This window comes from Malus sylvestris, chromosome 4, assembly GCF_916048215.2.
Source record: "Malus sylvestris chromosome 4, drMalSylv7.2, whole genome shotgun sequence".
NCBI classification, from domain to species: domain Eukaryota; kingdom Viridiplantae; phylum Streptophyta; class Magnoliopsida; order Rosales; family Rosaceae; genus Malus; species Malus sylvestris.
In genome coordinates this window covers 10239939-10312027 of record NC_062263.1, presented here as the reverse complement: position 1 = coordinate 10312027, position 72089 = coordinate 10239939, and the positions used below count along the sequence as shown (strand labels likewise).

The window sequence follows — 72089 nt, the reverse complement described above, 5'->3', positions numbered from 1 at the left end:
CGTGGCCTAGCTTACTCCCGACGAGCAGCCCACTCTGTGATTCAGCCTGCTCCCGTCGAGCAGCCTGCTTTCATGGCTCAGCCTGCTCCCGTGGCTTTCCAAGCAGCCCAAGTCGGCCTAAGACTATCTCAACCATCCGGACCTACCATTGAGCCTGGGGCATTTTCACCACATTTTTTCACGGATTTGACATTTTCCAACTCAAATCTCGCGAACGGAGTCTACCACCCTTCCACTGCCCAAGGAGGCGCATTCCTTCCAAGCTCTTCCAATCCAAATGGCGAACAACACTTGTCTCGACAAGTCATAGAGTTGACGAGCGCCCTTGCATAACAGACAACCTTGGTGAATCAACTTTTGCAATGCATCGGGATCCAACGTGCCTCGGATGAGGTATCCCGAAGTAGGACAAGGGTAGATGAACATTTCCAGCAGCGTCCCGGTAAACAGCCACTCGACTAGCCACGAGCCGAGCGTTTGGGCAGTGTACATTCCTGATTGGGCCCCCGAGATAGCGTATACTCCCGTCTTAGTGCACAGAGTGTTGGAAGTATGCCCACAAAGCCACTCATTTGATGTAATAGCTTTTGGAATACTTATTGTATTAAACTTTTATATGTTTAATGAAGGGCAAAGCTTATTGTTAATCACTATTTATTGTATCATGTGTTTAAGCAATAAGGGAATCCAAGGAATGTATTTGTTCTAAGAGATAAGTGATCTAATGAGTTAGATTATCGAGACCTTTCTCTTATGTTCATTCCTAAAACGTTCCTAGCCATAGGATTGCCAATTGGGCATTGACAATCCGCTAAGGTTAGTATGTGTTATGTTGACTCAAACGTGAGTATGAACTAGTCTCAAGTCATTTGGTGTTGGACACTGAGACAAACACATAGGTGCTCGAAAAGGTAATCGAGTACACTGAACGTCGATCAAAAGAGAGTTCGAACATACATGTCATGTATGAACTCTAAAGTTGCAATATGCAAAGTAGTCCTTTGACCTGAGGCATCATAGATGTCTAATGGTTAGGTCCTTGATCTTTGATCATGTCAACGGCATTCCTTCGGATTGTCCACGGCATTGTTGGGGTCAAGCTATCTAGTCATGTAGGCATATGAATGCATAACAAGGGATCTCTAACCTTCCATGGTGGAAGGAGAATACTCTAAGATATGATTCTAAAGTCTTTGGCCAAAGCATATGAATATGACTTAGGAAGTTTGTTCCAAATCATATTCAAAGGAATCATATAGGAAAGTATCACATTGGATAGTAGACATGAAACAAACTATCACTTAAACAATGTGATTAAGAGTATTGTATTAGAGAAGGACCGTATTGCATTGTAGTTGTAACTGGATAGGTTCTCCAACCAATTCTACTTAGCTTGGGTAACCATGATATGCTGCTAGGTGTCACTCATGGTTTGTGGAAGCCCTGAAGATTAGCAAACACTAATCTTAAGGGAGAATTGAAATGTGGTTTCAATTCACAATCGATCGTTAAGAGTAACATCGCCCACTGCCTCGCTAATTGGAACCTAATGGATCGCACACCACATAAGGATGTTAGTGAAGAAATTATATGAAATGGATAAGCAATTAAATGGTTTAATTGAAGAATGGTCAAGATTAATTAATTAGTTAATTAATTATACGAAAGGTTCGTATTGGGCTTATATGTTGGTTTTGGGTTTCGGGGCCCAAAAGTGTTTTGGTCCACAAGGCCCATTATGTTTAAGTTGTATGACAACTAAAACAAAATGGGCAAATTAGCCCAATAACAAGGAGAGGCCGGCCATTAGGGTGAATGGGCAAGCTTGCTTAATTACAAGTTTGCCACTCACCAAAGAAAATGTTATAAAAGCAACTTTATAGCAATTTTCTCATTAGGGTTTTCTAATAGAAATTGGGTGAAACATTTTTCTCTCATTTTCTACATAAAGGCCGGCCACTTAGAGGATTTTTACTAGCATCTAAAATCTCTCTAAGTCATCCATATCATCTTCACAATATACAACCTTGGTGAAGAGACTTAGAGACATCAAGCTTTTGATGTTTTTGGAGAACAAATCCTTTTTCCTCAAATCATCAAAGGAGCACTAAAGGGAGGAAAACACAAGGAGGATTCAAGGAGCTTGGAGGTGACTTGAAGGCCCTCCACTTGGGTGAATCCCTTGTGTAATCAAGGATGAGCTTCAAGGGTAAAGAATCACTAAATCTTTACTTCTCTTTAATGTTGTTAAAGAGTTTATTTTGGTTCACCATATACTAGGCTTTGAAAGTCATGGGTTTTATGAATTGTTTTTGGATGCATGCCTACTTTAAAGTGTTAATAGCTTGCATGTGTATTCAAATGTTCATACTTGTTCTTAGCTAGGACAAAATTTTTTCCTTCACAGAGGAGCGTGCACTCTAGACTAGGCCCACAGATAAGCATACATTCATGTTTGGGGTCACACTCCGATAGTCAACATGAGCAACCTTCCGCGCAAAGTGTTTATTCATGGCTAAGCCTGCAAGGAGCATCCTCCAGCTCACATCAGAGTAGGCAGCACGACGGACGGAGAGAAGCAGTCACTTAATCCAGTTCAAGTTCAACCAGCAGCTTGCGAAGAACTCGCTCGCCTGCTAGGAACGCACCACATGCACTGCATCCGCGGCATAGACGAGCCAAACACATGGAAGAGCAACCTAGACCAGTAAATCATGGTTGGGGGCAGCCGAGAGCTCCGCTACCCCAATAAAGGCAAATTCAGGAAGAAGTAGAGAGACTTTTGACTAAGCGATTACATTTCCAACGCAACGAGGTCACCGACGAGGCTCTACGACGGAACATGACTAACATAAGCAGGTCACCCTTCACGGACGAGATCGAGCAGGCAGAGCCTCCACGTGAGTTCAACATGCCACATTTCGCATCTTTCAAAGGGGATGAAGATCCGGAGAGACACTTAAAGCGCTACCGAAGCGCAAAGTACCTTTATCGAAACAACGATGATCTCATGTGCATGATATTCGCCACCATTCTACAAGGCGAGGCACAAGATTGGTTATATACCCTGCCACCACAATCCATCCAAAATTTCTACGAACTTTCTTTGGTTTTCACCAAAGAATATTCATCATATCGCTCGATCAAAAAGAAGTCTGACCATTTGTTCGACGTCAAGAAGAACCCAAATGAGTTGCTTCGCGACTATGTGAAGAGGTTCAAAGTAGAGAAGGCAAAAATAGTCGGATGCAACGACTTGATAGCTAGAGCAGCCTTCTAAAAAGGACTTCCAGCAGATCACCCACTGTTCGAAAAACTGATAATGAAAGAAGATCTAACTCTGGTAGACTCTTTCGCTCTGGCAGAGAAGCATGCACTTTGGGACGAAGTTCGCCAATGCCCATTTAAGGCAAATCCAAGCGATCTTGAATATGAAGTTCCCCACTACTCTGAAGGAGATTCAAAGTCTGACTGGACGAGTAGTCGCATCTGAAGCAGAAATAAGCTCTACCATCATACGAGAAGAGCTGGGGGCCCGACTACCTGTATTCCACAGTTTAAAAGCTCTCATCGATGTTATCAATTGTATTCCATAATTTAAAAGCTTTCATTGATGTTATCAGAAATTCAAAAGCTAACTTCGGTGATAGTTGTTGTAACCTAAAAGCTCAAGTTTTACCTTCAAACGCACGCAGTCATCATCATGATGCACTATTCCATCGAATCCTGACGAACGCAATAACTAGGCCCAAAAGACACGCCAAGGGTAGACGAACACTGGAAGGAACACTCAAAAACAAGTTTTGTCCTCGTTACCCCAGAAGATTTTACATAAAAGCAACATGTACCGGCAGTTAAACACTACCTTCTGCTGCACGTCACACGGCCCTAGCCAACCTTTGCTCCATTATTCAGCTCTAGAGTGGCCCAATACTGGAAATTGAGCATTTCCTGCTACATGTAACATGGCCCCAACCCCACGGCTCCCTACCGTGCCTTCACACCTAGCCTTGACAATGCAACACAGCGGCCCAACGGCGCCTCGAGGTAGCCGAGCACACTTTAGCTGCACCTGCTCCCTCAATGGATATTTATGGCATTTGCATATCGATGACGTAATACCAAGAGAAAGTACGCATGCAGCTTGAGGCATTTCAAACTTAAACTCTCACTCAAGTTCCTCGGGCAGACAACTCCTATGCAGACGTACTAGTCGGCCTAGGCTCCGCACTCGATCACCAACTCAAAACGCTCTATTCCGGTGGAATATCTTGACAAGCCAAGCATAGAGATGGAGCCAGCAGCCTAAGTGTCATAGCATTCTCATCGAAAGATTCCACACTGGACCACATATCTGCTGCCTAGCGCCTCCTGACAATTTGAAAGTTCTAAGATCAATTCATGAAAGTGTATGTGGAAACCACTCCGGAGGCCAATCCTTAGCATAGAAGGCTCTTAACGCAGGCTACTATTGGCCTACCATGCACCAAGATACTAAGGAGTTAGTATAAAAGTGCCTTAAGAATATGGCATCTAGCAGCACATGTCCACGCCGAGATATCCTCAAAGCAATGGGCAGGCCGAAGTATCCAACAAGACTATGGGCATATCGCACCACCAAAAGACGAATAACCGAACAGTAAGGAGATGGCCACAAGTTTAGATCTGGCAGAGGAGAAGCGTGAGCAGACCATCACTTGAATCGTAGCCTACTAGCAGCAATTCCTCTCCAGCTACAACAAAAGGGCCAAGATCCGACAGTTCCAACCCAGAGATCTAGTATTAAGGCCTTCATCACTGCCCGCAGAGAAGGCTCAAAAAAGATGAATCTCATATGGGAAGGTCTGTACAAGATCAGTAGAGAAGGAGGCAAGAGTAATTACACCCTCGCCACCATGAAACGGCAAAAAGATCGAAAAGCAGTGGATGGCTTACAATCTAAAGAAGTACCATGTGTGACCTCTCGCTATATCAAAACCCGAAGACTCAAGAAGCTCGACAAGCACTACCTCACAAGCTGAGGATTATCCAGTTGTTATGCAGTTCCTACCTTACAGCTAAGTTCTCGTTCGTTTCACTTGTTTTTTCAATGAGGAATTCAGAAGTAATCACAAATTGGCTCAGCTGCATACTTACAACAACTAATCACTGCTGCACTTGAAAAGAAGACTGCGCCCTACTTAGGGACTCATCGCAGGAATTGCGCCCCCCGAGGGACCAACCATGCTCTTTAGTGCGAGAGGGTAAACTAATTGCTCTTCAGTGCTAGAGGGTAAACCAATTCTCCGACACCCATATGGGTTAGCTTTCCAAGACGGAAGGATAAACTTTACACTCCGAATATCCAGACATGGATGAGCCTGGTTGCCCTAGTATAACTAGATGCACGATGGCTTGTGCTGGGATTCCTAGAAGTAGCCACAATGGTCTTTGTCAAGACTTAGCTAACTGAAGGATTTTTGGTCTCTTGGCCTAATCCGTAGGGAACCGGGCCCTAGAGACGGAGGGGGCACATTACGCAGTACGCCCTACAGACGGCTGCCCTGGAACCCTAAAGCTACTACCGAGTGCACTAAGGTAGCCTACAAATTCTGGAAGACTACCTACGGCTTGCCTTTCGAGCAGTAAAACCACACTAGACTTTTACAACCGCTCATTCTTGTGAAAGGTTAAACAAGCTAGCGCGCATATACGAAGTTTTATCCACTGCCGACATGTTACGTAGTCGATAAGCTTCACCTCTGTCAAGCGCGGAACAACCTACACCAAGTCCTAAAATGTTGTGATACTTGCTACGCAACCTACGGAATTGGAGAAAGCCAAGGTTAACAGCCTAGTGGTTATGCGGACTTGTCTGCTTCTGTAAGTAAGGCATCCGGCTGCTAACCCTATGGCTAATAACTTTGCAAAGTTCTACACCAACACCTACGACTGCATAGGCTACGCGGGCTTGTCTGCTTATAAAAAAAGTAGCATGCCTGCCACTGGTCTATCAAGTCTAAAGGTTAGGGCATGAACAAAAAAAGCGAAGATGAATAAAAGTGAAGGAAAACATGTTTATAAACAACTAGCAAAGGTTGAAAGAGTTCAAGCAAAACAAGAGCTACAAGGATAAACAAATAAAATCCTAAAGGCTACCTAGAAGACTATAGCAACTTGGACATCCCACGACTACTTGGTCGCCACACCTTCAGCAGCCGCGACGTTCTTAACAACGGTATTCATCCGGCGCTTCACCCTCGGCTGCCCCAGCCTTGGCACTAACTTCTCCAACTACTTCACCCATGGAAGCCTCAAAAGTAAAATCAAGCAAGTCTTCCGGAGAAATAGAAAAGGTCTCGAAACCCCCATCCCAACTTTTTCACCTTTCAGCTACTCATCTTCCTCAAGCAGACCAACATGGATGCTCTGCAGCTCATCCACTTCCTTCTTTAGACTTTCGTTGATCTTTAGTACACCTTGAAGTTCCAACACTTAGGGTTCAAGCCTATCGACGATTCTCTTGAAGTGGATCACTTGATTATAAGCAGCAATCAACTTTTCATCATTTGCATAAGCAGCGAAACAGAGCTCAGAAACTGCAAACTCAAGATTTTGAATCTGAGGTATGTAACATCCAATCTCATTCTCTATACTTTCATGCTTAACTTGGATCGCGTCAAGCCTAGTCTTCAAGTTAACGATCTTTTGGCGAGTGGTCTCAAGCTGCAAAGAAGTGGGGCAGACATATGAGACCCCTTCAAAGCAACGAGCTCAGAATTTGCCATAGTATTTGCCGTCTCCTTAGTAGCCTGCTATATCTATATCATAGCAAGCAGAGCAGTCATTCTATAATTGGGTCGTATGCTTCGCAAACGAGCTTGGGCAAACACCTTTCTGACGCAATTAACAAACTTAGCACAAGCGTCCATGTTTTCAAGAGATCTGGTTTCAAAAGCATATAAATTTCAGCAGCCTCCCAGAAGCAGGCTTAGTGGATTTCTCACAGCTGCCTACACGAACAGTCTTCTCATTCCCAGCAGGCGAATCAGTCTCAGCAGCATAAGGAATGGGCCTTGGTGCCAATTTAGCAGCAAAGTCCACCTTATCGCTTTTCATAATAGCAAGCCTCTCCAAAGGTGAACCGGACTTAGCTCCCAACAGACGTCTTGGTACAAAATTCGGCACTAGGGGCATGACATGACCTTTATGCCGAACAACCCTATCAGCAATCATACTAGCCATTCTTGACATGGCAGGCGCCACATGCTCAGATCTAGCAGCCTCATTTTTCATCCCCTTGGAAAAAGTCAAGTTAATCATAAGCCTTGAGGCAGTCGGCGAACCCGCGCGAGCGAAAGAAGTCTTTGGTTTTTTCTCAGCCGGCATCTCTTGAGCAGGCAGGGAAGATCCATTTTCCCACCTTCACTTGTAGCAAGATCCACAACAGTGATTGGACGAGCCAATGCATCCACCTTGATTCTATTCACCTCATCTTTTGGGAGCAGCCTACGTTTCTCATGACGAATAAAGTTAAAGTAGCTAACGCCATTCGTGGTACCTAGCAGGGGAGTTCAACCCAACATTCTAGTAGCCCATGAGGCCCATAATCTCTTCATTTCTCTCAATCACAGGCCTAGCTCGCGTCATGTCTAAAAGCCTAAAATGACATGAGCCATGTGACTCGCCTAGTACTGCGCCCCAGCGCCACAATCTGCGGCCCTAGCCACACAAGCTGCCATTGGTTCTAGCCAAGTCGAGCAGCTTAAAGCAGTGGTCCCTGCCACAATACCTCCTCGGCCTATGCCGAGCCGACTCCTGGCCCATAAGAGCCGACGTGCCGCACCACCCCGACGGCTGCCCAGCGGTAGCACCATCTAAGAAGAAGACAAGGAAAATTAATTTTTTCTTACCTCAGTGCGGCACGAAGAAGATGAAGAAAGCAACGAAAGACGGTCATTTGCACAGGCAAGATGTAGAAGATTGCTAGAGGAGGGGGAACAAATATCCTCTAAGCTATCTCTTTCTTGTAGGGTAGAATAAATCGCTCTCCAAAGTTGATTTAATAACCCACTTAAGGTGGACTTAAATAGGCTTTGAGAGAAGTTTATTTCCCTTTCCTATAAGGACCTAATTTCTTATTAAAGAGAGAATCTACATCAAAATAGGAAGCAATCCTAAATTTCCTAAAGCAAGAAGATCTCTACACCTGCTGCCCTTTTCTGCGAGCAGCCCAACAGGTGTCGGGGCATTTGTGGAGCCAAAAATATTCACTAGGCGCCACGTGGTTTTTTGGACAAAAGAGGATAAAATACCCTTGCGGCATACCGGGATTCATACGCGCGAGTAGTGGGCAATTATCTTTCAACCAAGTCAAAAGTGCCCAAAATAGGTAACAATTTAAAGCCTATTCCATCAAATCCTTTCTATAAGGTAATTCCCAAAACCTAATTTATTTAATATGTTTTATATTCCATTATTTAGCTAATCAATTAGCTAAATAATATATTCCTTTCAAATTTCCTAAAAATTGACTAATTAAGGGATTAATTACCTAATCAATCCCTTAATTATCAAATTGAAACACCCATTCAAACCTAAAAGTCACTAGAGGGCCGACTATCCCCTTTTCAAAACCTAATCCATCACTTTTTTTCTACCTTTTTCACCATTTCTTCCTTTTTATTAGCCAATAAATTCCATAACCACCAAAACATTTCCTTTTATGTTTAATTAGCCAATTAATTGCCTAATTAAACCAAAACAAAACCTAAAAACCCTACTAAGTGGCCGGCCACATTCCTCTCTAAAGTGAACCAACCTAGCCCTATAAATAGGCTCCTATTTTCACCAAATATTCATTCCAACATTTTGGCAAAAATCCCAAAATTCTCTAAACACTATTTCTCTCTAAATTCTAACTTTGGCATCAGAGGTTCTTCGGCCAAAGCCCCCCCATTCATCATGGGCGCGTGAGGCTCTTGGCCTTAACCTAAGGTGTTAATTGTTTTGTAGGTGCAAAATTGTCCAAGATCAAGGAGAAAGAAATTTGCATCCATATATGAGACACAAACAATAGGTAAGAGAATATACTATATGATGTGTATTTATACGAAGACGGAGCCTTTTAGAATATAGAATCAGTATTAAACCGAGAAATCCCAGAGAATATGTTGGAGTAGATATTGCATTCTCTTAGGAGTATGCTTGCTTGCGGCGCACACCAAATCCCTAGATTGTAGGAATCCCAAGAATATAGGAAACCTTGCTTATTCCATACTAGATCAAGTTTTTGTATCTTGTAGAACAAGAATGCTCAACCTTAGCGAAGTTGATGGACTTCGCCCACTTATTCGGAACAGGATGATTGTGGCGTTGCTCATTCATCTGTGCAGCTCAATCAGTTTAAAGCTGCTTAGTTTATGACCAGACTTCTGAGGCATTCGTATATGCATTTCACTCCATTCTTGGAAAATCATGGTCCCATAATTACCCCTAACTATGTATCTGGAAGGGCAAACGAATGGATAGTTATCCAAAGACCATGCCCTTCAAAGTAAATCGAAAATACATACCGTTTGAGATTCTTTTGACACATGACAATCCGATTTTGTTACCGTTGCAAAGTAATTGAGACGTTCCAGATTCAACATATGGTTGGAAGTTGTGAAATCAAGACAGTAATGAGTGCTATGTTGTGTGCACACAATAAGAGATGGCTCTTTGTATTACCAAGTGGCTTCGACCTTCTTACACATAAATCTTGACGCAAGGGTTCTGAATTTAACGGTATGATTATTCTTGAGTTCTTCTATAAATAGCATATATTTTTCCCCTTTCCTCTAACTCTTCTTTTCCATATTTCTTATCAACATAGCTTGCCTCAGTTCTTGAGCTTCACCTCTTCAACCCATTCTTCACTTTAAGCCTCTGATGATCAGAGTATATAGCCAAGAAACTTGCAATACCCTTATTCGTTGTTATCAAGAATCACTAAATGGAATAAGGGTGAACTACCTTTCAAAAGTGAGTTCCTTTCCTTTATTTGGTTTCTTAGCTTTCATACTATGCTCCATAACTAAAAACAACATCCTCCTCCCAGGCTTCACATGCACGTTCATCTACAACAAAGTGTTGAGATTCTTGAGCAAGTTCTTCTTCATTGAAGCCCTCTCGACATCCTCATAAAGTGAGATGGGCAAGCTAGAATGACTAACATCTCCATTGGGAAAGAAATAGTCCGCTCTTCTTAGAGAAATTTTGTGCTAGAGATGAGAGCGTGTTTCTCTCAAAATTGTACTCATTTGCCCTATTCACGGGACTTTGGTTATTCTATGTTATAAACATATGTTCACATATTCAATTCAGTGTTATTTACACAAATTGTTAATCTTGTTGGAGTAAAGTATTTAGGACTTTTCATCCTTGGCTTCCTTAACGTAAAATATAATTTAATTTGCTAATCTTGTTGGAGTAAAGTATTTAGGACTTTTCATCCTTGGCTTCCTTAACGTAAAATATAATTTAATTTGCTAATCTTTCTGGAGTAAACTAACTTCGGGGTAATAAATCACGAAGCCAAATATGAAGAAGCTTGTAGGTCTGAGAAGAGCTCTAAGCCGCCCTCGATAACATTGAATGGGAAAAATGTTATCTTCCAAACTTAGTGTTTATAAAGGTTTTCAGTGCGATAATCGGAATGCTACCTTACTCTAGCAGCAGTCTATAACCCATGGAAAATCTTTTGCTCCGAAACTTGCTTTGATGCATGATCAAATTAAGTATGAAAAAGTTATGAGTCTTGTTCGGAATGATCCCCGAAACTTAATGTCAATTTTGACATGTTTGAGTTGCTTCATTCTTTGAGTAAGTATAGTTGATAGCACTTGCAGAAGATTAATCTAAGTGTGGCACAAAATTCTTCCTTTAAGCATGACTTTATGCCCGTTTGTTTGTTCACTTGCCTCATTTTGTGAGGATTTTAATACTCGCAACGTGTTACCGAGAATGGGTTTTCTTCTTAGTAAAAATTTCGTGTTCATCCTTAGTAATCTTAAACGAATGTTTGCTAGGGACTTGGTTGCTTGCTTGTGGGTCAGAAACACTTTGGAATCATTTTTTTCAGACTGTATATGCGTTGAACTTGAGTGTTTTCAACTAGACTAAAGTTAACTGACTTGGCTAAGGTATTTCCGTGTATCGGAGTTCCACTGGAATAAAATTCCTCTTGAGCATTTCTTGGTCTAGATGCCTCATTTAGACCTTATTAGGCATAAGATCACCACAGAACGTACTTAGTTTAGTACTCTAGTCTGGGATAGAAGTAATCATACTTGGGGTCGGAGTTCAAAGCCACTACTTAGATGATTTCCAGATCACCCTTTTGATTATTCCCTTGAATGGCGTACAGGCCAGGTTTGAATGTTATAACCCACAACCATTAGGTTGCATAATATTTTGGGAAACCAGATGATGTATTGGAACTTTTGAATCAGGGGGCCATGTTCCCGTGTCTGTAGTCTGCCTATTGTAACCGCGTTGAATATGTATCGAGCTTCTTAAACTGCTAACCAGAAACACTACAAAATGGGTTATAAGAGACTCCTTTATCACTATCTGTGAAATCCCGTCCTCGAATTTCACTATTTAGTTTTACGTATTTCGTATTGTCACGGATTATTTTATTTTCGTCAATTTTAGAGTTTTATTTACTCATTTACAAAGTTTGAATTTTTGTAATTAATCATTTAAAATACGTAGACCTTTTAGTGTCATTCTTAGTAATTTTGGATATAACTCGATTTCACGACGTGTACACGCAAACTATGCTTAATTTAGAGTTGAAATGAAGAAGTTAGAAGTGATTTAAGTTATAAGGCATTTTGGTCTTTTCACCAAGAGTTACTATAAATAGCAAGGTGGCCCTTAAATTTATGGAGGAGTAGGTTCCAAAAACGAAAGCTGAAATTAAGTACTAGGCGGAATATCCTGCAAATAAAAATTTAACTTTGCACAGTAGACTAATCAAATGAGCTAGTCAACTAGTTACAAGTTAGTCAGTGATATAAAGTGCAGTTGCAAGAACAAATCTTAACTGACCAATATGTTTAACTAATCAGAGTCTGCCTAGATTAGTTTCACAATAATAATTTTAAAACTGAACACATTTACATATCAGTTCATTATGTAAACAACAATGACAAAGCAATTTTGAATTAGAGTATGTTGGATTGACTAGTCAAGCTCACCTATCAACTAATTACAGATTTGTCATTTAATCAAATGCAAATCTACGAATCAAACTTAGTTCCCTACAAGTTATCATAGTCAACAACAGTTCAATTCATTACTCATATATATGCAATGTAAACTTAGTCTCTAACACATATTAGACAACAATTCATAGGATGCATGAAACACATGCAAGTAATAAGATACGCGGTTAAGTTTTAGAGACAAAGAACACTAAGAATTTTTTGGCCAAAAAAACCCACCCCTGGGTTAAAAAACCGGAGATTCTCCACTGAGTCCAATCTACTAGTGTAAACAAGATTCTTACAAAGTACCACGCAAAGCTCAATTCTTAGACCTAGTCTACGGAGTAGTTTTACCTTTGTGCAACCTTGCCTTACATGAGAAGAATTCCTTCAGTCTTCACGAAGTCGCAGCTTCTCATGAGCTCTTCACCTTGTTACACTAAAATGGAGTCGTCTCCTGTCTTCACAAGGTGGTTGCTCCTCTTGAACTCTTCACCTTGTGGCATCGGAACCAACACCAACAAATGCACATGATATGAAAATGATGATAGTGTGCAATTTGGATTCAATGACTAGTTGTTTCTTTAGTCAAACAGTTAAAGGAAGAAACTGACGTGAATCCGAAAATGAGATCAGTTTAAAGATTAGAAACTTCAAGAACTTGACTACCAAATTAAAACGACATCATGAATACAATGTTGCCCTAATGTGCAATGATTGGGTTTTTGGTGCATGAACATGGTTTTGTGGCTAGGGTTTCAATGAAGAACACAAGATGTAGCTCAAAGCTAAAAAAACTATTTATTTATTTATTTTTTTTAAAAAAAGCAAACTTCCTAGCCAAAACAAAAGAGCATATATGAAGATTTAAGCAAGCAATTTCAAAGATAGATTTATAAATATTCAAGGAAGAACATTACCCATAAAATATGTTTGATGCTTCTAAGAGATTTGAGATGGAGATGAAAAATAAAGCTCTAAAAAAATTTCCAATCTCAGCCACAAAAACAAATGAACTCGAGATTTAGCTTTTAAAGAGGGCTTGAGGATTTAGACAAGAACGGGACCAAAATGTACACGTGTCAAGTCCACAAACAATAAGGAAATATATAGGGTTAAAAATCACTTTCGGAAAAAAAAAAAAAAAAAAGGTGTCAGTTGACCTATGTGGGCTGTCTTAAAGTGTGTGCCCAACAAACTTGAAAGCAGCAGGAAATTTTGACGAGACAGAACCACTAGACATAATGAACTGGAAATATTAGCATGAAATGCACATGTATGAACAAACATTTGATGTAAGAAGTTAAGCTCTTGTGTGAGTATTTCCAGCAGCAAGACCCCAAAAATGATATTGAACCCAAAATCTATCTAGAGCATGTAACGTACAATTGACAAGATTTGACAAGGAAAGCCAAACAATAATTCTAGACTTCACAGAAACCATTCATTTTTGCAAACTCGGATAGGGAAACGGGTCGACCTGCGGATCATCGACCTGACCCGATCGTAATTTTCAATTCCGACCCCCAATGACAGTAAGGCTGACGGCGGCGAATTTTTCTCGTTGAGCCCAATTAGTCCCCTGTATACATTTTAACCAATTACCACTGTAGAGGACGAAGAATAGCTTGAAAGTTTAGGACAACCTAAAACCATAAGTTGTGTACTCGTTTTCGGCAACAAGCATACTGGCGCATAAACTTGGGTTTTGTTGCCCTTCCTCCTAGGAGTAAAACCCGACCAATTTCACAATCATCGAACCTACGACGAAGGCCTGGCGAGCTTCAAAAATTTTGGGCACCCGCGACCTTAATTGGCAGATTTGACCATCTTTCGTCCACTTTGGACTTCGTGCCAGAGATTGTACCATTTGTTGAGAATATACATTCTTGTAAAATTTGGTGAAATTTAGAAATAGTAAAAAATTCTGGTTTCCGTTCTCCAGAAAACTCTATGGCCAGAGATACGACTTTGCCTTTCTTGACTAATTTCGATGCCCTGAATTCAATTTTGACATATGTTTGATGTGATTTCATTGTTTGACCTTAGTTTTGTAAATGGCCGCCACATAGTCGTTGTAGTAAACGAAGATCCAACCGCCATCGTCACGAAATTATAGTATGTTGATGTGTGTATTATTTAAGGATCATAGGAATTTACGGATCAGATATTCAACGTACGGATCTTTTGGATTGGATTACTATGAGTTATTGATAGTACGATCCAACCGTTGAATCACCACAAAATTATAGTATGTTGATGTGTGTCTTATTTGAATATCATAAGAATTTGCTGATAAAAAAATCTGACATACTAATCTTTCAGATTGGATTACTAAGGTTATTGATCATACCGTGGACAACGTTTATGTTGACCGAGGGTTAATTTTTGGTCAAACTGTTATGAATTGTTCTTAAATACTAAAATTAATATTACTAGATATTTGGGGTGGGCCTATCTTGGTCAGTGAGCCATCTTGAGGGATGTGTGATTCAGTTTGCGTGAAAGTAGCACCTTACTGAAATTTACGTGATTATTGAACTTCTATATGGTATAAATGATATGTGCGATTAATAATATGAAAATATGAGCATTGAATTAGAAGTATTTAGTAGAACTTATATGTCTGTATGACATGACCTTTGGTTAGTCATGTCGAATCGATGGTATGTGTGCTTACAATTGTGGTTCGTGTTAGATTAATGTATGATGCATGACATCAGATGTATAATGTGTATGATATAACAAAATCATGTAGCAATGTGGTATATGGGTGGTTCTGCTTGGTTAATCTGCATTGGGGACCACAACATTTGACGCATGCCTATGGTTTTGCTTGGTTAATCTACATTGGAGGACCATATGCATTATAGGGGTGACTCTTCTTGGTTAATCCGCATTGAGAGGTCGCTGCTTATTTAGTTACCTTGTTTCCCATAGGTGGTCCTACTTGGTTAATCCACATTGTGGGACCACACTATTAGGTGCATACCTATAGTCCTACTTGGTTAATCCACATTAGGGACCATATGCATTCTAAAGGTGATTCTACTTCGTTAATCCGCATTGGAGGGTCACTACCTACTTGGTTACATATGCTCATAGGGTGTTCCTGCTTAGTTAATCTGCATTGAGAGACCCCACCATTTGATGCCTACTTGGTTTATCTGTGATGAGGGACCACACTATTGGATGCATGCCTATGATCTTGCTTGGTTAATCCTTATTGGGGGACCATAAGCATTCTAGAGTTGGATTCCATTGAATAGTCCAAAATCTCTCTTTCTATTCAGTTCCATTGAGTTGGTTGGGAACTAAATCCCTAGAAATCTTAACAGTTCTTTTAGGTCGATCTAGAATGCTGAAACTTAAGAGTGTAGGCTTCGGCCGAACTATGTCGCTCTAGGACTAGTTTTTAGCATATTCGTGAATGAAAGATTTAAGAATCTTTGAGAACCAATTTAGACGAGACGGTAGATGTCGATGTGATTACTTTAGGATTTCCAACTAGTTTCTTTATAAATTTTGTAAAGTATAGTTTATGAATGGATTTGATTTCTATCAGATTGATTGATTAATGTGGTTAAAGTTTATTGGTTCATTGAAATGTTGTGTGTAATTGATTATGGAAGTGTGTTAGAAAACATTGTGACATATGTGATTGACGCACTACAAAAAATTTGGGCAATGTACACAAAAAATTCATTGTGCCCTTTGATACTTAAGGACACTAACATATGTGCCCATAAACCAATAGCAACAATGCAGCAACTAAAATTTTATATGTGCTCTCTATGAGCGTGCCCTTTGATCATAGGACACCATATGACATTTTGTGCTCAAAGAGTTGTTCACAAATAAGGGTTTTTTGTGCCTTTGTTCTAACAACCTTGTCAGATGACTTTCCCAATCTATGTTTACACAATTCTAGTAATTGTACCCTCTAAGCTAAATATTAAAAAAAATTATCAAAACTCAAAAACTCAAAATAGCCTATGTTGATGCACAAAACCGGAGGTCTTGGGACAACGTAAATCCGACCGTGAATATGCAAGAAATGTAAATAACACAAGATGTATCGTGGTTCACCCCAAGGTTTGGGCTACGTCCACACTGATTATGTATTTATCTATTTGTGAGGGAGAGAGATGGAGAGAGATGGAGAGAGCTTCTGAGGGTGAGAGAGCCCTTCCATGGCCTAAGAAATTGGCCTCTCCTAATTGTGAGGGTGATGGGTCATTTTATAGAATAAGGACTCCTCACTTATTACATATTTGCCCCTTCCTTTATCACATAATTACATTTAAGTCCCCCGAGTATTTGTACGAGATCTAAATACGAGGCCCTAAATATGGTATAAACAGTAGTCCCCCAAGTCTTCAGTCAAGAAAGTCTTTTGGCTGGAGACTTGAAATTTAGTCCATGTGTGGGCCGAAGTAACTAGATGTCGTCTTGAACTAATACTTGATATTAGGCTGTACTCAAAGTGAAATGATGCTCAACTATAAGTAGCATATGTTGCGAGGCTGCTCGGCTTGTGGCTTATATTGCCTTGGTTGGCCCAGCATGTGGTGCTTGAAGGTGAGGGGGTCCCTTTTATAGAATAAAGGCTTACTCCTCAATACATAAATGATGGGTTAAAGTTGATGCTCGCGGTGAGGCAGTTGCTCAGTAGGTGGCGATGCTCTCTAATGATGGTGAGGGAGTCCCTTTTATAGAATAAGGGCTCGCTCCTCAATACATAAATGATGGGTTAGGAGTGATGCTCGCGGCGATGCGATTTCTCAGCTGGCGGCGTTGCTCTCTAATGAAGGTGAGGGAGTCCCTTTTATAGAATAAAGGCTCGTTCCTCAATACATAAGTGATGGGCTAGGAGTGATGCTCGCGGCGAGACGATTGCTCAGCTGGCGACGTTGCTCTCTAATGAAGGTGAGGGAGTCCCTTTTATAAAATAAAGGCTCACTCCTCAGTACATGAATAATGGGTGCTCTCTAATGAAAGTGAGTGAGTCCCTTTTATAGAATAAGGGCTCGCTCCTTAATACATAAATAATGGGCTAAGTCCCCCAAGTATTTTTCATGAGGCCCAGTTGAGGCCCAATATATGGTACATAATGTAGTCCCCCAAGTCTTCGGTCAATAGAGTCTGTTGGCTGGAGACTTCAAATTGAATCCATGTATGGGTCGAAGTGGCGGTTGTTCGGAGGTGGTATTTATATACCATACACTGAATCTTTGTAGGTGAAGCTTTGCAAGTGAAGCTTTGAAGCTAGAGTTCTGTCAATGAAGCTTTCGAAGCTGGAGCTTTTGTAAATGAAGCTTTTGAAGCTAGAGCTCTGTAAATGAAGCTTTTGAAGCTGATTGACATGAGTGATGTTCATGAATGTTTATGTTGATTGACATGAGTGATGCTAATGGATGTTGTCATGAGTGATGCTCATGAATGTTAACATGAATGATGCTTATGAATGTTAACATGAATGATGGTCATGAATGGTTGTTATGAGTGATGCTTAAGCATGTTTATGTATGAATGACATGAGTAATGCTTATGTATAATTTGGAGTACTTGGCGTACTTTTGATCACCTGGTTGGTGGCATGAAGGAGAGTACAGTTTGTACATTTCATCACCTGGTTGGTGGTAATAGCGGCAGGTTGCCGAATAATTTTGGAGTACTAGGCGTACTTTTGATCGCCTGGTTGGTGGTAATAGTGGCAGGTTGCTGAATAATTGTGGAAGTACTGGGCGTACTTTTGATCACCTGGCTGGAGCTATTTTGGGCTTATGGGCCTTCGCCTTCTACACAACATTCCAGCCTATTTCACTTAAATACGAGGCCCTAAATATGGTATAAACAGCCTACAAATTGAAACTGAGACTAAGCAAAAAAATAATTTTTTTTTCATAAAATCAAAATAGCCCACAAGGGCCACAACCACAAGAATCTAGAATATTATAATTTACAAAGATATTCCAAACCATCCACCAAAATATATATTAACACAACTATAATTTTACATACTTTATCCTCAACTAAAAAAAACAAATTGAAAACAAGAATTTTTGGACACTGGAATCTTTCCCGGAGAGCTTTTTAATTCATCCCATCTTCTTGTTCCATAAATAAATCAGCCGGTCCATATAGAATCTAGGCCTCTTCGTGCCAAGGTAATGAATAAAACCCTCAAAGATAAAGAAACCACACAACTTACAAGAAGAACGAAAATGAAAGGAGAATACATGAATATCAAAGTACATGTATCTTCTCTAAAATGAGTTGAATAAGTTCACAACATCATTGACAATTTTGAAAACTCATTCTTAACAATTGTATTCATGATATCAGTAGGTAGAATGTTAAATCTAGAGTCATGTAATTTAAGTATAGTCATCAGACACCAAAATAAATACACCATAAATTCAAACCACTTCCACATTCCGTCTCAAATTACACACAAACGAAAGAAAAAATTAAAATCAATACCTATTTGGATTCAAAACAAAATTAGATCAGCATTAAATATCAACCATTTGTAACACACAATATGTCAAAATGATGGGGTTAACATGAGTTTGATTTTACCAAAATCGAGGCCAAGGGATGGCCAGAGGTGGTCGAAAATTGGCCTGAAAGGCTAGTTTAGGTCTCTACGAATCCTCGACAGATTTGAGGATGTAAAGCTCGAATCTGGTCCCTAGGACTATGAAGAGTTCATTTGTGGTGTCAATCTCGTCTAAGACGACGAGAGTTAGTCAGAAAATCTTGGGAAACCTACAACTTGTGGGAATAGTAAAGAACGTTAGCTCTTCATCAATCTTGAAACGTGGAAGAAATTTCACATGAAAGGATAGAAAATAACTTACATCAGCCTTACCTCAGTAGGGAAAGTAATGAACTCGCCGAAACTCTGTCGGATTTCCGAGACGGAGCTCTGGTTCTCCGATTTGAGGTTCGAGTCTAGGGTCTGAGACTCTGGGTTATAGTTCTGTGTTTGGTGTTAGGTTGGGACGATGATGGTGGTGATTTGGTGTTCGAAGTTGCCGGAGAACGTGGTGGCTGTGTTGCTCGGGGAGAAGCGAGCCAAGAGAGAGAAGAGAAGGATGAGGGACAGATGAAGAAATAAATGAGACAGAAGTGAGGGAGTTTGACTAGGAGCAGAATGAGAATGTGAGAAGAAGAACTAGAGGAGAAGGGAGAGAGGTGTGGGTCCAATAGGCACACACTCGAACTTTAAAATTTAATGGTAGATAATTTCAAATAATGTGAAGAGGAACCACTGGTTACTTTAATTTGTTAATGAGCACAAATATATATTTTGTGTTCTCTTGATCAAAAAACAAATATCTATGCCATAACAAGACTTGCTCAAAGAGCAAGTATGACCAGACTCTCCATATACGTGGAATTCCACTTCCTCACCCTTAATCAAATCTAGGAAGAGATCCTATCCGGATCTCTCCCACTAAATCCTAGGGATCCGGAGATCTGGACCCTTGAAATTTGATCCAACAGCTACAATTATTATAATTTTTAGAGGGCCCCCTGTTTGTAGCCGTTAGATCAAATTTCAAGGGTCCGGATCTCTTGATCCCTAGAATTTGGTGGGAGAGATCCGGATGGGATCTCTTCCCATCAAATCTCATCCGGCTCCCATCATTAACATAACTAATAAATAAAATTTAAATGTAAAATAACATATTCTCTCTTCCTCACCTCTCTCCTTAGCATTCTTTTTCTCCCTGATGAATGGAGAGCCAAAAAAATCAAGAAGTCTAAAATTTTTGTTGTTTTGTAGACTCTTATTTGAATAAATTTTGACTCTGTAATTTTTTCAAGAACTGATCCAGTTGGTAAAGCCCTATAATTTGACAGCAGAAAGTATCGAATAAGAAAATAAATTTAGAAAACATCTGCTTGATCCAAACAGTGGATTTGCCAGTGATGGTGATGAAACGTGTGTGTGTGGGGCACCTTGATCAATAAAAACTAATACTAAAATATGATTTGTGTCCAAACTGTTAAAGGAAGACACGAACATTGTGCCTATAAAATCAAATGATTTAAATATATTAAATTAAAGGGCACGAAAATGTTTTTTGTGTTTTTGTAAATTAATAAAAAAAATTAGTATTACGGATGTCCATAAATAGTGACACAACTTTGGTGTATAAATTTTAATAGGCACAATACACGTTTTGTTTAGACACAAACTAATATGCCTTTTTGTTCAAAAAGCACATTTGTGATAGTTTTGTGTTCATTGACATCTAAAAGCACCAATATATATTTGTGCCCAATGAAATTGAAAGGGGCACAAATAAATTGTGTTCTTAGACCATATTATTTGTAGTGACAAAATGACTATACTGGTTGTTATGTGGTTTCGTTATGTAGGTTTGAATCTAGTGAGTCATGCTTGTTGAGTTCCTTTGAGAAATTCTGGAGCTACATGATTTTCTACTAGGAAGTACTATGAGAAATGTTGGAGTTTAACGAAAGGGTGAACCACGAATGGCTTGATCCCGTCTTTGGGTACATAGGCAGTCTAACACAAATGTTAGATGCAACCATGTGATAAAAGAAAAGTTACCACACTATTGGCTCATTGATTTGCATTTTGGGCATGTCTTGGAGACAAGGCATGAAAGATGGACAGGTATGTGGTGACGTCATGTGTCAACTTTAGACGTATCTCAAGATCGGGGTGTGACACTATCACTTTGAAATTTTAGACTTGCATTTATGCAGAGTTTCAAAGCTATGTGTTATTTGGGATATTGAGGATTTCTTGCACCGCAAAAAAGAAAAAAAGAGCGAACGAATAGACAAAAGTCGCGTGATAATCAAACTTAAATGCTTATTTTATAAAAGAATGGAGGTTTGATAGGAGGTGTAATTGAATCCAAATGGGACTGCTTACATACCTTGAGGAGGAGAATCAAATCATGATGTAGTTCTAATAAAAGATGATACAATATTGTTTGTTTTACATCGAAGATCATCTTTGACGAAGGTGCCGTAACTTAGGTAGATTTTGAAGATATTTCTCCTAATCCACATAGACAGCGACGTTAAAATTAAAGGAAAACTAATGAAAATGGCTTGAAAACTTTGAGTTTTAATGATAAGGACAAAATAAAGGGTAAAATGAATAGTACCAGGATTGACTTTTTAGTGTAAAAATGTGGTTTTTCGTTAAAGTGAACAGTACCGAGAGCTTTTCGTTAAAGTTCCCTAAAATTAATTGTGGCTAAGGAGTCCTGTCAATTTCAGACTCTAACGGTGATAATATCCACACATACATTCTGTGCATCTAAATATTCAATATGCATGTGACACTGCAAACCATACCACCTGGTCTCCTTTTGGCAGTTTCCCATGAAAGTAAACAAGGGGAGGTCGTGACAAACAACGAAGCAAGATCTTGTTCTTATGGAAACAAACAAACTTCCAATTTATATTATATTTCTACGTACAGTTCCTTATTTTATATATATATATATATATATATATATATATATATATATATATATATATATATATATATATATATATATACACACAACCCAGGATTTTAAAACGATAAGCATCCATGTCATGATATTTGTATGATTTTCTTATTTTGGAGTAGGCAATTCTCATTGTATTATAATTTCTCTACTTCTTGCTATCGATAACCATTGAACATGTATATATGTCAGAATGGATGCTAAATAGTTTAATTGATTCATTTGACGATAATCATGTAACATGTTATTCAATACCACAACAGAAAAATAGAACTAGACAATGATGTCATGAACAAATATAAGGCTTATCTAAATGTACGTATGATTCAGTTTGAGAAAAAGAATAATATATATAACTCAAAGAACGACTCATGATACATGCATCCTTATATATTTTGGTGCAGTCGAAGGGCTGGTTTGACATGTTGAATTGGATTAGAATGGATAACTCTAATTTTAAAGCACTAAAGGTAGAAGTGAATAAATTTTCATTTGGAGAGATTAGAAGAGGATTAGACATGAACAAAACTCATCCCTTCTAATCCTACCATTTTGGAGAGGATTGAAATGTATTAAGTTTTCTTCTTATGTAATTCATCTTCTAGCCCTCTTGGTTGCAATTTTTTCATTTCTCACCTCAACCCTGAATTAGGGAGTTATCCATTCAATCCTACATACCAAATGAGCCCAAAAAGAAGTGGAGAATGAGAACTGCAAGCTCTTGCTATTTTTAGAACTTTGGTAGTTTCCTGTTTTGTTGTTCTTTCGAAACTAGGGTTTCTTATGACAATTTAAACAATTTTTAAGAGGTGTAATCTCTTATTCATCTTTTTAGTGAAAAACGAGAGCTTCTCTTAAACATTTCTGTAGCAGAAACTTATGGAATAGTGATCGTTCGTGATGTCATTACCCTACCATGCATAAGTCGGGCAATGTGGAATTAATATTCTTTTCAATGGAGCTTTCTTGAACAGATTAATGATAACAGTCTTTGGTTGACCATGCTGTACAAATCTTCAATGATTGCATAAACCATAAATCGTGAATCAAGGATTTTGAACCCAGCTGCTTATATTCACGTAGGGTAAATATATAAAGGGAGAGACTCTATTCCATCTAATCAGATAGATGATCAACTATTCAGGTTAATAAAGCATAAACCTGACATTGTTGAAAGAAGAAAAGGAGCAAGAATCACTATTTCATGAAAAGAAGAAGTCGGCCGATGGCGAAGTTAAAAATTATTTGAAAAAGCATGATCTTACTTTCTTTGACCCAACTTTTCCTTTTATTTCCCAGTCATAATTTCATTCGGTGTGTTGAATTGAAAGTCTGCTTGATAATGTATGTATTTGCAGAAAAGAAATGGTTAAGAAAGAAGATGAAGCACGAGCATGTCTAGATTAAATAATTAGGGTTTACACTCATACGTCATGAATCATCATTAGTACACATTTACTTGAAGCATATGTAATAAAATACCATTTGTCATTAGCTCTGGAGAGTGAAATTTTCTGGTCGCATGCATGGCTGTTCATTATTCAAAATCATTCTTGTGTTTTCAGTATCCAACTGTAGCAATAAATTTTTAATAAAATAACATGTTGTGTTGCGGCATTCGAAAAGACAAACAGTTTATGTTCAAATGTCTCTTTCTTGATATATATTTTTTGAAACATCGACAATGTATTAAGTACAGAATTTTGATATATTTTTTTGGATAACAAAATAATCTAGATTGATACTAACAGACAATCACTCTCCTAGTTATGTAACTCCCCATCTGTTCAGTAAAAGTGATATACGCATCAAACATAGAATCATGTAGTGATGGGCCAAAGCTCCACATTGTGGTGAGGAATGACGAATAATGAATGATGATCGGCCCCCACCAGCCACCATTGGATCAGTACGATTCAGTTTCACGAATGATGATCGATGGTGATGCCTGCAAATGATATGGTGCGTGGACTTCAACATATTAAAGAAAGTCGACCACTTTTTATTTGTGTTTGTCGTCTCCTACTCAAAATATATGTCATCGATATGCGCCAAAAATGATTAGCATTGCATGCGAGCTTGCTTAATTAGCAGATTGCAGACGAGATATATCAGTAATAACAGAACACTACTGTTAATCTTCATGCTTTGAGGATCCTCTCTGGATTTTCTCTATGAGGATCCTGATATCTTATCCGTTCATTGTACATCGTGCGATCTGTTTTCGTTAGGTAATGTTTGTGTTTAATTTTAAATAAAAATATTTAAAATTATTTATAACAGCACAATATACGATAAACGAATAGAATATGAAGATCCTTAAGATTTTTGATGAGATCTAAATCCCCTCGAAAGGAATATATTTGGATATTATGCCAAGTGTCACTCAGTCAGTCAGTCATTCCATCGTCAACTATCTAATAATCTATGTCAAGGTTCTATCACCATTGTGATCAAACTGCGAATCATTGTGGAGAATTTTTTTGACCTAGTATTTGTAAATGCCCCTTCTCCTTCCTTAAATTTACATGGGACGTGAATCATGAGTGACACTTGGTCAAATTTGGACTTGCACGAGAAACTTTTCCAACAGTGCTTGATCGTCCACTGCAAATGCAACTGTTTACTTCTCAAAAAACTTATGTAAGAAGTTGATCATCTTGGAATAGGTGGAATTGTTCTAATTTCTTCCTTTACTACCGTATGGGTATTCGAAGTTTGGAACTATTCTCGTTCATGACGTTTAGTAACACATATAAAATTAAAAAAGTATATGAGATTTACATTATCTAAAAATTTGATTGGATATGGGAACTGATTTATATAATGTCTTTTTATTCCCTTCCCGATTCATAACTTTCCTAAGATGCCTAATACTACTAAAGGCACTAACACTCCGTTTGGATACGGTAAAATAAAACAGAATTTCACTTAAACTAGGGAATTTAGGATGGGAAAACAGTTTTCCCTCGTTTGGGAACCTTGCAACGCGAGAAACGGCAAATTCTACGGGAAAAAAAGGTGGAAATTGGGGATGAAGAATTCCGAGTTTAATTTCCACCTAAAGAGGTGTAATTTCACAATTCCAACAACGATGAGAATCCCGAATTCATCTGCGGGGATATTTTGTGCACGCCAAACTTCAGGATTAGGACGCCAAACTCGGATATCTACCGCCAAATTTCACAACAAAAGGGCTGCACAATCTTCATTCTGTTAACTCTCCAATCTTCGAAGGGATTTTCGATCGTGCAATCATCTTCCTCCTTTGTTCTAGGTCAGTGTCTCTACTCTCTTCTATCTTGAATTATTTTTAGCTTTTTGGGTGAGATCTTCCTCCTGTAAGCATCATGTATTTCTGGTTTCATTCCATCCTTATATGGGTGTGATCATGTATTTTGGGGTGCGATCTTATTACTGTAAGCATCATGTATTTTTGGGTGCTATCTTATCTGGGAAGGGTGAATTGTCCGATTGAATTGCTATTTGGGTGTGATCTTATTATGTTTTATTTTCTCCGATTGAATTGTTTATTTGCTCTGTAACCTTATCTGGGAAGGGTGGAATGATTTGCTCATAATTTAAAATGGTAGTAAATGATGTCTGCTAAGTGTTGAAATTAAAAAGCACTAACACTACTGGATTAATTGCAATATTAAACCAGATTAATTGAATATCTTATATGTTAGCAACATCAATTTCTTCCTGAAATGTGAGAACAAATGACAGAACAGGCAAACCTCACGAGGGTATCCTAGATCGTACACCAACTTCCGGATAGTTTCATTGTATGTAAGAGACTTGAAGGTTTCTGGCTTGTACTGTGCCAATGTGTAATCCATATCAAATCCTTCTACAACAATATTCTTCATATTCAACGATTTGTTGCAGAAGACCTGCTTTCTGATGTCAATTTACATCCTCCTTGGGGAGATGACCATACACATGGTTTTTTACCACCATCAGGTGTAGAAGCCGTGGAGATTATGACTCCTCCACATAATGAATCTGATCATATAGATTTGGTTGGTGATGCATAAGGTTTAGAAGATATTGAAATTATTAATGAGATTTCACCTAGTTCAGCCAATGGTCAAAAGACTCAAAGCAAGAGAAAGGCAGTAAGTTTTGTTGATGTGCCTCATACAAAAAGAAAATCAACCACTCCTAAAGATGTGATTGCAGATTCACTTGCCAAGATGGCTTCATCATTTCAAGACTATATTTCTGCAGACACAAAGAAACTTGATCCAACAGAGGTATGTGATGAAGTAAATGCAATACCAGATCTCAGCGAAGAAGAACAAATTAAAGCATGTGCTTGGTTGATCGAAGATGACAAGCAATTTCTCATGTTGAAGACTCTCCCAATTGAGAAGAAAAAGAATATGGTATTATTGCTTACTTCACGAGGCGCATAAGATTGTTTTCATTATGTTTCTCATTTTAGTGTTTTTCAGTAAGACATTTAGTTAGAATAAAAGTCTTGCATTTCATGAATGTTGATTGATATTTGCAAGTGAGCTTTACAGGGATTTTCCTACTTCAATCAACTCTTATCATATTATTGCAAACATTTTTTTCCAATGAAATATTATTGCAAACCTTTGATAAGTTCTTAATTGCTGGAAAATTAGACAGTTTTCCCTATAGTGCGGGTTTGGCAGCCCCAATCTTGGGGGTTTGATGACCTTTATCATTGATGACTTTGTTACCAGTTTAATATTTTTCTTTTTTTTTCAAATTTGTATTCTTCTATGGAATACAAATTCAAGGGAATATCCAAACAATGAAATTATAATTCCCTTCATTTTGCAATTTCCATGTATCCAACATCCAAACACTGAAATTTCAATTAACAGAATTTCAATTACTGGGAATTGTAATTCCTGTCATTTAGAATTCTATGAAAATTTAGAAATTCTCCATCCAAACATATTGTAAAGTTTGCTTAGATAAAAAGAGCGTATGAGAACATTAGTTAAAATTAAATTAGGTTAAAAATTCGAAGTTTCTATCGTAACAACAGAACGACTTTTTGACCAAAAACCAAAAAAAAAAAAAACAGAGGCCCAACCCAAGGACACCCAAGTTTAACTCGGCGCCCAGCCCAAGCGCTTCCATTCCTTCTCTGCAGCTATCTGGAAGTAAAAACTTCCCAAAAACTTGGAGTTTTGAAAACTCGATCCTAGAAGTTCTCACTTCATTGTGGTAAATCATGAAGAGAACAAGAAGATGAATCCAAATGGTCAAAATCTTAGATTTCTACTGGAGAAATCTCTAACCCTGAAGCAACTCAAACAAGTTCACGCACCCATTATATCCAATGGCCTCCACCACCTCCAAATCCTCCTGCTCCGCCAAGTCCTCCACTCAGATTTCACCTTCTCTGCAGCTACAGCCCGCTACGTGCACCTAATCCTTCACAATCTAAAAAACCCAGATGCATTTTCATGGAGCTGCGCCATTCGTTACTTCTCTCTGCATTCCCAGTACGAAACGGCTTTCTCTCTTTACCTTAAGATAAAAAGGCTCGGACTTTGCCCATCTAGTTTTGCTGTGTCCTCTGCTCTGAGGGCGTGTGCAAGGATTTTGAATGAATTGGGTGGGATATTGATCCATGCCCAGGTTTATAAATTTGGGTTTTGTGGGTGTGTTTATGTACAAACTGCGCTCGTTGATTTTTATTCGAAACTCGGTGACATGAAAACTGCACGGAAGGTGTTTGATGGAATGCCTGAGAAGAATGTTGTTTCTTGGAATTCTGTTTTGTCCGGGTATATGAAATCTGGGGATATGGAGGAGGCTCAGGAGGTGTTTGATGAGATTCCAAATAAGGATGTTGTGTCTTGGAATTCCATGGTTTCGGGGTATGCGAGGATGGGAAATATGGACAAGGCATATTTCTTGTTTCAACAAATTCCACAGAGGAGTTTGGCTTCTTGGAATGCAATGATTAGTGGTTATGTGGAATGTGAAAGAGTGGAATCGGCTAGAGGCATTTTTGATGCCATGCCGTTAAGAAATAATGTTTCTTGTATCACGATGATTAGCGGGTACTCAAAATGCGGCAATGTTGAGTCCGCTCATCAACTCTTTGACCAGATGAGTGAAAGAGATGTGCTCTTGTTCAATGCCATGATAGCTTGCTATGCACAAAATAGCCAACCAAAGGAGGCCATTGAACTGTTCAACCAGATGCTTAAACTGGAAGTGAATATTCAACCAAATGAGATGACTTTGGCTAGTGTTATATCTGCTAGTTCTCAACTGGGAGATATGAAATTTGGGTTGTGGGCTGAGTTCTATATGAGTGAGCACGGAATTGAATTAGATGATCATTTGGCTACCGCTTTAGTTGATTTGTACACAAAATGTGGAGACATTGATAGGGCATATAAGTTGTTTCACGGCTTGAAAAAGAGAGATGTAGTTGCATATTCTGCAATGATCTTGGGATGCGGCATAAATGGTAAGGCAGTCGAAGCAACCAAGTTGTTTGAAGAGATGGTAAATGCCGACATTTGCCCCAATGTGGTAACATACACTGGACTGCTAACTGCCTATAAGCATGCCGGTCTAGTTGAAGAAGGCTACGGATGCTTTAATTCCATGAACGAACATGGACTTGAGCCATCGGGCGATCATTATGGAATCATGGTCGACCTTTTAGGCAGAGCAGGACAGTTGGACAAAGCAGTTGAGCTAATAAGAAGCATGCCAATGCAGCCTCAAGCGGGGGTTTGGGGAGCTTTGCTTCTTGCTTGCTCATTACACAACAATGTTGAGCTTGGGGAGACTGCTGCTCGGAATTGTTTTAAGTTGGAGCCTGATAAAAGCGGTTATTACGCTCTTCTTGCCAACATTTATGCTTCTGCTGCGAGATGGGACGATGAGAGGAGATTGAGAAAGGTCATGGAGAAGAAGGGGTTCGCCAAGATTCCAGGCTGTAGCTGGATGGATTCCATGTGAGCAAATGTGCAACTACAAAATCACGAGTGTAACATGTAACATGCACATCCATGATTTGGGATGGTTTTGTTTTTTTTTTCTTTTTTTTGGCCAAAATAGTTGGAATAGCATCCTATCCGGATTCCCTTTGTAAGAATTCCGGAGATCGTTTTATTGTGTTCGTTTATCGTACATTATGCGGTCAGAAATTATTTTGAATGTTTCTATTTAAAATTGAACACAAACAGTACCTGACGAAAACTAACTGCACGATGTACGATGAACAATGAACGGACACGATGAAGTGATCGCGGACTCTCACAAAGGAGGATCCTCATCCAAAATAGTTGGGCAGGATTTGGGTTAGAATTTATACAGAAGATGGGTTGTGTGGACTGTCCTCAGCTGGCAAGTACTTTTACTGTTTTACTCGCATGAGTTCTTTGCCTGGATGCCAAATAAAGATAAAAGGTTCACTTCTATTAATCATAGGGTCAAATAGCGGATTGGGCCTTGAATTTACAGGTGATTGAGAAAGCAGTTCGATTAGAATTTGTTATTTATTTGATGGGCCACGAAATGGTAACGTTAAAGAGTCATTTGATAATTATTTTATTTTTTTAATTTTCAAAACTCGGTTTTCAGTTTTTAGTTTGACAAAAAAAAAAAACAAACAAATTATGTAATAGATGAAATGGTTATCAGACGGGCCCTACTATATTAGTTTATTTTGATTATATAACTGATGAAGCGTAACTACTTGTTAATGAGTTATGTTTGTATGTGAAAAGTTGTAGAAAGAAATTATGCACAACAAACTAATCGTGGGTCAGATATAAGGCTGCATAACTAAAATCTGTAATATTTTTAAACAAACCACGACTCTATTAACATCGAGTACTATGGTTGGTTTTATATGGTTTTCTAATGTGATCCACAGGTCTGAAACTTAAGACATTTCTTTAGCAGTTATTGTGGTTAAGAAATATAAATGACGTATCGATTCACATTTAATCATTAATAATATCAGTCTATCATTTGAAAAAAAAAATAAAAAATTTAAGAATGAGGCATTCATTTACTATCTCAATTAATCTAGAAAAAAAAATGGTAATTCCAAAATCTAGAATATAGTCATTGACTTTTATAGCCCCTGTTGTAAGTCTAGAAAATATACCATTCCAAACCTACTCGAGTGCTTAAAGTGCTAAAAGGAATTTTGAGATGACATACCAAACCTCAAAGGACTTTAGATTTACTACAACGTTTTAGTTTAGATGTCAATTCAAAAGTCAAACAAAGAACTAAAATAAATGCTACTCAAGTTAAACGTCATTGCATCATTCTTTTAAAAAAATAATAAACTTCTTCACGTAATTTGCCATCCATCCATTCAAAAACCTTGCTCAGCTTTAGTTAATACATCGTTCAATTTGTGTGTTGTCACATATTTAGACCACAAATTTATATATTTTAAATTGTGATTTGTGACTGAACATAAAATGCATTGTGATTGCAAAACGGAATATTGTGTATATGTCTACTTGAAAAGTGCCTATACCTAAAAGAAATAATATATATGTGTGTATATTTATTTATAAGTCTTAAGGACCCCAAAAGATAATTTAGTTTACAATTTCACTTGACTCTCTAGAATAAACAAAGTAGATATGTCGACTACAATTTGTTGGCCATAGCGTGATGTGTCCCTTGATTTTCTGCATCTCATCTACTTTAAATCTTGGAGAAGTCACCGTCTTCGTGGCCTCATTGGCTTGACGGAATATGGAACTTAGTGTTTGCTTTGTTGTTCTTTGACGAATGCTAAGGAAATACTTTTAAAGAGATTTTTTTATAAATTTTTTGTTACCTCACATTTTAACATTAATTCCTACGTCAATATTATAAAATTTTGTGTCAAAAACATAATGACAGAGAATTCATGTAGAGTTTTACTTTTGAAAGAGTCTTTTTACCGTTTCTCTTGTTCTTTTCAATGTTTTTATCATCACATTGCAGTTTTGTTCTCCTAAACTTTATAATTCAAGAAATTGTGGTCACTTATTGTTTAATTTTTATCCAAGCGTCAAGAAGAAAGTAGAATGACAAAATTTAAATAACTATCTATTATGAACTAAGATTGAATGATGTGACCACAATTTTCTTAAAATATATTTCTTAAAACATAAATTATAGGATGTATCTTAGTTTATTACTCTGATTTTTTTTTGTTTTTAATATTTCATACACTTTTTTTATCTCAGTCAGGTACCTAAAGTCATAATTTTGTGACACTTTCATATATCATTTAAGTTTTCCGTCAGAACCTCTGTTAACTGATAACGTGACTCTCTCTCTCTCTCCTCCTCTGTCACTATCTCAAACCCATCTCTTCCCTCTTTCTTCACGTCTTTGGCAACAGACAACCATAGTCACCACACCACCGTTGCACTGCATCACCATTTTTAATTTTATTTAATTTTTTAATATTCACGTGGGCCATATTGACATCTGATGCCCAATCATTGTCTACGTGAGCGCCACATCATCAAAGTAGTATGAAATGTTAAAAACAAAAAAAAACATCAAAATAGTAAATTGAGATTAACGCTAAAATATACGATAATGAGAGTATACTACAAATTAGAGGTCATTTCTTTGTGCTTTTATGAGTGGACGGTGATTTGTTTTGTCAATATCGGAAAGGGATCATCTCCGGATCCTTTTCACCAAATCCATCTAATCACCTAATCCGGACTCTTGAAATTTGATCTAACGGCTAAAGTTATTATAACTTTTAAATGAGCTCCTTGTTTGTAGCCGTTAGATTAAATTTCAAAGACCTGTATTGATTGATTAGATGAATTTAATGAAAAAGATTAAGAAATAGTCCTTTTCCGTCAATATCTACGACCGAAATGTCAATATATATATTTTATTACATATTGCTAGTACTCGTCATTTAGATGTCCATATGCGAACCTCCCCAAAATAATTGAAACTAAGTAAATTGGCTGGAAGCAATTTCATTGGGTAATGAACTTCTTATTTTATTTCATGTGCTTTCGTCTTTTCATTGAATATTTTATTTGAATTCGTAATTATTTTTCCATACCCAACTCAAAAAAATTATTCAATTAAGTTAAGCCAATCCTTGTCAAGACTGTCTAACAAACGAGAGATTTTTCAGTGTGACCGTCACACGAGTTAGTATACCACATGTTCTTATATAAATTGTGAGTTATGTGTGTTAAAAAATTAATAACTTAAAAATTAAAATTTTCCACCATTGACATAAAAATATGTGGTGTACCATTCGTGTTCTCATCACAACTAAAAGTTTCTTCTAACAAACAGAGCCTCAAAGTATTTTATTAACAAAAATGCAACTTTTACCATATATTTGAGAACATGATCCTATCAGGATTCTTTTTGTAAGTATCCTAGAGTTCAGTTCATCCTATTCGTTTATCAATCATCTTGTGATCAGAAATCATTTTTAATTTTTTATTTAAAATTAAACGTAGACATTGTCTAACGAAAGTTGGCTGCACGATGTACGATGAATGACTAAGATAAATTGATCCCTAAGATCCTCACAAAGAGGATATGGAGAGGATCCTCATCCACATATTTGTACCATCATTTGTACTAACTTTCTAATAAAGGTAGGACTTACCAAATGATGATACAAATATGAGGTAAGTGTAGCATTACTCTTTTACTAATACTAGAAATTTCGCACTAACATTTGTATTTGGACTTTTCTCTTCTTCAAATAACACGTGTCACATTTTACAAAAACTAAGACCTTTAAGGGGCGTTTGTTGCGCCGGACTATCTCGGACTGGACTAGCTTCAAGGATTAAGTTGGATTGGCTTAGACTAGACTAAGCTGGATTAACTTAGTGAAGCGTTTGATGCAGTGTCGGACTAAATCACGGACTCAATTATTTTTGTAGATCAAATATTTTTCTGTCATTTTTTAATTCATTTTTTTAATAATTTATTATTATTATACACACTTTTTTAATTTGACTCCCTCTCTCCCCTGTCTCTCTACTTCTCTTCTTTCTTTCTTTCATACGTTTCCTGTTCTTGGCATGCCAGATTGCTCCCATTCCCATTAAAAATCAAACTCAGAAAAATCAAACCCATACTTTCTCTTCATTTCATTTTCTTTCTCTTCAATTCAAACCTTCTCTTCTTTTAATTTATTTCTCTTCAAATCAAACACAGAAAAATCCCAATTTTTTTTTTCAATTTACAGAGGCGTCGTCAATTTTTGCAAATCGACGTCAATCGCTCTTGCAGAAGAAAGCAACAAACTTGCTAGCGCATCTTCCTAGCGGAGCGCTTGAGGCCTCGAGGAGGACGCCATGGTCGGTGCTCAAAATTAAACCCACACCGCCAAATCAATCGAAGTTTTCCTGCAGCGGCAGTCGTCGTCCTCCCTAGGCTTACGGTGATAGCCTGGCTATGGTGACGGCGCCGGAGAAGAAGGTGGAGCGCAGAGGGACTGGGTGTCTGGGTTTAGCAAGCAAAAATTGGGAATTGGACGTAGGCCTCATTTTCTTTCTAGTCCCTGTTAATACCAAGCGAAAGCTTGGGATTAGATAAACGGCTTTAGTGAAGTGCGGCGGGACTCGTAGTCGAGGCGAGTCCCACTTATGTTAGTCCAACAACTTACCAAACATGGGATTATAGTCTTGCTTAAGACAGTCCAAGCCAATCCCTCTTAAGGAGGTGCAACAAACGCCCCCTTAACGTTTTTGGCTTGGAATTAACGATGAAAAATGGAAAATGTAATTTTTAAAAGTCTTTTTTTATGTGTGTAAAATAGGATACATATCATGCGAATAAGTGAAAATATTCAATTGCAAAAGTTAATGCAAAGATTACTAACATTTCTACCATAGTATATTAACAGTCAAACAACATAACATAGCCGATACGTAACAACATAACATTCACATGCCACCAAAGCACTCCATGGCCTAGTTTCTTTAATACACCATTCCCCCCTTGGCTTCAACGAATCAACACCCTATCCTAAACTCAAATTTAGAAGGAAAAAATTTGGGTAAATCTAGTTTATTACCCTCAAGTTTCGTGGTTTTCAACATTTAGTACATGAAGTTTTTTAGGATGGTCTCATACATCCGTTCGTCTGGTTGTTAAGTCTTCCGTTAACTAATGATGTAACGCTCATGTGGATAATGACTAGGGCACCACGTGTCATTAAAAAAATTAAAAAAATTAATTCAATAAAGGGTAAAGTGAATAGTATCATGATTGACTTTTTAGTATAAAAATGTGGTTTTTCATTAAAGTGAACAGTATCGGGAGCTTTTCGTTAAAGTTCCCTTAAATAAAAATATTAAAAAATAAAAATAAAAATAACCAACCCAGAACCCTCTTCGTCTTCCCCACCCGACACCCCTCCATCCCCTCCACCCCCTCCATGGCTCCACCCTTCCATCCCTTCCATGTGTAGGAGTTTCAGATCCCCAAAAGCACCCCACCTATGAAATCGCGAAAAGAAATCAAACCCATTAAACCCAAAATAAAATTACTTACTTTGATTGATTTCATTGATGGGATAGGCACTCCCTTCACTGACCCGGTTCCAAGATTTGACTCGAATCATTGCTGCCGACAAGCTCCCGCGGCCCAGGCACGCAAAGCAAGTATCTCATCCCAGCAGCCGAAACGAGTTAACTCGGAGCGAGTGAAGATGAGGATGGAGAGCTCTAAGGGGCAGAACCAGGTTCCTCTGGCTCGAGTGGTGTCAGATTGCATGCGGCAGCGGTTTCCAAACACACTTAAGGAGGCAATGGTGGGCGATAGCTCCATGCAGGTGTTGGTGGGTGTATTGCAGCGGCTATGGTGTTCCTAAAGACCCCAAAAAGGTCATTTCTTTATCTTAATGTTTTTTGTCTGTTAAATTTGCAATTTTGTTCTACATTTTGTAAATTAATTTCTTAAATTTACTTAATTTTTTTCTTAAATTTTAATTGGGTAGAAGACAATGGGTGGGTGATGGGGGATGGGAGAAGGGTTCTATATATTTTTGGGTTTTTTGACATTTGATTTGGTGGAGTAGATCAGAGAAAGGGTGGCTTGGGTGGGCAAGGGGTGGGTGATGGGGGATGGGAGAAAGGGGTGCTCGGGTGGAGAAGACGAAGGGGGTGGAGGGGTGGAGGGGTGTTGGGTGGGGAAGACGAAGGGCGTTCTGGTTTTCTTTTTTAATTTTTTAATTTTTTATAAATATTTTATTTAATTAATTATTTTAATATTTTAATATTTTTTTAATGACAAATGGCGTCCAGTCATTATACATATGGGCACCACGTCATCAGTAAACAAGAGACTTAACAGCCAAACTAATGAATGTATGAGACTGTCCCAAAATCAACACTTTAGGTATGACTCTGGGATGAAAAAAACTTCATGTACTAAATGTTGAAAACCACGAAATTTAAGAGTAGTAAACTGAGATTTACACAAATTTTTTTGCATAACACCACATGATTATACCGTTACTATGACATCCTATAAAATGAAACAATTTCATCTTGGACAAGATATAAAGCATAAAGACATAAAGCACCATCTTTCTCTCTTAGTTGAGGCAAGTCGCATGAAAGAAGCACCGCCACCACCTAAACAACTCGACATTGTGGACATCTGGCCCAAGACACGAACCCACCAATCAAAAGTAGTGACGTAAACTTCAATAACGAAGGATTTACCAAGGTGGAGATTGAATCAGATGTCCAGGTGCTATTGCGAATTATTAACAAGGAGATTGAAGTGGATGTTGATTTGGAATGTCTTCTGTTTGATATTGATTCTTTGGTGAAGCATATTGGAGATGTCAAAATAGGGTTTGTGACGTGGGGGAGCAACCTGGTTGCTCACACGGTTGCCTCGTGTACTAACAAACATGGTGGTCTATTTGTTTGGGACGAGATAGGCCCTGAATTTAGTCTATCTTTTGACAAAGAAAAAAAATAGAAGTAAATAAATAATAACACAAAAAAAAAAATGAAAGGGGCGACTGGAGATGTTTTGATTTAAATTTATAGTTGAAAAAGTTTGCTCGGGCTGTTGTTTTTAGTCTTTTTTTTCATCCAAAAAGCTAAGGAGTAAAATGTAATGTTAAAGAGATTAAAATTTTAAATTAAATAATATATCAATAATATAAATAAAATAAATTTATTACCGTTTAAGTAATAAATTAATCATCAATTTTTATATTTTTAAAATTTTTAAAATTTTATTTATAAATTGAATGTGTTTCGGTAAAACCTTAACAGCAGCAGTTAATGGACACGCGCTCGCAGCACGAACCAGAAAGTAAAGGAAATCTTTCTCTTCCCTCTCACGCAAAATCTACCCACCAACTACTTTACTTCCTTCTTCAACTTCCTCCTCCTCTCTCTCTCTTCCGTTTCTCAGTTCTCTCCTCTCAAAGCTTCCAAAACCCATTAAGCAAACAAACATATATAATTTCTTCACAAATCTCAACCCTACTATTCATATCTTCTGCTACGATTATTTACTTTTATGTCAGAAAGGGGTCTCCGGCGACGATCTCAGGTGAGCGGAGGCCAGAAAACCAGACCGCCGAACCTATCTCCGTCGACGCAACGGAGGACCCATCAATCTCGGCGATCGCCCAAGCAGCACCACCAGCACCACCAGCACCACCAGCACCATTCCAAGCCTATTGAGATTCTCAAGCGATGCTCTTCCGTTCCCGTATTGGTGGGGTCAATTGGCAGCGATTTCTACGAGGAGGAGGAGAAGGAGGGTCTTCGTGTTCCGGCCATGCTGTCGGAGCCGGAGGGTGTTTTGTTCAGGCCTCACACTTGTACGGACATCTTTGCTTCCTCTCCTTCTCTGATGATGGTGCAGCCCCTGCCCTTCTCTCCCCATAAGAACGAGGTACGGTCAACGTTTAAAAGTTTCCTTTTTTGCTTATAATTTTTTGTAACTTTTGAATTTTTCATTCACTGTGTTTTTTGGGAACGGAATTTTTGGTTTGTCTGTTAAGAATTGGAGTTGAATTGTAGGTGGGATTGTTTGGTGGCACGTTTTTTTATTTTTTGAATTAATGGTTTATATTTAGTTAGGGTTAAAAATAAAATTTTCATTTTCCTCTGAAAAGTATTGGCTAAATTGAAAACCATAAACGCATTGACAATAAAAGTTTTCAACCTTCCTTGTTTGTTTTTTATTTTTTATTTTTAAACAAACGATATTACTTACATCAGATCAGAGTTCAAATTCGTCTTTAACAAGAATCGAAAGGTCTAGGTTCGATTTTCACCAAAAAAAAATTTAAACCATATTATTGTTAGTAGGCTAAGCCCATAATATCGTTTGTTAAAAAAAAAAAAAAAGGATTCAATCCTATTAATTTAATGAATTTAGGCATGACTGGTTTGTTTTATTTCACTTGACCGCATGCCTTTCTGGGTTGCTGCTGGGTGGGTCTAAATTCCGGTACAATGGCTTAAGGAGCTGATATGTGGTTTGCAAATGCAATGTAGGGATACAAGAAAGATGCAAAGGTGGTGTTGAATGTGTCAGTTGAAGGAAGCCCCGGACCGGTGCGCGCCATGGTTAAATTAGGATCTACAGTGGAAGAAACAATTAAGCTTGTTGTAGACAAATATAGCAAAGAAGGTCGAACTCCGAAGCTTGATCACGAGGCATTGTCCTTTGAGTTGCATCAGTCTTACTTCAGCCTTCAAAGTAAGTGATTTTTCTTTACCTTTCCCCATTGTACCTTCACTTTTTACATTCTCCTTTATTTTGTAAATTTTGCAATATTACTTGACAATCCAAACCGTTTATTTTTTAGTCACCCTTTAACGGTTATCTTTACAAAAAGAATTTGCCTAAAGATGAATCCATTTAGTCATCTAACTTGTTATCCAATAAGAGACGAATCGTGTTCTTTAGTTAAACAATGAACTTATGACAACGTTAATACGATTTCCTGTTGGTTGATAGCTAGCGTTCCTCGTTGGGAAAAAAAAAAGAAACAATTGAAGGGTCCTACAATTAATAGACTAAACTCAAATCTATCGAACTCATATTACCGAAACAATAGTGTTATAGGAATCAAACTCGCTAGAACTATTGGGAAAGTTGCCGTCAACAGGGTATACTAAAAGCCAAATAATTTCGTCCCTATTCATTGGCAAGTTGTTCTGCCAACATTGTTTTCTTGTTGGTTCCTATATTATATGAAAGCCAAACTTACAAGAAATGTGGCACATGTGCAATCGGACAATAACGTCCTTTACTGGGTTTCGGTTTTTAATTTATATGCTTTCAATTATGCTTCGGATCTAGTGAAATCTTTTCCGTGTTGAATGATTCAAAATTTTCACCATATGCTTTTCTAACAAGAATTGCAGATTTTGTTGATCATGACCATTTTGATTGAATAGGTTTGGATAAATCTGAAGTAATTGGAGATGTCGGTAGCCGAAGCTTCTATCTTAGAAAAAGCAGCAGCAGCAGCAATGGAGTATCAACTTCTTTAATCACTGAAGTCGTTCCTGTGAGAGAAAACACTCCTCCAGCTGCTCCGCGCCCTGTATTTTTACTACCGAATTTCATCGCCCGTAAACTTGGCAAAATCGCCAGGAGGACGCATAAGCTTTGGAGAGTCATAATCTGCATCTGGTGAGATCAATGTACAAAGAATTAACCATTGCTAGGGTAACACAAAATATTATCTCATGTTACTCTAGAAAAGAGCCTCTAGATGTGGAATCCCACTGAAGATGTATTATTTTCGTTCTTCTGCCTTTCGGAATATGAATTTTTATTCAGTGCTGTACGGATGACCATACCAGTTCAAATGCATATAAATTGAAGAAATACCAATTGTTCATTTTCTTGTCCCACCAAATTACGAGTTACAATTGCTATTATTTTGCTTGTATCTAAGAACTGCAACGAAAAAGAAAACAGTTGGATTTTCACTTAAATGTCGTGTACTCTATATGATGTATTAGGAACGATCCAAAGCGGTGGTGAAAAAGATCCGAGCCTCTGCACCGGAGAGTTATGTCTGTACAGCTTTACTTTCTAAGTTGTGTTAGTCTTCCTAGATGATGATATCAGGGCTGGCAATTCCTGGCACGATCTGATAACCTAACACGACACGACACGAAATTAACAGATGTTTGGGTCGACACGATAACGAATCGGGTCATTATCGGGTAACCCGATAAGCACCTGTTAAGATAACGGGTTGATTCGGGTATACACGTGGGTAACACGATGCACGATAAGTAGAATATTAATTTTATAACCCTAAAAAAATAATATAATAATTATATATATATATATATATATATTAATTTAACAATTTTATACCCCTAAAAACTATAATAAATATATATATATATATATATATATATATATATTAAATTTTATAAAAACTATAATAATTATTAATTAATATGCATCCATTGATTCCATAATTCCATTCCATTCTTGCCGCACCCTTTGAAGAAAAAGGGAGGGAAAATGAAAATTATAAGAAAAGCTAAAAAGAAAACAAAAAAAGAGAGGGAAAGATGGGTAGGCTGTTGCCCTCTGAAGAAAAAGAAAGGAGGGAAAAATGAAAATTATAAGAAAAGCTGAAAAGGAAACAAAAAAGAGAGGGAAAAATTAAAATTAATAAAAGTGGTGAGAAATTATATATTTTTTTAAGTTATTAACTTTCTATCACACATGACATATCCCACTATTTTTATAATGACACGTGATGTACTATTCCGTGTACCGGTCAATTATACGTACAAAATAAATATATTTAAATCTACTTAATAAATATAAATATATATATATATATATATATATATATATATATATATATATGTACCATTTAACTTGATGGGATACAAATTCTACAAAACTAATTTCAACGATCCAACCGTCAAACTTGTTTGTATATGCTTCGAGATCGTATCAGCAAAAAATCACAAAAAACACACATTCATAGATCAAGTAACCGACCAAAAGTTTTCGATGGTTATAAAACGAAAAATCACGATTTAACGGTTATTTTAACTCTGATTTTGATTATTTTTTATAGCTACACTCCTTGACCCTATATGAATACAATGAATGAATTCGATCTTCAATTTAAAATATTTACACTAGTGGATACCACAAAATCTTATGTTATTCTTAATGAAAGTATGAATAAACTCTTAAGTATCAGTGAATCTATTGTTTTGATGGGATACTCATTCTACGAAACTAGTTTCAATGATCCAACCGTCAAACATGTTTGTATATACTTCGAGATTGCATACGCCAAAAATTGCAAAAAACAAACATTCAGAGATAAGTAACGGGACAAAACATTTTGACGGTTATAAACAAAAACTCCGATTTAACGGTTATTTTAACTCCGATTTTGATGATTTTTTACAGCTATACTCCTTGACCCTATATGAATACAATCAATGAATTCGATCTTCAATTTAAAATATTTACACTAGTGGATACCACAAAATCTTATGTTATACTTAATGAAAGTATGAATAAACTCTTAAGCATTAGTGAATCTATTGTTTTGATGGGATACTCATTCTACGAAACTAGTTTCAATGATCCAACCGTCAAACATGTTTGTATATACTTCGAGATCGCATACGCCAAAAATTGCAAAAAACAAACATTCAGAGATAAAGTAACGGGACAAAACATTTCGACGGTTATAAACGAAAAATCACGATTTAACGGTTATTTTAACTCTGATTTTGATGATTTTTTACAGCTACACTCCTTGACCCTATATGAATACAATGAATGAATTCGATCTTCAATTATAACGAAAGTATGAATAAACTCTTAAGTATTAGTGAATCTATTGTTTTGATGGGATACTCATTCTACGAAACTAATTTCAATGATCCAACCGTCAAACATGTTTGTATATACTTCAAGATCGTATACGCCAAAAATTGCAAAAAAAAAAAATTCAGAGATAAAGTAACGAGATAAAACTTTTCGACGGTTATAAACGAAAAATCACGATTTAACGGTTATTTTAACTCCGATTTTGATGATTTTTTACAGTTACACTCCTTGACCCTATATGAATACAATGAATGAATTCGATCTTCAATTTAAAATATTTACACTAGTAGATACTACAAAATCTTATGTTATACTTAATGAAAGTATGAATAAACTCTTAAGTATTAGTGAATCTATTGTTTTGATGGGATACTCATTCTACGAAACTAGTTTCAATGATCCAACCGTCAAACATATTTGTATATACTTCGAGATCGCATACGCCAAAAATTGAAAAAAACAAACATTCAGAGATAAAGTAACGGGACAAAACATTTCGACGGTTATAAACGAAAAATCACGATTTAACGGTTATTTTAACTCCGATTTTGATGATTTTTTACAGCTACACTCCTTGACCCTATATGAATACAATGAATGAATTCGATCTTCAATTTAAAATATTTACACTAGTGGATACCACAAAATCTTATGTTATACTTAATGAAAGTATGAATAAACTCTTAAGTATTAGTGAATCTATTGTTTTGATGAGATACTTATTCTACGAAACTAGTTTCAATGATCCAGCCGTCAAACATGTTTGTATGTACTTCGAGATCGCATACGCCAAAAATTGCAAAAAACAAACATTCAGAGATAAAGTAACGGGACAAAATATTTCGACGGTTATAAACGAAAAATCACGATTTAACGGTTATTTTAACTCCGATTTTGATAATTTTTTACAGCTACACTCCTTGACCCTATATGAATACAATGAATGAATTCGATCTTCAATTTAAAATATTTACACTAGTGGATACCACAAAATCTTATGTTATACTTGATGAAAGTATGAATAAACTCTTAAGTATTAGTGAATCTATTGTTTTGATGGGATACTTATTCTACGAAACTAGTTTCAATGATCCAACCGTCAAACATGTTTGTATATACTTCAAGATCGCATACGCCAAAAATTGCAAAAAACAAACATTCAGAGATCAAGGAACGGGACAAAACTTTTCGACGGTTATAAAAAGAAAAATCACGATTTAACGGTCATTTTAACTTCGATTTTGATGATTTTTTGCAGCTATACTCCCTGGCCCTATATGAATACAATGATTGAATTCGATCTTCAATTTAAAATATTTACACTAGTGGATACAAAAAAATCTTATGTTATACTTCATGAAAGTATGAATAAACTTTTAAGTGTTAGTGAATATATTGTTTTGATGAGATACACGCATTCTACGAAACTAGTTTCAACAATCCAATCGTCAAACATGTTTGTATATACTTCGAGATCGCATACGCCAAAAATTGCAAAAAACAAACATTCAGAGATAAAGTAATGGAACAAAACTTTTTGACGGTTATAAAACGAAAAATCACGATTTAACGGTTATTTTAACTCCGATTTTGATGATTTTTTACAACTGCACTCCTTGACCCTATATGAATACAAAGAATGAATTCGATCTTCAATTTAAAATATTTACACTACTTAATAAAAGTATGAATAAACTATAATAATTATATATATTTATTTAACAATTTTATACCCCTAAAAACTATAATAATTATATATATATTAAATTAAATTTATAAAATTGATGACCATTGGATTGGCTGAGATCAAGCCAAAGTTCCAATACAATTTCATGATGATCGATGTAAATTGATGATTTTGTAAATTGAGGTTTAAACTTTTGAGAAAGACTTCACAACCTTGAAAACAAAAACTTTTTCATTTTGCATATCCTTGCACATTTAATATTTGTAATAGATTAGTAGTGTATGTATTATTTTTTTATTAGGCACTTATTTTCGAGTGTAGATGTAGTACTTAAACAACAATGTGTTTTAATGTTTGAAGTAATATTTATGTGGCAATGTGTGGTATGTGCAAATTTAAGAAAAAATAATAATTTTCTTAACGAGTCATAACGGGTCGGGTCACTTTACCCGTAAAGTGACCCGACCTGTTAAGGACCCGTTAAGATAATGGGTGTAACACGACACGACCCGTTAAGATAACAGGTGTTACACGAAAACGACATGAACACGACAGACACGACCCGTTTGCCAGGCCTAATGATACCTATCCCAAAGAAGACAATATACGGAGGAATCTTCCTCTTTTATCCTTTACGTACACAATATAAGGAGGAATCTACTTCACAACATCATTAACAATACTTTACTTCGCATTGAAACTATTCTAAATAAAATTCCTTACTTTATAATACATCAAATACTATTATTATAGACCCGGTAGTTTTTGACACGACATGATGACACAACACGAAAAATGACACGAAAATAACGGGTTTCGGATCAGCACAATAACTTAACGGATCACCCGATAATGATCCGATAAGAACCCGTTAATAACGGGTTCTTCACGGGTATACACGTGGGTAACACGTTTCGACCTGTTAAGAAAAAATTTATTTTGATAATTTTAAAGTTTAATCACTGAAAGATTTATCATAAAATACAATAGCCATATTAATATACACAATATATTCTATATTAAATATATAGTTTTGTATTATTATTCTATATAAGTTTAAAAAAAAAAAGTTTTAGTCAGTATTTATTTTTATTATGAGAGTTCCTTATTATCATTACTACGATAAATTTTACTTAACATGTTGTTGTCCAAAATTAAAATAAACTAATATAGTATTTGTATAGGCAAGACTAAGAAGACATACATACAAGTATGAAAAATGTGAGAATATATAAACACTTGTGATTCATCATTATTCATCCACGAGTAGATAATGGTTACACTTACATTATCATTTAGATTTTTAAAATCCTCCAAACCTTCATGAATAATGTTTTTTATTTGAGGGAAAAATTAATTATAATTATTGTAGAAGTGTAAAAAATGTAAAAAAAAAAATATACAATCACTCATAGTGACAAACTTTACAACTTTCATGAAGGGGTCAGCTTCGAAATCCAACACTATAATTCATAAACCTTAAATTTATATTTAATTGTCGATTGCCATTTACCCTTTATTCTTTTTACTGAATTTCATTTTTAAAATTTTATTTTTTGAAAACTTGATCATTTGGCGGATGTAAGAAGATGAACGGTTCAGATCTTTGATATCACGTTTTGATATTTACGGTTAACTGAAATATGAGTTGATGTCATATAGTTTGTAGAAACTTTATATAGTTAGTAGAAACTTTATAAACATCAAGCAATATTTTCACTAATCGTAAAACTCTGAATATAATATCAACGATCCAAACTGTTCATCTTCCTGCATCCTCTAATAGATCAAGTTTTCAAAAAAGAAAATCTGAAAAAACAAAATTTGATGAGAACAATGAAGCGTAAATGTAAACAACAATCAACGGTTAAATTTTGATCTATGATTTATATGATTATAGTGGCAAATTTCGAAGTTAAGCTCTTCATGAAAGTTGTAAAGCTTGTCATTACGAGCGTTTATTGTTTCTATATTTTTTTACACTTCTACATTAATTAAAGAACTATTAAAGACTTTAGGTAAGTGAAAATATACTTAAAAGGAAAATGCGTTTTTATGTTTTGGATGTGACAATATGATATGTATATATTTATTTACTATTATGTTTTTCATTTGATTATTTATTGGTTTAAAATATATTTTCCTTAACGAGTAACGGGTCGGGTCATATTACTTGTTAATATTATCGGGTCGATTTCAGGTCGGGTCATTTTACTCGTTTATTTTAACGGGTATTATACGACACGACCCGTTAAGATATCGGGTATAACACGAAAACGACACGCATATGGAAAACACGACACGAATGCTAGGTCTACTATTATACGATTTCTTTTGTCTGCTTGTCACATCTTGTCTAACATCTGAGTGTTTGGTGGATATTTAATATTGGGCTCAATGCAATTGAAGGCCCATATGTGCAAAAATCAGAAAGGAATTGGGCTGGGAAAGGTGGTAGCCCAGGATGAATTTAAAAATCATTTCTAGCAACCAATAGGCAACAAACTTGTGTGAGAAATGACAGGTGACAAAAGGCAACTTACCCTTAGCAAAAAGCACTTTTTCATGGCATGGGTAGGTAATTAACAAAGCAAATGATGACTCACCATACTCTAGAAGCCATCACCAAAAGAGAAAGCTTGGACACTCGAACTATGAAGTCTATAAAAGCAGCAAGGGATGCAAGTAAACAACTTTCTCAACTCTCAAACATACTCAACTCTGAACTTAATAGCAAAACCAGATAGCTTTAAGTTTGTTCATCCTTTACCCATTTTCAGTTGCAGGTCCACCATAGAAAGTTCTCTTTTGTCAGTTTTTAGAAGCTTTGCTACCTTTCCCTTTGTTGTAGTACTGAATCCCTTTAGTAAACCTTGTTTATATCTCATTTTCCAAGACATTTGTCTCTGTAAAATACAAGGAGAAGTGGTTGCAAGAAGATGAACCTTGCCCGACAAGGTTGTAATCTTGCTCGAGTCTCCTTTATTTGTATTTATATAAAGTAGATCTGTTGTTTATTCATCTTTAACAAGATCCTATGTCATTTTCAACTACTTCTGTTCAAGTTTTATTTATGATTAATCTTGTCAAACTGATTAATCTTGTTTCCTCGTTGTTAGCTCAAACTGATAACTAAGGAACTAATTTGAATGACCTTGAAATCATTCCGAAACGAACATATGATATTATAAATAAAGTCCTTGATCTAAAGGCAAGAAAAGAACTTAGTACAAACTTAACCTATCTATGAACAATCCTTATGAACCAAGGAGTCTAAGTGACTTGTGGCGCAAGTAATCATTTAATTGAACAACCAAGCTAAACAAAGAAAACAGGGGCACGCTCAGACTTATATTAGTTTTGATTGTGAACCTTAAAGCCTAACAAAGGTCACAGAAAGGCATCATTCAAACTAATGACAAACATATATTGCAGAAAACTAAGCACTAAACTTTGCTCGACAGGCAAGACAAGAGAAGTTATGCAAGGGACAATCTAGCTTGAACATAATTTTGGCATGCTCGGTGGGACGATATCTTGTAATATTGTATGCTAAGACAAATGAAGGATCGAACATTCAAGTGAAAGGTAGAATTTGGGCAACCTTTTTGCCAGACAAAAGCAGACATGACAGATCAGCCAGGAGATTTTCTCTCCCTACTCAGTCCCAGGATCATAAAGAGCCCGACTTCTTCTAAAAGTCTGGAGGAAAAGTAACTAATGAAGACTTGCAAGCGACCATGATGCAAGTGCTGAGAAGTATGGAAAAAATCTCCCTAGAAACCATAGGGGAAGTTAGCAAGCTATGCTTTTTGACAGGGACGCTGTAAAGAAAATTGGAGTTAGAATACTCTCCACCAGAGGATGAAGCTGTTAATGAAGGAGGTATAGTTTTAGATTTGGAGAAAGAACCAACTACCCCCCAGTTCCCCTTGCTTGGGAAGAGAGAGGATAAAGGAAAGAAAAATGAGCAGACGAGAACCAGTGACTAAGAAGACATTAGAGAAGAGCCACAAGAGTCAGGCTTGCCAGACCTTTTGCCACCACCATTAGAGGTTAAGAAGCCAGATGGGCAAGATGTAATAAAACTTTGTGCATCCAACCCAAGTGAGGGCACTAGTACCAAAAGCTTGCCCGATGATGGAAGAAAACCGTCACCTTATCGACCACCACCATTGGTTAATAAGGGGGAAGAGAAACTAGTTGAAGGTAGCATGATACATCAAGAGATGTTTTCTCGGGAACAGACCATGGTATGAAATGGAGGAATTCTTCTTCCCCGAAGAACAACATGGGCAATCAGTAACTCAAGAATGAACTGGCAGAGTTAAAAAGAATGGTGATGCAAAATGCTCAACCTCAAGCCTTTTCGATGTTTAGGGCCACATACCAGAAGTCGTACCTGCATATGGGGAAGATTATAATGTGTCCTCCAGAGGCTATATTTTTAAATTCTCGAATTACTGTGTGGCTTTTGAGGATAATCCCAACTACAAGTTAAGATTGTTTGGGAACTTTCTAATGGGATTGGCTTCCCAATGATACTCTAAGTTACCCCCTAATTCTATTGCCAATTGGGGGTAGATGAAGATGGCCTTTCATAAGCAGTTCTATAGAGTGGAGCATGAGATGACTATTAATGACTTAGTAAAGGTAAAGCAATATAAGCATGAGTTTACAGATGATTTTATGATGAGGTTTAGAAAGACCAGGATGAGGTGCTAGTTTTCCATTAACCATGCTCAACTAATACCCATTGCCTAGAAAGCTTTAATGCTACATCTGAGGAAGAAGTTCTATGATGTATAGTTTAATGAACTTCAGGAGTTAGTGATTGCAGCTACCAAATATGAAAGGCTATTGACAGAAGAACAACAAGTGAAGCACTCCTTTAAAGCACCTCATTTATATGGAAATAAAGCACCAATACATCAGTTAAAGTTTGAAGGCTTGGAGACAAGGGAAAATGATGACAGCTTGGGTGAAGGAATAGAGCTGTGCGCTGCAGAGATGACTACTCCTTTCAAACTTTTGACAGTGAAGGGTTTGGTTTAACCAATCAAGGATCAGAAGATTATGATGAATGATGGAGGACTTGTTCTTATCAAGCCCTCAAAGTATCAATCATACCCTTTCGACTTAACTAAGGCTGCTGACATCTATGAGGAGCTAGTGAGGGCTTGAGTGATCTTGCCCGACAACACTAAGAAGATGTCCAAGCCTGAAGAACGTAGGAGTTTGCTAGCTCAGAATAATGAACGAGGAAAAGAAAAAGTAGTATACTATATAAGTAAAATCCTTACTAAGGTGGAAACAAGATATACTTCAGTTGGGAAGTTATGTTTGACCTTGTATTTCACTGCCAGTATTTGCAGACTTTTTGATAGAACACTAAGAACCTAAAGAGGAGTTGATCAATATTCCTGGTACTTTGGAAGTTGTAAGTATTTGGTTTCCACCAAGTAGAGGTAACTCGGGCAAGGAAGATTGGGTCTAACGAGAGATAAAAAGAATATTCAGCCTATGGATCACCTCATGAAAGCTATATTTTGATAGATCATGCACACAACGGGTTGCAGGTGATGTGATGGTTATTATTGACTCTCAGGGTGTCCCTCATTGTTATTCCTTCCTCTTGGATTATGATAATGCTACCAACAATAGGGCAGAATATGAGGCACTGATCATTGGCTTAAAAATCATGATACATTGAAGGTAGGAAAACTAGAGGTCTTTGGAGATTCAGAGTTAGTGATTAATCAATTGAATAGGGAATACAAGTGTAGGCATATCACAATGGCATGATATTACATGGTTGTCACTCAATCATATCCCTAGAGAGTTAAAAAGCAATAAGGGATGCGTGTAAAAAACTCTCTTAACTCTCAAACATACTCAAATTTGAACTCAACAGCAAAACTAGATAACTTTAAGTTTGTTAACCCCTTACACCTTTTCAGTTGCAGGTTCACCATAGAAAGTTCTCTTTTGTCAGTTTTTAGAAGCTCCGCTACCTTTCCCTTTGTTGTAGAATTGAATCCCTTTAGTAAACCTTGTTTATATCTCATTTTTCAAGACTTCTTCCTCTGTAAAATACAAGGAGAAATGGCTGTGATGGGAAAGAAAGGATAGGGGAATGGATGTGCCACGTGTGTGGCTGTGATGGGAAAGAAAGGAAAGAAAAGGATAGGGGGTGGGCGAATCAAGGGGGAAGAAGAGGAAGGGACCAATCAGAAAGAGGGAAAGGAGGGGAACAGAGAGAAAAGAAAATGAGGGAGAAACAGGTTCCCATCTCGTCGACCCATGTACCGGACGGTGACCCGATTTGATTTTGGAAAATTTTCGCTATTTTTCAGCCATAATTCACCCATCCACCACCTACAACCTCTTCCACAACACCCCCCATCTACCCATTCCACCCCAAATTTGATGAAATTTGGGCTTGTAATTGTGAAAAACCAATAGTGGGTGTATCGGGTTCGTGGTGGCGATTCCTCAAATCCTGAAGCTAAATCTTTCAATTACCACAACCTTTGGACTGTCCTTGAGGCCTGGAACAAAGCACATGCATTGGTTGGGGCGTCAGAGTTGTTTTGGAGTCGAATCAAGAACACCCAATTCAAGGGTTTCTGGCAGTTCTAGTGCGATTTGAGGTGTTTCCTAGTCAAATTGGGCTTTGGCCCAGGTATGAAAGTCATTCTTATCATTGAAATCTACTTGCCTGTAAAATTTGATAATTTTTAGAGTTGGTCAGAATTTGGGGTTTCCGTTCGCCGGAAACCGCCACTCGCGGTGGTGGATGGCCAGTGGGCCGACGATGTGTTTTCATTCAGATTTTGATATTTTAAATCCGTAATTTGTACCCATTTGGCGTGATTTGATTTTGAAAACTAATGTTAAATATTTCCGTTATTAGGGTATTTTCGAAAATGGATAAGAGGTTGAATGGTGAACTACGAAAAGCTTGATCCCGCTCAGGGGTACGTAGTCAATCTAACAGGGTTAGATGCAACCTTAAATAATTGAGATTTATCATTTTTTGAGAATTTGAATTAAGAAAAGAAATTTAGTGATAAATTGTAAAATTAAATCTTATGTTTTGGTAATTAAATTTTGGTTATAGATTTTGTGAGTGATTAATAAATTTAAATAAAGAATTGTGATTAATGGTAGTTAAATAAACAAGAGTTTAATTTGGCCTATCATGAAAATTATATTCCCAAATAAATGTTTTGGGACGGGGCGTTACAGATTGTGCACCTCAAGGCCTAACAAATGCCCCACAAAGGCACCATTCAAACGGCTTTTTAGCCAAAATGGTCCATGAGATTTGCATAACACATCACTTTAGTTCCTGAGATTGTCCATCATCCATTATTTTGGTCCTTCCGTTAAAAACTTCGTTAAGTGTCCCGGAGCTCTTGGCCAGAATTTTGGGCGAGTTTCAGAGCTTCGTAACTCAATCGTTTCACAGCAACTTTCGAGCCTTTTTTTCGGCCAAACCACCAAAATTTAGCCATCGAGAAAGGTATCATTCTCTCTATCTCGTCGAGAAGTATGATTTTTTTTTTTGAATCACTTGATTTTGTTGAGTATTGAAGAAGTTATGAACGTTTAAAGTTTACCCGGTTTCCGGCGAGTTTTCCAGTTTTCCACCGACCAGTCACCTTTCAAGCTATTTTCTGGCCATCTCCGGCAACCATTGGGCTTCCAAATAGGTATAGTCTTATTCTAAACTTTCCTATCTTCATTATGATATATTATGGGTTGAATTTGGTTAAGAAATGATTTGAGTTACGAAGCTTTGAAAATTGCCCAAGAGCTCTGGGACACTTAATGAAGTTTTTAACGGAAGGACCAAAATAATGGATGATGGACAATCTCAGGGACCATTTCTATTGATTTTCAATCTCAAGGACCAAATTGATGTGTTATGCAAATCTCAAGGACCATTTTGGCTAAAAAGCCCCATTCAAACTAATGGCAAACGTAAATTGCAGAAAACCAAGCACCAAACTTTGTTTGACAAGCAAGACAAAGGGACTTATACGAGGGACAATCTAGCCCAAACACCAAGGATGCCTAATGATGAAGAACTCTACAAAGAAGAAATCAATTCCTTGATACAATAAGGATTGATCAAACCTTCTAAGTCTCATTGGGTAAGTCAAGCGCTCTATGTCAACAAACATTCAGAAAAGGTCTAGAGAAAGAAGAGACTAGTCGTTGATTACAAGAAACTAAGTGTTTGTCTCATAGGCATAAGATATCCTATTCCTCGAAAGGATCAGCTCAAAAGATGGCCAATGAAAAGATCTTCTCAAAGTTTGACACGAAGTCAGGATTCTAGCATATTGCAATTTCTGAAGTTGCTGGAGAGTGGTTTGCTGGTCTTCCAAGGCATCACTTGATTCACATACCTCGTCAACAAGAGTATGAAGATGTTCTTGACGAACATCGATGGCAGCTGCAACGGCTTTAGGGCCTAAGGTGGAGACCTGTGTATTTTTGCCAATTTGATTGAATAACTCTGATACCAATTGGACACCCAATTGGCTAAGGTAGTTTGAGATTTGTACTAAGCATAAAATGAAACCCCAACTACTTGCACTTATGGATAAAAAGCTAGTGTGGGCTAATTGAAAGTAAAGAAATATTTGGCCCAAGTAGTGGTAGAGCTAATATGGGACATTGGTTACTGCTAACCCCAATGACATATAAAATCCCCCCCTTTGAAAGTTCATTTTCCCGTATATCAGCTAAACAAATGAAATAAGACCTTGAATCAATATATTCTTTAAATTGACACAAACCAAAACCGTTTGTGTTCTGTTTCATTTAAACAATAGTTTAGCATGCAAATTCTCAAACAAGCTGAAGACTTATTAAACACGTATACGCCTTCTCCATCCAGACTTCATATCTCCTAAATCGAGGCTTCTTAGGTGTTCAAGTTCGGTCAGACACCCTTCATCGTACTTGTTATATCACAGAATCAATCATATCAGTATTTTTCTCATCTTGGTCTTATTGGGATTTTTAAGGTTTTTGTATTAATTGATGGATTTGGAATGAATTTTTGGCTTATAAGTAAAAGTATGATAAATTTTGGAAGCTTCTATTTTATGACTCCACCGTTGTAAATTTGTAACTCCGTCATTAGGCCCAAGTGAGCATCTCCCCCAGTTAGTGGAAGGCAAGGGCAAGGGGATGTAAGTTGCCTTTTCTATTTACTCTGAATAGTACTTGCCTTTGTGCAACTCCACCTGTTTAAAAAGGGCATGAGCAAGAGCAAGTACTATTCACAAATATATATATATATATATATATATATATAAATATTTTATTTTTATATATGCTTTGAAAATAAAACGGTTGTTTAATTCTAATAAATTATTTCAAATACAAGGCAAAAGCATAGCATTACAACAAAGATAATTAATTTAAAAAAAAATGAAAAACTCCCTTAAAGATATAATCAACTGCAAAACTGAAATAATCTTATTTTTAATAGCATTCAAACTAGGGAATAAAATCAGTGTGGCTTGATTCGTCTTCCCTTGGAATGTATAGAACTTCCTTATGTTCTGCGGGAAACCTGCTTCTCATGATGCGATTTATTTCACTTCTCCAAAAATGTTTTGAATTAGGAGACTCATCGTCGAAGCGTCGAGACATATGATCTCTAATTTTTACTAATTTTTTTCTTTCTATTTTTCTGATTTAATTTTTTTTTAAATTTTTTTTTTACTGTTGGATTAATCATGGCTGTTGATTTCAATTGATCTGAAATGGATGCATCAGATTGTGTCACGTGTCGAACGATAACATTCTCAAATTTTTTTTATCGTTGAAAATCCAAAGGTCCAAATCATTTGACTGTTGGAAATCCAACAACCCAGAAAGTGCCACACTAGCTAGTCATGGGAGGGTATTTGCTTTTTGCTGCATTGGGGCCCACCACTGCAGTTTCTATTGGCCACTCTCTTTTCTAGGTGCATGTTTTACACGGGCCCGACAATTTTTTTTTAAATGTGAGCATGACGTCAGTTTGCCCTCTGGTAGTAGGCCAAGCTTGAGAAGGTAGGGTGTTTGTGCTAGTAGTGGTTGGGCCACCATTTGCCTATGGTTTATTGGACTGTTGGAGAGGTTATTTTTGGGTTGGAGGGCAATTGTTGCCTTTGCCCTTATCTTCCACCAACTGGTGGAGATACTCTAAAAGCAACTCCACCCCTAAAAACCCCCTAGCCAAGAGTCAATTCAATACACCTAAATGAATAGTAATTGCCCAATCGCATCTTCACCACTAAACTGAATAGCCTAGTCAATTTGTATTAAAATATTATTAATTTTTTTATAAAATATTTTTTTTTTAAATTTTGGGTAGGATTTTAAACAATCTTGTCATGCCACGTGTTATTATCCAAAAATACAATTTTTGTGGAAGACGGTTAGGCATTTATATAAAAAAATTGTTTTAATTTTTTTTTGTATTTTTGAACAATTTTTACCAAGTTAATTAATCTGGACCGTTGGATTTCAAAAGATTGAAAATCCAATAGCCCAAAAGTGGACACATGGCCAACGATAACGTCATTTGACTTTTTTTTTCTTGAACACGCGCCCATGCGAGCGTGTTTCCCATGCGCTAGCCGCAAAAAGAGTTAATTGACATGGCTAACATCAGCCTGGCGTCATGTAGGCTGACTATTAGGTCAGTCCATTTTGTGCTGGGCATGAAGCTGGCCTCTACTTTGAGCTAGCTAATTGGATGAGGTGGAGTGGGTTTTTAGGAGGCTAGAAGGATAAATAGGCTGTTGCTCAGCTCATTTGTGGAAGGGTCGACTTGCTCTAATAGTGGAGCTTATGGCTTCAGGTTTTTAGGTTAAACTGAGACTTCCATTCAAAACCAGATCAAAAAATCAACCATATAAACGTTTGGGCTTAAACGATGAACCTGACACAAAAATGTTTGAATCATGAGAAAAATAAATAAATAGGACTCACAAGTCAAAATCATACCAAATTCTAATATTAGATGTGATTAATATGACGAACAAAATGAAATCTGTAATACGGGGTTCAAATCTGCAGTATTATGAAATATTAAAAATTTGACAACTGAACCAAATTTACATGGCATTTTTTATTTTTACACTAAGGGTGGTATGAATAAATAGGTATCTAAATTGTCACTCACGAGATTTGAACTTAAAACGACCTTTCACTTATAAGTGAAGGAGAATATCACACATTGTAGTACTAACTACTAAGTGACACATATAATAGCATGATTAGTGTTGGGGCAAATTTTTGGACTCCAACAATTAGTTTGTAATTGTCATTTGATTTCTGTACGCATTGATTTGGCATGATTAGTTTTAATTTTTGGTACTAACTACTAAGTGAAAGATATACCTCTACACTGTAGGACCATCACGACAAGCCAGCACCAGTTTCGCAAAGTCTCATCCCTCTTCAACAACAACACTAAATGTTTGTTTCCTAATATAGTTGGTTTTCGTTTACTTTAATAATGTGGTAGAAAAAAATCCATCATTTTTAGTTTTGATGGATTTGTATCTACAAAACAATAAACACCTTTGATCAAGGCCAAAGCCTACGCTCCCACGACGTAGTTGGGGAGGGGGAAGGGGAGAGAGAGTTTAACCAACGGATCTCCAATGCTTAAGGCTGTAACTCTGAAAAGAATGAGTGTTTAGGGCTTAAGTGCGTAACAAAAGCTTACTAGTAAATGGTGAAGATGAGGTATTTCTAGGGAGGTGACCGCCATGGGGTTAGGGTTTTTCTCTACACATGGCGGCTTTCCATTGGCCAAGTTTGTAACATTTGTTGGATGGATGAGGAAAGAATTATCCCAAGATATGAATTAGGGGTGGGTTTGGTTTCATTTGGTTCGGTTTTTTGCCAAAACCAAAACCGAGCCAAAACTTCGGTTTCGTTCAATTTTATTTCGATTTTTTCGGTTTTGTTTCGGTACGATTTTGGTTTATTTATTTATTTTATTTTATAAAACTTGAACATTTTTTAATATAGAATTTATAAAAGAGGCTTGTATTGGTAATATAATAATAAGAAAATGGGGAAAGTGGGAAAGTGGGAAGCTAGTTGTACATATACAAGACCAATCCTATTCTATCAACAACCTCAATTACAAAGAAAAATTATCACACTATCCATTCAAAAAGCAAACAAATAGAAAAGCTCTTCCAAGTTCCAAAGCCTTCCAAAACTTTCCTCTATTACCAATGAAATATCCTCCCTAATTGAACCAAGTATGCTCCTTGAAAAAGCCTTAGACTTAGTTCTTAGCAACAAATTTCACAAAAGAAACATCATGGGCATATATTCATAAAGTGTAAAGGAATTTAGTTCGGTTCAGTTCGGTTGCTAAACCTCCAAAATTGAAACCAAACCAATAAGGTTTGGTTCGGTTTTTTCTTTTAATGTTTTCGATTTTTCAGTTTCAATTTGGTGTTCGGTCCTTTTTTTTTTCTTTTTTTTCTTTTCAGTTTTTTGGTTTTTTGAACCCACCCCTAATATGAATTAGTAGATAATATCTTGAGATTATCAAATAAGTATCCATGATTGATTGTGATAAGGCTTCTTTACTTGTTTGAGTTGATCTTCAAATAAGAATGTATTAAAGATAGGATTTGGTGATTAATCCTACCTTTAATGCCATTGACATTTCCATGCCATGGGTAGGGGAGCTTGGTGATGTCGTTGGCAGTTGCTTGAGCCACCAGAGATGTTGAACTGCGCGTGAGAGCATTATGTGCCTTGCCTATTTAGGGAGGGCAATCTCGTCTTCTTTGGGAAAAGTCTATATGTCGTCTTTTGGATTTTTGGGACTATTTTTTGCTCCACCAATGCCCCCACACCTGCTAAGTTGCATGCATAAAAGGGTAGTAGGTGTAGAAATCCCAAGCTGAGTAGGTAAGCAAAGTTGTTTCCTGATTTGATGTAGATTCTCCACTTTGACTTAAAGTTTAAGTCTTCTAGGAAAGAGAAACCAATTAACTCTAGAACTTATTTCAGCATTTCTTAAGTAAGGGGTTAAATAAATTCAGAGGGAAATTTTTATCCCAACAAGAAAGAAAGAATATGTTAGAGGAAATTGTACCCTCATGCCAACAAGAAAGAGAGAATAGTTTTCTTATTTGCTTGCCTTTGTGAAGAGTTGATCGTTGTCGTTGTCTTTTCCTCCATGCCATACCAAGGTAAGAAGTGTTTAATTTTTTTCCTCTACTTCTTTTTTCCAATGGGTGCTATTGTAGGGTAGCTGTCGTGAAGGGTAGTGTGGGCTGTTGTGGTGGCAACACGATGAGGTAGTTGGCTAAGGCCATAAGTTGGCTCAACGCGAGTTGAATATCAGGCAAGATGAGGCTTAGAGCTGCGTGGTAAATAGCCACAACTTGCGCTGGCTCGAGCCAAGATATCTACACTTGCGCTCTGAGAAATAAAGGATGGAGACTTTAGTGAAGACCAAGGAAAGTTCATTGAAAATATGGATGAACTGTGACGGCAAGTGTGAAACTAGTCTTGTGCCTCACCTTGTAAAGCCGTGGCAAAGATCTTGCACATGAGCACGTCATTGTTCTTATAGAAGATCATTGTATTGCAATAGTGCTTTAGGTGCCTCTCCAGATCTTCATCTCAATTGAAGAGGGTAAAATGTGGCAGGTTGAACTTGCGTGGTGGCTCCGTCTGCTCAATCTCGTTTGTTAATGGTGACCTGCTTATGTTGACCTTGCTCATCTAAAGGGCTTCATCGGTGGTTTCAATGTGCTGGGATCCGTGTAATTGCTCTGCTAGAAGTTTCTCTACTTCCTCTTGAATCTGCCTCTACTAGGGCAGTGGAGCTTTCAGCTACCCTTGGTGTCAATCTGTTAGTCTGTACTGCTCTTCCAGCTATCATTTCGTCTGTGCCGCATCACTGGTGTATGTGGTTCGTCTCTAGTTGGTGAACAAGCTACTCGTAGTAGCGATTGGCGTGAGTTGCTAGTTGAAATCAAGCCGGACTGTGCTGGTGCTTATTTGGTCCGTCGTGCTACCTACTCCGGTGCATGTTATGAGGATCTCCTTGCAGGCTTAGCCGTGAATGAGCGTTTTGCCTAAAATTTTCGGAATGCTCGTCGGAGTGTGGACGCAACCATGAATGTACACTGGCTCAGGTGAGAGAAAATGTTTTTTCATAGACGCTCCTTTGCGTACTAAGGTGAGAGAAAATGTTTTTTCATGGTTCGAGATGAGAGTGCACACTGTCATAATGCTTGGTTCGTGGCTAGTTTAGTGGCTGCTTGCTAGGACATCGCTGGAAATAGACACGATCATCTTCCTGTATCCAACTTTAGGACACCTCATCCGGGACACGTTGCGTCTTGATGTGCTATCGCAGTTGATTCACTAAGGTTGTTTGTTGCGCGAGGGTGCTTGTTAAATCTGAGACTTGCTGGGACAAGTGTTAATCGCCATTTAGGGTAGAAGAGCTAGGATGATGGGCATCTCTTTAAGTGATGGAAGTGAAATGAGTTGTAGGTGCAAAATTCGGGCGCAAATGAGGCAAACCTATAGAAAAATAGGGTGAATATACCCCTAGTTCAATCGACGTCTAAAAAATAGTTTGGCCTAAGTCGAAGTTGGCTTAATGATGTGAAGTTGGGTCGGTTAAACTAGCTTAGGACTGGTCTAGAGTGGGAGTCGGGTTGGCAAAACGAGTCGAGCGTGTGAGCGCTAAGCTTGGTTAGCTTGGTCCGCCTAGCCATGGGCTAGAGTGTGTTGAGCTTGGGTGAGAAAGGCATGTCGTGCTGTTTAGGCCTGGGTCGCCTGGGTTGCATGGTTTGTAGCTTTTGCTGTGTTGGTTTGGGCCTAGGCCGCCTGGGCATCAGCAACATGTGTTGAATGCTCTTGGGACTCATGCCTGAGGGTAACTGCTACGTCATTGTGCACCTAGGTCTTTGCCGTTGGCTACTGGGCAGTGGCCACAGTGGTAGTGGTGCTCTATGGCAGTAAGGCTCATTATGTTGTCGAATTGAGCCTTAAAGATCATCGGCGCAAGGTCACGTCTTGGTTTTCCTCCTCCAATCCATATCCTTCGACGTAGGGTGTTCATTTCATCTTGGTTTCGAAATTTCCAATCATTGCATCATTTCCCTTGTTGGAAATGTGCCATAAAACCAATCATATGATGATACTTTACGGACATTTCACATGTTAAACTAATCTAGTTTAATATCAAGGGCATAGATTATTGTTTTAAGCCGTCTGATATAAATGTTATATGCTTAAACGATGAGTCCAAGGAATATGTAATTAGGAGAATGTAATTTAAAGAAGTTAGATTCATGAGACCATTCTCTTTCGTATACATATCCTAAACGTTCCTGATCATAGGATTGCCAATTGGGCATTGACAGTCCGTTAAGATCAGTATGTGCTATGTCTTCTCTTAGTGAGAGTGACTGGTCTCGAGTCATTGGTGTGACTGACACCAAGACAAGTACGTAGGTGCTCAATAAGGAATGAGTTCACTGAACACGATCAACGAAGAGTTCTCATACTCATGTCACATGAGAACTTATGGTTGGGATAATGCAAAGTAGTCCTTTGACCTGATGCATCATAGTTGTCTTGTGGTTAGGTCCTTGATCTTTGATTATGTCAAAGTCACTCCATTCGTGGGTGTCCAAGGCAAAGTTGGGGTTAAGCCACTTAGCCATGGAGGCAAGTGAATGCGTAACAAGGGATCTCTAACCTTCAAACCGTTTGAGGGAGAATACTATATGATATGATTAAGAATCTCTGGCCAGAGTATGAATGAGATTTAGGAAGTAGTTCCAAATCACATTCAAGATAATCATATAAGTAAATGAATCACATTGGATAGTAGACATGAATAAACTATCAAACCAAACAATGTGGTCAAGAGTATTGTATTAGAGAAAGACCGTATTGCATTGTAATCCTAAACTGAATAGGTTCTCCACCTCTTCTGATTAGCTTGGGTAACCATGATATGCTGCTAGGTGTCACTCATGGTTTGTGGAAGCCCTAAACGTGTACAAACACTAAAGGGAGAATTGAAAGTAAGTTTCAATTCACAATCGATTTGAAAGAGTTTTAATCGCCCACTGCCTCTCTAAAAGGAACCTAATGGATCGTACACTGTGTAAGGTAGAGATTGAAGAAACAACGGAGATGAGTAAGAATAATTAAATGGTTTAATTATTTATGGCAAGGATTAATTAATATGTTAATTAATCAAACGAATAAGTTCGTTAAAGACCTCGGGATAGTATTTGACCTTAAGGCCCAATGGGCTTTGAACGTCAAGTCCATTGACTTAAGTTGTATGACAACTTAATGAATAATGATTCACAAAGGCCCAAATAGCCCAATAATACCCTAAGGCCGGCCATTTAGAGGAAGGGTAGTGAACTTGCTTTAATTACAAGTTTGCCACTCCAATGAATAAAGGTATACATATGACTTTATAGCCAAAATTCATTTAGGGTTTTTTTGAGGAAATTGGAGAGAACACAAAGCTCTCCTTTCTCTCTAAAGAGGCCGGCCACCCTTGGAGGGATTAGCTAGTAATCTTTCTCCTCCAAGGTCACTCATCTCTTCTTCACATCTTACCTTGGTGTGGAGACTTAGAGGTTCTCAATTTTGGGAACTTGGAGAAACCTATTCTTCCATCCAAATCCATGGATCTAAGAAGCAAAGAATGAAGGCCCTATCTCTTGGGTGATTATCCTTTGCTTTTGCAAAGAGGAATCTACAAAGGTATAAATTTCTCAACTCACTTTCTTTTGAGTTGAGTCTTGGTTCACCTAACTACTAGGCTTTGAATTTCATTGGTAATGTTTTGTTTTGAGTGCATGCAAGCATGATTCCGCCTTTTAATTGTTAAATGCATGTTATAGATGTTATTCAAATGAACATGTTTTCACAAAATCATCCTTCAAGTGGTATCAGAGCCTAGGTCTAGTAGTTGGTGAATCCTTTTGGGTTTTGTGGTTCATAGTTTGTGATTTAAAAGTTGTAATATGTTACAAGCTTTATTCTTGTTTCTTTGAATGTAAATTTTGTTAGAAAATTTGCCATCTCAAATGTTGTAGATGTAGTTCATATGAGCATGAATATTGGAGCTAAAATTTGATGCCATGCTTTTGGGAATTTTCGGCCAAAACCAAAGGGTGGATTTTTGGGTTCTTGTTTGACTTGTTAAAAATGTTTTCAAGTAACTTTTGGAACCCCTATGTACCCTAGTTTGGTTATATGTTATTTCCCTTAAGTTTGAGTGGTTTTGGGATGTCTTTGGGTGAAAAATATTCATGGAGATTTTTTGAGTTTTTCATGAATGTTCTTCATTGTTCTTGATATTTTAGCCAAGAACAAAAAATTTGGTGTTTTGATTTATTTCATAAAGTTTTTTGTTTTGTGCTTTTCGAATGTTTAAATGTGTTAGATATTTATTTTGAAAGGTGAAAGAAATATTGATGGGTGTGTAAGGATTAATTCCCTTTCACACACACCACTTGCATGACTTTTGTGTCATGCACCTCTTGCAAGACTTTATGTCAAAACTACAAATCAACACACACATCACTCCCTTTTATATCTAAAACCAGCCACCCTATTAAAATAGGGTACTTTTGGGGATTTTATGCAATTACATAAAGTTTTGATACTTTTGTGTATTTGCACTTTGGCCCAAAAGTTTACGTTTTTACGTTTAGGTCCAAAAACGCTAAAGGACAAATTGTTTTGCTCCTTTAATGAAGTTTTTTGTATTTGTTGAAATTTTTGGGTTCTAGTTGTAATTACATGAAGTAGTGGACTTTTGTGTTTTTACAAAGTGACCCCAAAAGTTTATGTTTTGCAATATAGCCCAAAAAGTTGTGGTAATTGCATTTTGGCCCAAATTAGGTTGAAAACAAAATTGTTTTGTCTCTTTAAATGAGAATTGGATTTTCATTTCATTTAGCTCCATTTAAATCAATTTTATGGATACAAAAACCAAATGAAAATGTTGCATTCAAGTTTAATTAGTTAAAGCGTTAACTAATTAAAGGGTGATTATGAACCTAAGCCTACGATAATTGAGCTATGTGAAAGGCCGTTTCAAATTTGTTTGAACCATGGGAATGTGTAGATTAGATTTTGGTTGTAATTTGATTTGATCAAATGTTGTACAAAAGCATAAGCTCTTCTTTACTTTAAAGTAATTTGTACTATTCAAATGTTGTAAAGAGCATAAGCTCATCTTTACTTTGAAGTACTCCTTTCTTGTTTTATTTGATATGCATGAAAATGGAGTAGCGGGTCCAACGCCCAATAAGACAACACGCCTTAATGTGATTAAATGCGTAACTAAAATCAATCACCATCCCTAGACCGAGATTCAACACTAGGCTCGTGTTGGATCTAATCAAAGGTTCATAGTCATCCTAAGGCCCTAAGGCAACTATATAGTCTATCAATGAATGCAAACCTTATGTTAGTAGTACCATATACTCTTGCTTTAAAAAAAACCGTTTTACAAGCATAGTGGGAGTATCATGTACAACTAAATCAATCACATGGACCAATAGTTGTAATAGGACCAAATTGTTTTTAATAAGATTAAAATGCATGCTTATATGTGATGAGACCTAAAACCCTTAACCAAACTATTATTAAGTTGATAAGCGTGAGAGTGCTTTGAACACTCTTTCGTGGCCTTCCACCGTGGTAGGCTCCGATCGTTTGTGACTCGTACACCGACTTCACCCTATCATGGGGGAGTACAAAGTGCGTGCTTACACTCAGGATGAATCCTATACGCATACATGATGTTGTGAAGGTAGGCAATGAGAATGATCAACATCATATCATTGTAAGGTTGTTCTTGAACCCCTACCCAAACTTGCATGGTGGGAATGACTTAACTAAGTGCAATGGAGCCAACATCATATCATTGTGAGGCTTCATTCTCTAGAGGCCAAATAAGATGGGTACTTGCAAGAGATGCAAATGAGTAAGTGTACTCTCTCATTATTATTAATGTTAGCCAACATCATATCATTGTGAGGTGGGCTTGGTAATAGTGAGTCTCCCATACCCTACTAAGAGTTTCCTCCAAAACTCTCGAATTCCAATGAGGGATATGGAATTTGCCAAAAATAGTGGGTGGTGCTATTTGATTAAAAGACCCGAATCAAATGGCTTAAAATCAATCAATTTATATTCGTTATGTATTTGTTTACCAATATATTTGCAAACGCCATCCAAAACTTGACAAAGAAAAGTCAAATGCTTTAGTTTCCGGACTTGGTACCACAATCCCAAAGATTGTCTTAAATGGATTGTATATGTACCTAAGTAGTCTAATCCTCACAATCTTCCTATTGATAATGTATCATTGGAAGAACATGTTAGATAAGTCTATCATAAAGAGGACAACACTTTTAATGTCATAGTTCTTCACTTACAAATCGTTGTATGAAGAAATAAGAGTTGTTTTGAACAACCCTTAGCTAATGCAAACACTAGTTCTTGTTTCTTTGTTAAATGAACAAAGAACTTGAGAAGAAAGCACAAGGGCATGGACACTTTATGTGCCATGATTCTTCACTTACAAATTGTTGTATGAAGAAATGAGAGTTGCCTTGAACAACTCTTGAAAGTTTGTAATTATGTTTAGAACATAATGGTTGGTTGACAAAAATAGTCCATCAACATGGACTTATGATGATTTTGAATCATTGAGTGTTGAAGTGTTAAACCACTTCTAGAAACGGAAACTAGGCAAGGACTTTACCTTTGTGTCCCTATCCAAATGGTTCACTAAGTTTATTGTAAACTATATAGTGAACAATAACCACACACTCTCCAAATCGTTTGATGTGTATAACACAATTGAAATAAGTTTCAAGAGAGATAATGGGAGTTTAGGGACCATGACTATTGTAGTCAAAGGAGAAGTCAAATGAAGAAAGGGAAATAACTCCAAGGGAACAAACTTTCTTTATGAAATGATGGACATTGGAAGGGGCATTTGCAAGAAATGTCTTGCAAGTGTCAAGAACACACCTTTCGAAGGTGTTGTAAATTGTTCTTGAAAAGTTCAAAACAGTTGGTTCTTCTACTTGAATGCATGATTCAGTATTAGTAACTATGTTTTACAATCGTTGTAAAAATGTGGCTAATAAGAAGTAGAAGATTAATGAGAGAAGATAAAGTACTTCACATTCGGAACGTGAATCAAATGTAGATCTCTGCGAAAGCAGTTAGTACTTACTTCCTCATATGAACTACCAAAGAAAATGGAAAAACAAAGATTGTCTTTACATTCCAATTGAATAAAGGAACTTAATTCCGTATGTTAAATGGATAAATGTTTTGTTTGACAAAATATTGTTCTTTATTAATGAATGATTAGATTATTGTAATCTAATTAATTATCTCTATAGTAGAGATGATATGGTAGTGTTAACTGTTTAGAATATAACGATGCTTAAAACCCAAAAGGTTGCAAGGTAGTGACTAATCCCAACTGAGTTGTGATACCTCTAAAACATAAATTACGAGTTGGTCATAAATGTATGCTTTGGATCGTTAGATCCGGATCCAATGCCTTCTTGTTAAAATTGTATAGAGGCAAAATGTTTGAATCTTTATTCTTTTGGAAAGAAGAAAGAATCACAAAGTTGTTGAGGTTAATTCACTTAGATGTTAGGGGCACTTGTCCACAATATAATACTACTCATGTTGTATGACATTCACCGAAGATCGCTCTCGGTTGGACTATAGTTTATTTTGAATAAACACAAGTCCGAATACTTTGCAAAAGGTTTCAAAGAATTCAAGAAATGTAAGTTGATGAGTAAGACGTCTAAAGTATTTGCCTCCTTAGATTTGATCCAAGGAAAGATAACACTTTAGAACAGTTTCCTTGAAAAATATCAAGGAAAGAAGCATCAAAAGATAATGGATTTCTCCATTAGGAGAAAAACGAACTTGAATAAGATTTAGTTCGTTGGATGTTATCAATTACCCATATATATAGGATATATGCTTCTAAGACAATATGATTGTCAATTAGAAGATCTTCCAAAATTTTCATGACTCCATAAGATGTAGTTGGAAAGAAAGACAAGTCTTAATCGTGTTAAGATTTGGGGTTGTGTGCTAAATAAGCAATATTTGTTTAAAGAATTATCTTGTGGGTATCCTTATATTAACATTTGGATATCACTTCTATAAACCAACTAACAAATGTTGTTTGTTGGGTAGTTCATTGTAATTCTACAATATGGTTTGCCTAAGAGCAAATGAATGAGGGATAGAACTCAAAGAATGGGTTCTTTGAGAAACAAGATAGTGATCAACAAATATAACAACCTAGTTCCTATACCACAAGCTCCAAGGTAGTCGAAAAGGATATATAAACCGTCTCAGTTGAATGGTTTGAACTTTATGACTATGTCATAGAGTTACACCTCTTAATTCGAAAGAAATAAGAATGAAAATCCTTATGACTACATTGAGTGTATATACGATATATACTCAAGGAAATGGTAAAGTACCATTTGACCCGAAATAATGAAACCTCCATAGCTAATTGGTAGCTTAAGGTGACTACAATCAAAGAGAATGGTTGACTTTGAAGAAACCATCTTTGACGTAGTCTTAGTTTCAATTAATTCGAAGATTGCTAGCTACAACTAAATGGTGATTCAATGTTTGGACATAATATGGGTTTCCGAAACCATTATTAAGATAGTCTTGATAATATATGTCTAAAACTATGAATCACAAGACATGTAAGTTGTAGAGATCCATCCATCATGGATCTTAGCAAGCTAGTGGGAGCTATAAGCGTCTTATGAGAGAAAGATCAAATCGTTTGATTTCTCATAAAGATGTGAATGAATCTTTTGTTTACTAGGTTTACAAAAGATAAGTGGGAGTTAATCAAATTCCTAAATTTGAATATATATATATATATATATATATATATATGATATATTAATTTTGGAAATGAAAAGAATACTTCTTCGTTAAAGTTATGACTTTAAACATTCTATAACGATATAATGTATATGGGAGATATAGTCTAAATACATGGGATAGAAATCTATAATGATATATTTCAAGATATAATTCGATTATATCAATCCCTAATAATAAACAAGAGATGCTAGGAAGTTTCTCATATGATGATAAACTTCAATTAGAAGGACGACTCTAGTGAGACTAGCAAGTTGCCCTTCTCAAGGGGAACGTACCCTTTGACTCCCAAAGAAATAATGCGTAAATAGAATCCTTTATGCATACGCAGAAAGGTGATTTATGTATTTCATATTGTATGAAAAACATTGATATGAGTTGTACCTAGAAAGGTACAAGACGATATCAGTGCAAGCCCATGATCAGAACCATGGCAACTGTCAAGTGAGTCCTTGAGTATTTAAGAAATACTAAAGGATAGATTCCTCAAAGAATGAGGAAGAATTAGAGTAACGTAATGGAAGCGTAAATGTATTAGATTATGAATCTAATCCATCATTGGATGTTTCTTCATTATGAATGAAGAGATAATCAGATATCTCTTTATTATGACTAAAAGAGATATTTGGATGGAAACATTAAAAGTAATGACTTTAGTGTGTTCCATTGTGAATGCAAAATATATTGCCATATAAAAGCTTACAACAATGTTGTTTGGATGGGAAAGTTCATTTATGAACTCTCTATTCGGTTCCAACCAGAAAGTGTCTCTAGTGTACTCACACTACGACACTAATGGGGCGATAGCTCAAGCCAGGGAATCAAGGTCTCATCACGATCCGAACTCAAATGAGAGACTGAACCACATGATTGAGAATCATGTATAATGGTGACGTCGTTATTCTCAAGGTTGCTTCTATGGATAACATATAGATATCCATTGTCTAGGCCTACTACTCAGCCATTTTTTGAAATGAATACATAAGAGGTATCATCACTGATGACCAAGCTGATTGGCTCTAGTGCAAGTGGGAGATTGTTGGAAATGTGCCCTAAAACCAATCATATGATGATACTTTACGGACATTTCACATGTTAAACTAATCTAGTTTAATATCAAGGGCATATATTATTGTTTTAAGCCGTCTCATATAAATGTTATATGCTTAAACGATGAGTCCAAGGAATATGTAATTAGGAGAATGTAATTTAAAGAAGTTAGATTCATGAGACCATTCTCTTTCGTATACATATCCTAAACGTTCCTGATCATAGGATTGCCAATTGGGCATTGACAGTCAGTTAAGATCAGTATATGCTATGTCTTCTCTTAGTGAGAGTAACTGATCTCGAGTCATTGGTGTGATTGACACCAAGACAAGTACGTAAGTGCTCAATAAGGAATGAGTTCACTGAACACGATCAACGAAGAGTTCTCATACTCATGTCACATGAGAACTCATGGTTGGGATAATGCAAAGTAGTCCTTTGACCTGAGGCATCATAGTTGTCTTGTGGTTTGGTCCTTGACCTTTGATTATGTCAAAGTCACTCCATTCGTGGGTGTCCAAGGCAAAGTTGGGGTTAAGCCACTTAGCCATGGAGGCAAGTGAATGCGTAACAAGGGATCTCTAACCTTCAAACTGTTTGAGGGAGAACACTATATGATATGATTAAGAATCTCTGACCAGAGTATGAATGAGATTTAGGAAGTCGTTCCAAATCACATTCAAGATAATCATATAAGTAAATGAATCACATTGGATAGTAGACATGAATAAACTATCAAACCAAACAATGTGGTCAAGAGTATTGTATTAGAGAAAGACCGTATTGCATTGTAATCCTAAACTGAATAGGTTCTCCACCTCTTCTGATTAGCTTGGGTAACCATGATATGCTGATAGGTGTCACTCATGGTTTGTGGAAGCCCTAAACGTGTATAAACACTAAAGGGAGAATTGAAAGTAAGTTTCAATTCACAATCGATTTGAAAGAGTTTTAATCGCCCACTGCCTCGCTAAAAGGAACCTAATGGATCGTACACCGTGTAAGGTAGAGATTGAAGAAACAACGGAGATGAGTAAGAATAATTAAATGGTTTAATTATTTATGGCAATGATTAATTAATATGTTAATTAATCAAACGAATAAGTTCGTTAAAGACCTCGGGATAGTATTGGACCTTAAGGCCCAATGGGCTTTAAACGTCAAGTCCATTGACTTAAGTTGTATGACAACTTAATGAATAATGATTCACAAAGGCCCAAATAGCCCAATAATACCCTAAGGCCGGCCATTTAGAGGAAGGGTAGTGAACTTGCTTTAATTACAAGTTTGCCACTCCAATGAATAAATGTATAAATATGACTTTATAGCCAAAATTCATTTAGGGTTTTTTTGAGGAAATTGGAGAGAACACAAAGCTCTCCTTTCTCTCTAAAGAGGCCGGCCACCCTTGGAGGGATTAGCTAGTAATCTTTCTCCTCCAAGGTCACTCATCTCTTCTTCACATCTTACCTTGGTGTGGAGACTTAGAGATTCTCAATTTTGGGAACTTGGAGAAACCTATTCTTCCATCCAAATCCATGGATCTAAGAAGCAAGGAATGAAGGCCCTATCTATTGGGTGATTATCCTTTGCTTTTGCAAAGAAGAATTTACAAAGGTATAAATTTCTCAACTTACTTTCTTTTGAGTTGAGTCTTGGTTCACCTAGCTACTAGGCTTTGAATTTCATGGGTAATGTTTTGTTTTGAGTGCATGCAAGCATGATTCCGTCTTTAATTTGTTAATTGCATGTTATAGATGTTGCTCAAATAAACATGTTTTTCACAAAATTTCCTTCATCCCTGAGGATTGATCAAGTAACTTTTCTAGGAAAAATTGAATGACCAGGAGCATCTGGAAAATTCCAAAGAAAAATGATCAATTTTTCTAGGAAAAAGTGATCAAGTAACTTTTCTAGGAAATTCAACGTAACAGAAAATTCCAAAGAAAAAAAATGCAAGAGTCTTCTCCGACTATTAAAATCAGGCTATCAATGATAGCACTAATTTGTGGTAGCAAAAATATGCCGTGTTTGTACCTACAAACAATAAATACCGTTTATCAAGGCCAAAGCTTCACGGGCCTAGGAAGGGGGAGAGTTTGATAAATGGATATTTGATGCCTAAGTTAGTAACTCTAAAAAGAATGAGTGTTTAGGGCTTAAGTGCATAGCAAAAACTTACCGGTAAATAGTGAAGATGAGATATTTATAAGGCGGTGGCCGGCCATGAAGTTAGGCTTTTGCACTGCACATGGCGGCTTCCCATTGGTCAAGGTTGTGTCATCTGTAGGATGGATGAGGAAAGAATTATCTCAAAATATTATTTAGGAGTAAATATCTTGGGATTATCAAATAAGTATCCTTGATTGATTGTGATGAGAATTCCTTACTTGTTTGAGTGAATCTTCAATCAGAAAAGTATTAAAGATAGGATTTGGTGATTAAACCTATCTTTAATGCCTTTGACTTTTCCATATCACGAGTAGAGGAGCTTAGTGATGTTGTAGGCAACTTCTCGAGCCTCTAGGAATGTTGAACTGTGTGTGGGAACATTTGTGTGCCATACCCATTTAATGAGGACAATCTCATCTTCTTCAAAAAAGAATTCACGTGTCGTCTTTTGTATTTTTGTGATTATTTTTTCTCCACAAATATACATGTTCCCTAATTTGGATGAACATGCCAAAAATTTTCACCAATCACAACCATTTTGTATTGTACATGTTTGTCTGGTTTGGGAGATTATTTTTTCACGAATAATCTTTTGTCTGTCCATTTCTGAGGAGAGAGAGAATGGTTTGCGCTTGGTGAGGCTACATGCAAGGGAAAATGCGTTAAACTAAATTAGGTTAAGTCATGGATTCATTCCCATTAAATTCTAACGAGAAAAAAGAACAAGTTTAGTTTGTGTATGGATATGGTGTAATAGGAATCATAATAGCTTTCAATGATAGTGTACACAAAGTTATATACATTTCATCATGCATAGGAATGATTTTCAGACATGTCATAATTTTTAAAGCTCTAAATTTTTGGAATCGGAGTATCTCAGAATATAATTAGAACTGATATGTTTTACAAGTTTTTGGGTATTCTCGATTTTTTTTCGTATATGAAATTTATCTTTCTTTTTTAATCTTTCGTATATGTAAGTTTTTGGATAGTAATCCAATTATTTTAGATCATAAATACATAATAGTTGGAATCTCTATACGTGTATCATTCTAATTCTCATCCAATCTAATTGGAAATGTTCAGATTTGGAATGGTAACAATGGTTTTATTCAGTCGGAATCGAAATTTCCAATTCAACTTGCACCCGTATGCACGGTGTGTAATTTCATCATTGAAAACCACAGTAAATTGAATATGCATTCCCAAGAATCCCAATGGATGAGAGGACAAACCCAAATAAATGGGTGCAAAGTTTTAGGCGTGCCTCCTCATCGTACACCTTATACCAGACACGAAACTAAGAGGTGGCTGGGGTGTGTTGCTGCTCGTTTCCACCTTCATATCTCCCTACCTTAAAAACCTTAATTAGCCTACCCCCAATGCAAGTGGCATCAGGTTCCATATAAAAGATACTCGCAACACATTTACAAAAGTGCGTGTTACCTTCAATGGGATTGAAAAACGATAGCATTTTATTAAATTGTTAAGAACGATTACACAGTCATCAAATAGGACATCACGGATAAGGTTCGAAGGTTCCTCAAACCAACACAATTGAGAATAATCAAAATATAAAGCCAATTTGGATCATTCTCTGTGCATGCAATAGCTAGTTGAGATAGTAGAAATAGTTTTACTTATGGAGAAATTAGGTTCTCATCCCTATTTCTTCCATTCCGTTGATCAAAACCTTACTTATTTGTATTTTTTTTAATGAAAGTCCTTAGGTTTTAATGAATGCCATTATTTCAATTATAATATTTACGTATCAGCATCATTAAATTTTATTTCTAAAATATTCATTTAGTGTTAGAAACCTTACATTAGGTATATTATATATTTATGGCTAAACTTTATATCATATAATTTTATTTTTAGTTTGTACCCAATTTTAATTTGCAACCAATTTGTCAAAATTATACTAATTTTCTTTTTAGTTTTAATTTTTACACATATATTTAATTCTTTTTGTGACCATATTTTTAAAATTTTCATTTATACTCATATTTTTTTTGATCTTATATTTGTACACATAATTTATTTATAACGTACCCATTCTTCTTTACAAATATACATATTGTTATATGTAATAATGTACCCTTTTTTTTTTTTTTGTAAAATTTTATAAGTAAAATGTACCCATTTTTTAACACTATGGATACATTCTTTTGTCATGTATTATTTCATATTGGTACATTGTTTCCATACATTTATTCAATCAAAATGTTTGAAATTTTTTTATTGTACTTGTTTCTAACTGTAATATTATGAGGGATTTTAAGTTTGAGATTTATATGTCATATACATACATACATACATACATACATACATATACATATATATATATATATATATATAGAGAGAGAGAGAGAGAGAGAGAGAGAGAGAGAGAGAGAGAGAACCATTTTTTTAATAAAAATGGGGATTAGTTGGGGTCCACATCACATCGAACTTTAATGATTCGAACCGTCTATTTTTTAAGTTGTACCTCATAGATCATCCTTACAAAATATTAGCCAATCGGAAATATTTAAGACATCTAAATGGGTTCAAATAAATGAACGAATACATTGTTATACAAGAAACAATGAAATTTGATTTTAATAATTAAATAGGCAAATGGTTTCGGATTGAATTTAATTTTTGCAAGGATGATCTATGAATCGAGACTTACAAAATAGCCAGTTCGAATCGTTAAAATTTGATGTAGAGTGGGCCCCACATCTAATCCCCAATTTTTTTCAAAAAATGGAGTTCCCTTTACATAAAAGGTCTATATATATATATATGAGGATTGACAAAGAAGAGGAAAAAAAGGAAGATAAGGGGAGTATGAGAGAGTCGAAACACAATTAACTATTGAAGAGAGAGAATTAAAGTCATAATTAAACAAATTTAGATTTTAATTTCTAATGTATATTTGTTTAAATACTTAAAAAAATTAATTGCCATGACATCTCAACCATTAAAAGTAGGCTAATCTAATGGTCTAAAGTGTGAGTCAAATCTTGTGTAAAAAATATGCTGCCATGGATTCTGCCCCTATATATTGACACACCCCGACCCAGAATGTCCACTAGGATTCCAAATCGAGTTGTGTTGGCCGACACCTGGAAGGTGACGTAGCCATAAAGTGTGATGATGTGAAAAAATATGAATAAATTTAAACCTAAGAGTGCCTAAATACCAGAGTGCATCGGTGAGCGGGAATGAATCCATTTCACACGTGACGTTAGAGCATAAGCAAGTATAGAAGAGTGAATTAAGAATCGTACCCTCGAAATAGTCTTCGATACTAAGATTCGCCACGAATCTTCAGCGATGAGAAAGCTCAGCTAATAAAACCTGGAGGGTGAAGACAAGACATGGTTGAGTGGCCCTGTAAGTAAGATTTTAATAGAAACCATATAAACATTATAACCCCTCGTTACAACACCCGTATAATTTCCAGAAAAAAAATCATAATATACCACAACACAACATCTCATCAATAATATCAAATAATCATGCGATTAATAACTCATACTAGTACGCAAGTCAGAGTCATCTAGGGTGACCTGTACGACTTACCCATATCTCATCACATATTTCATCACATATGTTAGCTCATCACATATTCATCACATATGCTAGCTCATAACATATTCATCACATATGCTAGCTCGTCACGTATTCATTACATATGCTAGCTTATAAGTCGGAGTCACCTATAATGACTTGTACGACTTATCCATATCTCATCAATCGTGACTAGCATATAAGTCGGAGTCACCTATAGTGACTTGTACGACTTATCCATATCTCATCACATATCTCATCAATTGTGGCTAGCATATAAGTCGGAGTCACCTATAGTAACATGTACGACTGAAATCATAGTTCATCTATCATTGCTAGCACATAAGCCGGAGTCACCTTTAGTGACCTGTACGAATGAAATCATAGCTCATCAATCATTGCTAGCATATAAGCCGGAGTCACCTCTAGTGACCTGTACGACACTACATCTGCACACGAGTTAGAACCACCTATAGTGGTCTGTACGACAGGCCTGGGTGTGAATGTATATGCTTTAGTGCTACAATCACGTGAAAGCTGTGTGAGTGATCGCAGGTCACCTATGAGTCGGAACCACCTATAGTGGTTTGTACAACAAGACTATGCACCTAACTTGGATCCAAGATGAGCGTATGGTGCGGGAGGTGAACATCATGTGAAAGAATGTGCCCTGGCCACGGGCGGGAGCACTAACATCGGGGTGCAGGTTTATGAGCTTTAAATGCATCTAATACAACATGTACGACTCATAGGAAATATGTACGACAATGCCGGAGTTTCCTACTATTGCAACCTGTACGACAATGTCGGAGTTGCCTAAAACGTAAATGTAGTCATATCATAACCCCATCAATTCAACTGATACCATATACTTACTTGAACTTACCTGAACTTACATGTGAGTCCTGCTTTCACCTTTGCACTTCAGAGCGTTCACAATAATTATGTGTTAGGAATATACGTATGGATATGCCATGATAAAATATAAAATTAAAA

General features: G+C 36.8%; 2 protein-coding genes across 2 annotated transcripts; both read left to right on the top strand.

The window, feature by feature from the left end:
• Positions 1-26858: 26858 nt before the first annotated feature.
• Positions 26859-29185, top strand: LOC126620117 (pentatricopeptide repeat-containing protein At4g22760). Its single transcript, XM_050288599.1, has one exon. The coding sequence runs from the start codon at positions 26984-26986 to the stop codon at positions 28718-28720; it is 1737 nt and encodes a 578-aa protein (XP_050144556.1). The 5' UTR covers positions 26859-26983; the 3' UTR covers positions 28721-29185.
• Positions 29186-36045: 6860 nt separating this feature from the next.
• Positions 36046-38618, top strand: LOC126620120 (uncharacterized protein At4g22758). The gene is made up of 3 exons (XM_050288602.1): positions 36046-36652; positions 37261-37465; positions 38170-38618. Exons 1-3 carry the CDS (start codon positions 36272-36274, stop codon positions 38409-38411), a joined length of 828 nt encoding a protein of 275 aa, XP_050144559.1. The 5' UTR covers positions 36046-36271; the 3' UTR covers positions 38412-38618.
• Positions 38619-72089: the final 33471 nt, after the last annotated feature.

Bases quoted from the DNA above. Each gene is read 5' to 3' on its own strand.
- LOC126620120 (XM_050288602.1), top strand. From the start codon at position 36,272: ATGTCAGAAAGGGGTCTCCGGCGACGATCTCAGGTGAGCGGAGGCCAG. The intron at 36,653-37,260 runs GTACGGTCAACG...AATGCAATGTAG, and splicing joins TCTCTCCCCATAAGAACGAG to GGATACAAGAAAGATGCAAA. The intron at 37,466-38,169 runs GTAAGTGATTTT...TTGATTGAATAG, and splicing joins GTCTTACTTCAGCCTTCAAA to GTTTGGATAAATCTGAAGTA.
- LOC126620117 (XM_050288599.1), top strand. From the start codon at position 26,984: ATGAATCCAAATGGTCAAAATCTTAGATTTCTACTGGAGAAATCTCTA.